This window comes from Neopelma chrysocephalum, unplaced genomic scaffold (genome assembly GCF_003984885.1).
Source record: "Neopelma chrysocephalum unplaced genomic scaffold, ASM398488v2 Primary Assembly neopelma1_61, whole genome shotgun sequence".
Classification (NCBI taxonomy): Eukaryota; Metazoa; Chordata; class Aves; order Passeriformes; family Pipridae; genus Neopelma; species Neopelma chrysocephalum.
This window is the reverse complement of record NW_020897716.1, coordinates 2,119,550-2,191,638: the sequence shown is the minus strand read 5'-3', so window position 1 is coordinate 2,191,638 and position 72,089 is coordinate 2,119,550. Positions and strand designations below refer to the sequence as shown.

At 38.5% G+C, this 72,089-nt stretch overlaps 1 protein-coding gene and 1 long non-coding RNA gene across 4 annotated transcripts; one reads left to right on the top strand and one right to left on the bottom strand.

The window, feature by feature from the left end:
• The first annotated feature begins 26,277 nt into the window (after positions 1-26,277).
• On the top strand, positions 26,278-33,912 carry LOC113966707. The gene is made up of 3 exons (XR_003533934.1): positions 26,278-26,389; positions 30,377-30,524; positions 33,736-33,912. It is a non-coding gene; the product is annotated as an uncharacterized LOC113966707 (long non-coding RNA).
• A 10,451-nt stretch (positions 33,913-44,363) lies between these two features.
• CDC42EP3 (CDC42 effector protein 3) lies at positions 44,364-71,740 on the bottom strand. Of its 3 annotated transcripts, none has more exons than XM_027681636.1 (2): positions 71,579-71,740; positions 44,364-46,500 (listed from the first exon to the last, which is right to left on the bottom strand). In XM_027681636.1, the coding sequence occupies exon 2, from the start codon at positions 46,206-46,208 to the stop codon at positions 45,441-45,443; it is 768 nt and encodes a 255-aa protein (XP_027537437.1). In that variant the 5' UTR covers positions 46,209-46,500; positions 71,579-71,740; the 3' UTR covers positions 44,364-45,440. The 3 variants fall into 3 exon arrangements, with proteins under 3 accessions (XP_027537437.1, XP_027537438.1, XP_027537439.1); XM_027681637.1 differs by lacking the exon at positions 71,579-71,740 and adding an exon at positions 71,062-71,169; XM_027681638.1 differs by lacking the exon at positions 71,579-71,740 and adding an exon at positions 66,121-66,139.
• Positions 71,741-72,089: the final 349 nt, after the last annotated feature.

Genomic DNA, 72,089 nt, shown 5'->3' with positions numbered 1-72,089 from the left:
CGGCCTGCCTGGATATACCTGTGTTGTTTTAATTCACCGTGACACACAGGAGCTTGCATGCTCTATTAGGCACGATCGCATCAGGTGTGGGGCCATGTTTTCAGGTTCACTGTGTGCACAGCAGGTGAATTTGGTTTCAAAGACAGCCTCATCGCTCTGCCCAGCAGACAGCGTGGGTATGTCTAATGGTTTCCTTGTGGCATTTGAATGTGCTGCTGTACCACATTTGAAAGCCTATGTATGCAAGGGTTCAGACCCAATTCACATCCAATTACCATGATGAATGTCTGAGTAACCACAGAAACAAAAAGCCATACACATTAATTAAAATATAGACCAGATATATAATGTGACTTCAAAAAAAATCATTAATGATCACATTATTTTATCTTCTACCTAAATAGTTTTCTTCTTGAATACTTTCCAAATAATAAACCTTTCTTTGATGTAAGAATGTGGCTGGGTCTCTGAATTTTTTTTGAGGGAGAGATGGAGACCAGTTGTTGATTTTTATCACAGAATATTCTGAGTTGGAAGGGACCCACAAGGATCATCGAGTCCAACTCATAAGTGAATGGCCCCTACAGGGATCAAACCCATAACCTTTGCGTTATTAGCACTGGGCTCCAACCAACTGAGCTAATCTCAGGGTCTTGAACAGGATGCATATGTTAAATATCTACATCTTCATCCTCATGGATGGTGCTGCAATAGAATGAGTTATGCTAGGCTGGAGTCAGAAGGGTAATAACATAAGACCTGATATTGGCAGAAGAAAATAAGCAAAATCCTCATAACATCAAAACAATTTCATAAATGGCAACAAAAGAAAATAAGTTGTGAGGCACATACTAATTATTTGATTCCTTGGCCATCTGAAAACTTTGGATGACTAATAGAACTTCATTACTCACACAGCCAAAGTCTAAGTATGAAAATTGTAAAGAAATCTTTTAGACTTGCCTGTGCAACCAAAGAGAATTTGCGTAGAAATAAGATGTAAAGATTTAACATTAATGATAGTGTGCTTTGTTTTTCTTGATATGTAATGATTTCTTTTCTGTCATGTATTTTCTAGCAAATATGTCAGAATTCACCTTTTACTTAGTTTTGTGACTACAGAGAGATGCTCATCTCAATACAGGGATAACCCAGAGAGTGTATAGTGAAGCAGACTTTGGTACTTAATTATTGTTCCTTGTCCATTGCTTCAGAGACCTTCTGAAACAATGGAATGTTCTCTGCCTTGAGTTACAACTTTTCCTCTTCAGTTTTGCATCATATCACAGGGAATTTTCCAGTTCTTTTTGTGTTTTCTTATCTGGTTCCAGACTTTCCTAATCAAAGACTTCAGTAGTCTGCCATATTTCTCAAATACATGAGAAATATATTAGTATGCTCAAGCTCTTTGCTACAACTATGTCCACATATAATGTGCTCCCACTGGACTTACTTACTCTTTCATTTTTGTATTGACAGAAAAAATAAATCGAGCAACTGCATCTCTTAATTGGTAACCTTTGAACTGCTCCGCTTTATTCTTGTATTGATACTGTGTCCCAGAATGTAGTTGAGGATTTGATTGCTTGCAAAATAGAGCGACCTTTTTGAGTCCCCAGAATTCCAGATTACAAGATATGCTAACCTGCCTAAGGGTTGAAGGGACAGACTTGTTCTGTACTTGAGTTAACCTGTTGCCAAAATAACTCAACCCACCTTACTATATCATAAATTATGCCCTCAGAATAGAGGAAAAAAAAGTAAAGACGTTGGGAAGCTTGTTTATAGGCCACTCTAACATGAGTCATTAAATAGGAGAAAGTGACACACATAACCCTATCTCAGCCATTCAATCAATATGAAATTGCTCACATACTTAGAGTCTGTGAATGAGCAAGGTTCCTTCAGCCATTCTCCTTATCATGAGTTTGGGAAATAGCAACATTGGTTTATTGTTTTTTTTTTTTCAAAAACCAACATCTGTTTTATAAAAGTATTTTTAAAATTTTTTTATCCATTTAATCACTTTTGTTGCTCCTCTGAGTTCTAGCAATCCAAAGGAACAAGTAGCTTAATTGAGCTTTCAAGGCTGAAACTAAATGAATGCAGAGATCCATCAGTGTCTTCTGCAGCTCTGTTTTAAGAATGTTGCAGAACATCTCTCTATCCTCACCTTGCCTTCCCAGGCTTTACAGAAGACCTCCATAGGAATGCCTATTAGATGGCAAAGAAGAAGAGAATAAAGGTAAAAGGCAGGAGAAAATCAGCAACAAAATGAGATTAATGAGGGAAGGGGCAGACAAGAACTATATCTAGACAGAGATTCCTTTCAGCATCTGAACTCTAGTTTTGGGATTAAGTGCTGCAAAATCATGTCCATATTTTTTACCTTCTTACCTAGTCATCAAGATAGCCACTGATAGAGGTAATGGTCCACTTCCCCAGTCTTTGGTACCTCCACAGTAAGTTACTGACCTCTATTCCTGATGCTCTTTTAGGAGGGAAAGGTGTTATTTATGAAGAGATATATGTAACATTTTTCATGTAGAATTTTTTTTCAAAAATAATTAGACACTACAGCATTGTTACAGAACATAGATTGCTATGAGAATAGACTACTTGCAAGCACATCTACTCCCAGTTCATGTTGATCCTAGGCTTGAGGAAAAGATGTGGGAATGTAAGAAGCGCTATTTCCAAGCTGTTAATTCATTGTCTGCGAGCAATGGCAGCAATTATTTGCCTGTCAGACTTCCACATGAATAAAGCATGATCTGGATACACTTCTGATCCCCTTGGTTCTCTCTCTATGCAGTATGAGAACAATATTCATGAGTGTTAATACAATTTTCCCAGTCAGCCAGCCCACGAGTGGGGGTTCAAGAGTCAAAAAAGGCTTTAGCAGGGACACAAAACTGTTTAAGACTCAGAGGCTGAGCTGTCAAGAGCAACCAGCATTTGCTGGGCAAAGGAAAAACAGTGTTGAGGAAAGAAATTCAGAAAAAGAAAAAGGAGGAGAGGAGCACTAAATAACTAATGAAATCATAAATTTTCATGTGACTAAAACAAATGGCTGAAGATCCAAGCTTCTGGGATCTATTGAGAGCTTTCCTAAAAACAGGCCTAGCCTCTCTCCTTGTGCAAGTTCTCAGTGGTATAATTCCTATTATACCACTTACCTATGTAACAGTCATGCTGAAGGGCTTTAAATACTCGGAAGAAAATTATCTGATGTGTGCCAAATTTTATCATTATTAGAAGAGATTAGACGCTGCAGATAAAACTCATCTCTCTCCTTCAGATTGTGTCCCTGGAAGTGCTCTGCAGTTGTGTTGAGTTCACCAACTGACTTGCTCCATGGCCCATCACTTCCACTGATCTATAGCAGCTTTGTGGTTAAGGCACTCCAGAGCCACTTCTTATCTCTCTGCCACTGATTTCTCCTGACAAAACACAAATTTCTCTGTGGCTTAGCTCCTGATTTATAGAATGAAATGTTCCTAGCAAACACATTACCAAGGTCAATCCATTTATGATGTGTTCACACAGTTCACATAGAGTTGTACTTAGGGGAAAAAAAATTCTGACATAAACAATGTGTTTGTGAGGCAGGAAAAGTAGATTCTCAATCTTTTGCTCCTGTCCAGCACCTACATTCCCCATTACCAGCACAGATGATATCTGCATCTAAAATTTCATGAGAGTGCATTAAAAAAAACCTGGACAAGACTAACACATACCAGAGACTGAAGTAATACACACAATTATCTTGTTGGAAAAGAAAAAATAAACACAATTATCTGAATAAAACCAGAACTTACAATACTTAGATAGGAGGCATACCAATTTCGATTTGAATGAGTTAGCAATTCAGTGCTTGTATATCTATTTAAGCTGTCAAAACATTACATGCCATGGAATATATTATATATATTAGGTGGGTCAGATTTAGGCCACTTCCTTCCCACATACAAAAATCAGAGGTGGTTAAGTAGGGCACAGATTTTAAGCTTGTTCGTGGCCTCCCATAATCCTACTCTCAACAATTCCTGTTGTGGGAGCCAAAAAGAAAACAGAAGGAATCAGAAGGAATAATTTATGTTTTTTGTTATTAATGTCTGTCAGCCTGATGTTCTAAATGCTTTCCTTTGACAGAAGTCCTTAAACAGCCAAGCATGATATGGAGCAGATGACTTATCATTTGGCTACATCTCTCATTCTCCAGAAGTTGCCTGAGATTTTCATGCACTTACAGCATGTTGTTGCAGTCTCTCTACCATTCTGTCACCCCCCACATCAGAAGTATTGGATTGACCTATCTACTGCTCTGCAGTCTGCAGACCAGCTGGCTCTTGCACATGAGCTGTGGAAAAGGGAGGAGACTGGGATGCTCCGATGCAGATGCAAATTAGCTCTCAACAGGGCTCTGTGTTGAAAATAAGAATATAAGAAGTACCCTCCTGTGCTGGACCAACATTCTGCCTTCACCAGTGTCTAGGAGATGCTATTCAGGGAGAGCATGCACTCTTGGCCACTATCTCCCTACTATTCCTCCCATGTCTTGAGTAATTGATTAAGGAATTCCTTTTTATTTTCTTTAATGTAGTATTGGACTTGTTTCCCAGAGTTTTTAATTCCTTGTATTCTCTGCTGAAACTGCCTCCAAAATTTGTGTAAACAAATTTCAGGATGATGAAGGGTTCAGTGAGTTAGCAGCTCTGCATTCACTTCATTGATTGCCTTCTAATTTCTCACTGGGAGTCCTCCTCTCAAAGTTTAGGATTTAGCCCTTTAAGTCTCTCATTTTAATACAATTACTTGACATCCTTAATCACTTCTCCTGCCTTTTTGTGCACCTTTTCTAACTCCACTATGACTCCTTGTGATGTGAGGATCAAACTTCAGACAATGCCCAAGATGGGTGAGATTTTGTACTGCAGCAAAATTATGCTTTCTCTACATCCTCAGTGCCCTTTCTGATGAAGTTTGACCTTTTTTCTTCCTTTTGACTGCTTTCGTATCTTAAGTTAATGACTTCAGTGAACTGCTGGTGATGATTGCTAGCTCTCTTCCCTGAGGTATAACTGTCAGTTACAAGTTCGGAATCCTATAAGCACTGTTTAGACTATTTTTCCTCGAAATAAGTTACTTCGCATTTTTTACACTGACATTAATTTGACAGTTTTTTGTCTGCTCACTCAGCTTTGTGAGGTTTTTCTGGAAAATGGAACCTACCAAAAGGCACATCCCTCACTGCAACTGCAACATGCAACTGTGTGAGATCCCTCATGTGACTGGAGCACCTCCAGCACACAAATCTCTTTGCAGATACCCTGCAAAGAGATGACTCAGCACAAGGGAATAACTATTCTTCTACCTGACTAGGCTCTCAGGTGCTGGGAGAGCAGGAAGTTGAAACACCTGCATGCTTAGCAGGGATTGTATATTTGCATGACTGTAAAAGTGTTCTTCAGTCGTTTCTGTAATGATTAAAATATAAAATGCTTGAATTTGAGTGGTGATAATTTAATCTTCGGGATCAAAAAAAGGGAAAGAATTTCCTTGCCTGAACAGCTATGAGAATTTTGCGGCCAAGTGAAGAGTTCACATACCTTCTCCTTCGCTGGCTTCTGTGTGCAGTGACAAATGGTCTGTCAGCTCCTTTGACTATTCAGTTTGTTTTTTCAGTCCTTTGGGATCCATCTTTTATGTCAGGCTATTCTTATCTACTGGGACATCAGAAACACCAATTCCCCTGCCATATCCATTAGGATTCAGAACACAGAAAGGTAAAGGAAGCATATTTTACATCCCATCATGGTTTTAAATAACATTGCAGTGTCGTATCATGCAGGCAAATTAATTTCAGTTGTAATGACAAAGCCAGATAACTGTTTTCAAAATTTCCCCAATATACAACAGATTTAGCAATGAAAAGTAGTAAATAAAGATTTGTAACTGGTCAGGGAATGTCAGAGGCAGGAGACATATTAGAATCTGTAAGAATCATGCAAAGGGATGTTAGATTCAGAGTAGCAAACACCCTTTGGACTCTTGAATCCAGGAGCTAAAATAATAGTAAAATGAAATAAAAGCCAGCTGTTTTGATGGTCTGTGCTTTATGTGCTGCATGAACCTTGCTTCCTTTTATCCATTCTTTGTTTCCAACGCTTGTACTGAAATAAAATGCTTCAGAAACAGACATACTTCATAAGCAGTCTTCAGTAATGTATGTGAAAGACAGTTCAATCTTCAGTGCTCTTCTACAATGGAGAAATTATTGGTTCATCATCTTCACAGTGTTTGTCTTTTGTTTAAAAAACCACCACAATAAGATTATGTCATAAAAGACAAATCACATTTTCTGCCTCAGGTGGCCACTCCTAGAATGCCTCTCACAGAATGACTTAGTCTGTACTTTAAATTAGCATTCCCTGGAAAAAATTAGCTGTTTCCTCATAGATCCTGTCTCTGCATGCCAGAAGCTTTCACTTAAACCTTTCTCAGCAGGGTGGCCACCTGCTTCCAGGGCAGGGTCCCTCAGGCAAACAGTCAGCCTCTTACAGGACAGCAATAGCCTAATCTTATTTCCTGACTGTGACATACAGGGAGAGGCTGATAGAGCTGAGACTGTTCTGCCTGGGGAAGAGATGGCTGAGGGGGATTCTCTAAGTATGTGTAACTGTATGATGGTGGGGAGCAAAGAAAACAGAGCCAGGCTTCTCAGTGGTGTCCAGTGAAAGGACAAGAGGACACATATTGAAATACAGGAAATACCATTTAAACATAAGAAAAAGGTCTTTACACTGTAAGGCTGTTGCAACACTGGAAGAGGTTGCCAAGGAAGATTGTGAAGTCTGTATCCTTGGAGATAATTGAAAATCCAATGGGACTTGGCCCTGAGCAACCTGCTTTAGCTGACCCTGTTCTGAGCAGGGGGGCTTGGACTTAGTCTGTCCAGCTGTTAAAGGCCCTTCCAAACTTGACCCTTCTCTGTGATTCTGTGTGAACATCCACAGGCTTGCAAACATTAAACTCACTGATCTGCTTTCTTGCAGATTTGTCACAGGATATACAAGGGTTTGAACACAACTCTCGAGCAAGTGTGTTGGGGTAGGATGTATTTACACTGAGACAACTCAGGAGAAAAAGAGCAATAAATTTGAAACACACAGGTATAATTTATGTTTGGACATTTGTCTCTGTCATGGGCTGTAAGTCTGGCTCTCCACCAGGAATTATAAGGCAAAATCCTCCAGAAGCAGCATAATAACCATTAAAGACCATGCCTCAGAAAAGAACTTGTGCATATAATTGCCTACAAATTTTAGTGGAACTTGCTTAAGCACACTGCTGAATCAGGACTAAAATCCACCAATATTAACAGGCACTTCACCTCTACAGTAGGGTGACCTACTTAATTACACTAATACCTTTCAAGAGATTTATTCCTCTCCTGAGGTATGCATTTTCCCTGGTGTTTTAGGAAAGTCTATGACAGACATTATGATGTGTTAAGTGAACTGCTAAAGATTCCAAATAGTCCCAGATAACAAAGAACACTTTTTCTTTAATGTGCTTTATAGGAGTAAAGTAAATATATCCAGAAATTTAAGAGCATAAGTTGAAGTGTTTATGAAGTTGTATATGAGCTATTTGGTTGTAACAATGCTTGACTGTAATTTAGTGGTCTTATGTGCAAAACATTTTGTCTTGTTTTTTTATGGGACTAGGCAATTTACAGTGCTGTGCCCAGTACTGTGGATTAAAGCATCATGCTACAAAACTGATATCCACCTTTTGTTGTTCCAAATGGCAGCCAGGCTTCTTAGGTAGTTCTAGGAATCATTTTCCACAAATATGTGTACAAACATTTATCAGACTAATTTACCCATCTTGAAGTAATAAAAAGTGTTTAGACCAAAAGAAATCCCTTTGGAGAAGCTTCAGTTGCCTAACCAAACCCAGTAGCTATTTATTTTCATAAGAATGCAAAGAAGTAAGCAGAGTACAAATATTGCTAATAAATATACCAGAGCTTACTTCTCCATCAGATAGTGATGAAAGCAGTTGTCTTTCTAGCATGACCAAGGTTAGATAAGTTCAGCACCTGTTGAAGCAAAATGTCTTAACTATTGAGCATGTTTTTCTACAGCAGGTGTTGAACTCCCTTGACCTTACTCGTGTCAGTTAGACAAATGGACAACTGTTTTTCCCCAACAAAGAACATGTGTGTGATCTTGACATACAGTAGTTTCTGTGATTTTGAGAAAGCCTAAGAGTAAAATCTGAAGTTTGCTGCTTAATAATCTCAATAAAGTGGAAATCAGTCCTGAACTAAACCCCTCCTCCAAGTTTTGTAATTGATTAGTTTATATGATGCCTCTTACAAGGACACCAGTTCTTATTGTCTCTGTTTATCTTTTTTTTCAGCCTTTCAGAAACCTATAGCTGACCTCTGCCTTAAATATCTCCAGATGCATTTGTTTTTCAACCTCAGCTACTTCTGAAATTCGTGGCACCCTAACCTCTGTAATACCAATCAGCACAGGGCTGTTGCTTTCTGTAAGATGTGTTTCTTGGACATTTATATTAGGTAGGCTTTCCTTATTTCCTACCAGTTCCTCCAGGAAGAGTAAGTGAAATTTCCCATTTTGTAATGTGTTGGTGGTGTGAAAATTGCATACCAAGTAACAAGATTTATCTGTGTAGATGTTTTCCTTCTGATTTAGGTTTTATTTCCTCCAAAGTTATAATTGAGTTACCCTTTTCCAGAGGGAAAATATACTGTTCTATATAACATCTTTCATTAGAAGTTAATAACAGTGTGGTTCATAAGGCTTTACCCTTTTACTTTTTTTGTGATTTTGAGATGCTTGGTTCAAAGGACCAAACAGTTGTGCCTCCCATTTAGAGAGTACCAAATTGTATTGGAAAAAAATTCACTTGAAAAGTCTATGGCTGGATGCAGTCATGAAATAGGAATATTTTAACTTGTTTTCAAATCATTAAAATTCATTAGCATTTATATTTGAGTATGAGATTAGAAGAAGAGCAAAATGTACAGCAGTGCATGATAATGTTCACATAAAGACATAGTAGAAAATATAGCTAAACACAAGTGTTTCTAATATTACAATAATAGAAATCCTGTTCCCAAAGCAAATAGGATTTCACTTAATATATAGAAATAAAGCAATTTTAATTCTTTTGTTTAATTTCATGAATGCCCACTGTGAGCCATATCTAAAAATTGGTTCATTCAGAAAAGAGATTATCATGAGCAGACAATTACTTTCATATTTTTCAATTTAAAAAGGGGGTATAAAGTTAGTTCAATATATGGGCTGTCAGTTCCTAGGACTTTTCAAGATGTACATCATGTGAAAAAATGAAATTATTTCCTACTTTGACTATATTCAGAAACAAAGGGAAGAAAACAGCCTTATAGTTTGAATACTGAACTGGAATTTGGGACTCAGTATAGCATGCACAAATAAATGTCTACTTGCTTTTGGAGTTAGCACCTGTGGACTGGAAAAGGTTACTAAGTTTTCCTGAAAAGAGATATAGATACATAGACATATAGACACAGATTTAAGTATCTCCAACTTTTCCCCATCTTTTTATTTTCTGGCATAAGAGCTAACTGTTTTGGAAGAGAGATAATTTCTCCTTCATGATACAGAGCTAGTTGTTCTATAATTACTTTTACATGTAAAAGTAATTACTTTTAAGTGCAAACATGTAAAAATATAAGTAAACTACAAAAGAAAAGCAAGGCATGTGTTAATGTGATTAATCTCTTTTTTTTCTACCTAAAATACTCTTGCATGTTCCATGTAATCCATATGTTTCTTAAAATTATCTGGGCAGGGTGAAAAACACAGAGAATTTTTTCTGTCTTCTGAAATTTGTGTTTCAAGGCTTGTAAAGGGTCAGTTATCTCTGCACAAAGACTGTCTTACTGGGTTACAGATGATGTGAAAATCTGTTAAGCATCAGTAAGGCAGGGCAGCACAGTATGATCTGAACCTCCATTACAGCTCAGATGGTACTAGTGACCTCTCTGTAGGGTGTTTTCATCTCTGCAAATTGCAAAGCTGCCATCTGGACTCCATTCACCCTCTCTGTAACAACGCTACACAAATGCAGATACTTTTAGGCACAAGATTGCTCTGTCATGAAAAAGAGAGTCCTTCTGCCTTGATTCATTTAAAGGACCTCAGGGCACTTCTTCAGCTACACAGTGGTATGCTGGATGTGCTGCCTGAAGTCATATACTGTGTGAATACATGTATAAGCACTCAAAGAAAAAGAGATTTTACTGGTAAATGAGATTTTCTTGGTTTGTATTGCCTATGGGTATACTTGCAGCTTTCTCCTCAGCCTCTCTCTTCTGGGTCCTTGAAAGTGTGCCGGATTTATGAAGCCCAGAGGAACAGCTTAGGACCATAGCATCGCTTACATGCATAGCCTGGCTTTCTCGAGAGGATAGCTGAGGGAGTGGGGGTGCTGAGCACTGCTGCAGGTGCTGTTCAAGAAAAAAACCCCTACTCTGCTGTGCCTACACCATGTATGCTGAAGTCCAGCTATTGGTGAGTGCCTTCTCTGTTGCAGAAAAAGAGCTGATGTTGCAGACACCCCAACAGTGGTCCTTGAGGCATTGTACTGCTGTCAGAAGTGCACCATTTTGTTCCATCACAATATTATTACCCAGCCACAGGTTTTCATTAAATATGTCATTCATTTAATGAATATCAGCTACCCTTGAACTAAAGATTTATTTAAATAGTAGGTACAAGAGTACTTTCAAAAATACAAGGGACATAATTACTTACAGGGGAACAGGGAGAATTCTGTCCCAAACCAAAATAAGTGAGAAATTAAACAGTTGAAACTGAGTTCTCCTGCAAATATGCATTAAGTATTTGCTTTATTATACTACTACATAGAAGGCTTATAACCCAGTCAGAAGCTCAGCCAGTACAAATGCTGGGCTGCAGCAACTGAATTCCTGGACCTGGAGTACATGTTTAGGGGAGGGAGAAAACATTTTCCATCTACTACCCTTCTACACAACTCCTGCTACTCTAACAATTTAAATTAATAGAGCACCTGGCCCCTACTGAGTCTCCATCTTATTAGAAACACATTGACTCTGATGGTGCTTGGGAAGCCATTTGTCACTGGGGTATCTCATCTGACATCAATGAGATCAGAATTTGGCTTTAATCCTCCAAAATGCACACCATTTTTACACAAGGTCTATGTAAGAATTAACTTTGACTGCTACACTAATTCTACTGTATTTGGAGAAGGACTTTGAATGTTTCTCTTTGTTCAAAACTTACTCTTAATAGCATTTTGCTTTGCAGCAGCAGATAGGGCTGGACCTTCACACCACATGCTGTCAGGAATATTGTAGCCTAGAGAACAGTTTGGTTTCTTCTCACTGAAGAATGGAAACTTGCAGTATATTATTTGATTTGTATCTTCTGATTTTGTTATGATTTTGGCTGCTGAATAGAAATAGGAAAACAGAATGAATTTTGTTTAATGGAAAGAAAGTCTATGAAACAAGATATAATGGAAAAGATAATTGTGTATGTACTGATTGGTTAAAACTACTTTTTTTCTTAGTCTAGAGATCTTTCAGAGAATCTTTATTATTTTTAAGAAAAGCTTTAAATGAAGCAAAGACTTCTGGTAGAAGACTTTACAGTTACATTTTCCTTTTAATCGGATTTTGGATGAAAATTGTTTTTGTATTCATAAAATTTAATGGTAATTTGTTAATGCTCTATGGCATCCAAGTGTATATAGTGTATAATTTGTCTCCTACACTATGTCAAAATTCTGGTCTTTATGCATTAAAAATTTCAGTCACAGACCTCATTTTTAATACCTGATTCAGATGTATTTTATGTGTTTGCACTTTGAAGTGGTGGCTCTGATAAAAAGTGGTCAGAGCTTAATTTTCAAACTGAATTTGCAGCTGAAAATTAAAGTCTTCTTAGTGCCTTGGATTCAGCTAATTTGTCACTTCCAAAAATTTAGATAGGTTCTTGCAATAAATTAAGTAGGAGATATCCATCTCCAACACAGGGTAAAACCACATATGCTGGACATCCCTCTCACTTGACTGTGTTTGTGCATGTGTATGCATGCATATATGTATATCACTTATGCAAAAGTTACTAAGTTGTTTGTAACAAAGCTTCTCTAGCTACTTAATAATTTTTGTTGTTCCACAGACTGGGAGCAATAATTGCTGGAGCTCTGAACAAGGTAATTTTTACATAATTATCATAAAATCATCTTTATGGAATATTTCTTGTGTAATAAGCATTATTTGGAAAGTAGTTCTATGTCTTAAAAATTATAGACTTTTAATTAACCTTTCTTTTCAGTGGTCTTTTTTAATAGGAAAAAATAAGGAAAACAAGGCCCACTGCTAGAATCGATTATGCTATTTATTACAGAGCTTTAAAAAACATTTTCATAAATGGTTGACTAATGACACAAAGATTTACATCTGGCACTCTGACTTCTGCTTGCTCTAATGATGCTATCTATAAATGACTGGCAGGTTTATGGCATAGGAAAAAGTGGAATTTTCTCTGGTTTTCATCACAAATCATGCCCAGAACATGGTGTTCTGGCATCCTGAAAACCAAAATAGAACAAGAATGTGTTTCTTAGTATGAAATACTAATCTAAATTGAAGTATGTTCACCCTCTGGGGGCTCTATTCTGATTTTCAGTGATTGCCAAGTATCTTTATAGATGACTGATTTGGTGAGTGCTCTACCCTGCATTCAGCAGTAGAAGCACTAGAAATATGTCATTGCATAATATTACAGTGATGTGATCTTGCCAGTGAGAGACAAACATAAATTGCAACTAAAAAGTAAGAAGTTTTTACATCTTCCTGTGAAGAGTGCAATTTCTTAGGAGACTCCACCTCCCCTCCCTGCCACCTGTTATCTTACCTGTGGTGAAACTCCATCTAGAATAAAGCCAGAAGCAGTCTTATCTTGTCTAAATGGTGTAAATCTGTAGCAACTCCCATTGCTGCCGTCTCCAGGTATCTCTTTTTGATTTTGGAAATGAAAACTGAAGACTTAGTAAGTATTAAGCCTTATAGACTTAAAAAGTCATGTAAAATTAGTAAAATTATGAGATATATGAATGTTAAGAGGCTACCTAAAATATATTTCAATTTTAGCATTTGGTTATGGTTTAATTTGAAAAAAACACTGCACATTAGTGTCTGTCAGTTTATATCCACAATTGTAGTTGCTCCAAGGTCTGATAAAAGAGAGACTTTTTTGCAAGGTAGTCCAAAAAATATTCTTTATGGCTAGAAATGATGAAAACAAGCCAGTATGCATGTATGCAGATGAGAATGTAGACGCCTTTATCTTTCCTAAATTGAGTGGGAAAAGGCTCAAATGATGAGTGAAGTAATTTTGGCAATTTGATGAAAGCTTGCAGTACACAGGCAGATCTGTCAGAGGCAATGCCCTAATCAGAAGTAACACCAAAGGGATAACTGATAAGAAATGGATAGCCACAAAATGCTGGAAAAGACCAGCAAAGCAAACAAAGAACTGAAATTCTGCCATCTCTGTATCATTTGTTTGTATATGGATTGTATCTATGCAATGACAAAGTAGTTAGGTCTACATGTTACAGAGGAGCAGAGACTATTTCCATGTTATAATTATTATCCCATTTTAACTTCCTAAAAATGCCCATCAGGATGCTACTTCAAGGTGTAAAATACAGTACTAACAGCAGGACTTCATGGGTTGGAGTTTGCAGACTCCATTAATTTCTTTGTGGGTTGACAAATGAGATGAGTGGAGTAACTTTTAAAAACAAAGAGTCTTCTCAGACTCCATTCTGTCACTCTCCCTACCAGCTGTTCAGTGCCTTTCATTCATGTCACCTCTTTGTTCAAAGCCAATGGTGATTTTAATGTTAAATAAAGCACAAATTAATTTACAGTGTCAGTTGTTGAATCAGAACACTAAAGAACATTTCTTTCCCTGTTTCTGCTGGCAAGAAACAGCATTTCATGATTGCGGCGTGTTTCTCATTGCTAAAAAAAAGCCCTGCTTAGTTTTGAATCCATAGGTAGTACTGGTGCTACACAATGTCACTTATTTGTAAACGGCCATCAGAAAAGAAGACAAAAATTAACCTGCACAAACAGCTGTCAAAATTCACCTTCTGCCTTCAGGAGGTGATTATTTTCAGTTCCTCAGGGAAAAATCATCCTGTTCTTAGGCCCTTTCTTTACTCTCATCCACCATCTCTAAAAGGTACCACTTACATGGGGTATATAGCAAGCTGACTGGAGTGATGCAGTCTGACACCTCCTCACAAGAGTGCAGCCCTTTCATCAGGCACCGACTGACACTACAGAAAATTTTTGCTACACGTGATCAGGCTTTCACTGCACACATCTTTGTGATTAATGGTTTTATTAATTGTGAACAACATTTTTTCAACTTACTTTCCTGCAGTTACTTCCTATAAAATGCTGGGAATAGAATTTTTTTACCAGGGGAAAAAAAAAAAAGTCTTACTAACCTGAAAAAATGCTGGAAAGGAATTTGCTCCGTCTTTCTCCTCTCACAGTATATATACAAAATATTAATCTTCAGACAGGCGAAGGATAATAACTGGTGTGAGCAGGCATGCACTACAATCAACAATGATTTAATTCCATTCTAGTTCTAACATTTAAAAACATTATCCCTTCCAAGTATCATAAATCAAGTCCTTGTTTAGGAAATACCAAATTAGTCACTGCTGCTAAAAGGCCATCGATTTTTATATTTAGGGGGAATATCCAACTGCTCTTTTTTGTTCAGATTTGGTTGTTGGCTGTTAACATTTCAGTAGGAATGTTACAAAAGGCTTGTTCAGCACATCTCTATCTTCAAACTTGAGACGGAAGAGAACCATCTGCAGAGCATAAAGTATCCTTGGCACGACCATCATCTTGCAGGCAGCTGCTCTCCCATCATCAGAGAGGGAGGTGGTTTCAGTGTCTGTGATTTCCTTCTAAATTATTAGAAGTTAATGTGGTTCATACAAGTGACTAGGGTTATTTTGGTATGTAAGTAATCTAATTAAGGTTTGATCACTAACTGAATAACTGTGGTTTACTAAACAGTCTAATGGGAAAAAATAAATATGTTCTGTACCGAGAAAGAATGAATAACAATTAGACATGATTCTTCAGTTATGAACTCTACCTTGAGTCACCCCACTGAGTTCAGTGTAGCTTGGTAAGGAGAGGAAGGGAAAATTTGAGCCTGTTTTCCCTCTAACCCAATTTGTAGTTTGTATACTTACACTCAGTTTATAATAATTTTCTTCCATTTCTCATTTTACATCTTACTTTTAATAGGTAATATGACCATATTTGGACAGATTAGATTCCAGACAACTTTGCCGCACATTTTGTGGGCTCCTACATAGTGAGTATCCTGCAGTATCATGTGTTTGCACAGTTGAAGGAAGAATGGATTGAATAGAAAGCATGACCATTTGAAAGTGTGGTTCTGTGTATGATTAGTAGAAAACTCTATGAAGATTTGAACAACTTTGTTAAGATGAGTGAAATAGGAATGTGAGCAGCTGGTTAGCTGCTTCATGAAATGGATGCTCCACTAAACTGATCTGAAATTGCACCAATTTTCTACAAAAATGTCTGGCACCTGTTTCAAGCTACATTTTTTGTGGCCTGATCACAATGTTCAGAATGCGGTGGTTCACAGATAACATAATATTTTTCTAAATGAATGCTTCAGTGAGGCTTTAACTTTTAGTCTAATTCAATGCCTGCTAAAATCACTGGAGAGTGCTTGAAAGATTTTAATAAGCAGTGAATGTACAGAAATGGTAGAGTTCTTTGTAGAAACACTCTCTTTAGCATTACTCTTACTTAACATAGAAGTTGCATTTTTTTATCTTGTTCCTGGACAAATTTAGAAAAGATTTGCAGCATCCTATAAAATATGTAGAAATCAAAACATACTTAATAACCTGAAATGAAAAGTAACTTTCCTGGGACAATGAATCCAATGGATGGCAAAATCATAATCAGAAGCGGTAGAGACATCTGCCTGAATCTCTAGGCTACAATAAAATACCTTTGTCCCCAAATGCCTTTCTAAATCATCTTTTTCATCTGTAACAGTGAGGAGTACCTTATATAGCAAGGATTATGTTGTGCTTATGTCTCAGTTACTTCATATGAACTTGCCAATTAACCTAGGTGTGTGTTCAGATAAGTCTGGGAAATGGTTTCCTAGAGGAGTAGTTTATTGTGGAAAGGTTCAGACAAAGCAAGTGTCAGTCACTACAAATAGAGTACTAATGTAAAGCTGATTAGGAGGATAAATAAAAATTTTCTAATACATTTGGATGCATGTATCTTGATCTTTCAATGTAATTTTGCATCACAAGGTCATCTCTGCAGGAATTAACATGGGCATGCAGAAGATTGGTTTTGCAGCAGCATATATTGTGGTAACTATAGTTACTCTGCCGGTTCTGTAATTTGTAAACAGTGTACAATCTTTTGCAAAAGAAAACAATATGTAAACAATGGATAACCTCTTTCTCCTACCTTGATGTCTTAAGACAAGAAAGTGGTTTGGGGTTTTTTCCTTAGCTTATTTTGGGTTTGGATTTTTTTTATTTTATTTTTGGTTATGTTCCTTATCTGCTTTAGAGTACCCTTTCTTGTCTATTTTTCTTCCCTATGTCCCAGTGTTTTCACATTCCTTTTTTCTTTATCATTCCCTGAACATTTTCCTTATTCTCTGTTTCTATTTATTTTTTGTTTTTGTCAACAGTTAATTCAAGTCTCAAACAAAGTCTCCCTTCCTTACCCATTCCTCATATTTAGTGATGTTTGCCTTAGCCTATGTTCTCCTCTAGCTGTCCCTGCTTCCTCTATAGTGGTTTTCTATACCACTTCTAACCTCATTGCCATAACAGTCTCACTCTCCTATGCTTTTTTTTTCCAGGTTCTTCCTTTTTCCAGGTCTTTGAATCCCTCCTTCTTAACCTAAATAGAATGAATAGTTTCTATTCCCTGTTTTCAGTTTCATATTCCTTGTCTGACATCATTGTTTCCATGGCTTTCCTCTCCTCTATCAGTCTTAAGGCTGTCATATTTTTTTTCTCTTCCCTGCTCTTCCTTGCTGTCGCTTCTGGCCCTCCATTCCTCTTTCAAAACACCCTGCATGTCACACTTTTCTCTGCGTGGCTGTCATCTCCTGTCAGTTCTGGTTATGTATTGTGGACTTCCACAATCAGCACAAGTGGGAAATGAGATATTTTGAATTCAACTCAATGCAATTCAATTCTGAGAACAGGCACTGGAAGACAGCACAGCTCCTTCAGTATATAAGAGGCTGGTGCTAGATGTGACAGTTTGATATAACGAGAGGAACATGAACATATCCCTGTGTTAGAGGTGAATTTCCCTGTCCTGAACAGTTTCGTCCAGGCATCAGTAATTAAGAATTTCCTAGGCCACAACTCACTCACATCCTGCAAAATTTCCAACAGACTCAAGTCTTGTGCAAGCTGAAGGTGCTCTCGCACTTCCCATCCATGATTTGTGCTTCCAAGTGACTGCTTTTTCTTTAATGTGATACGCTTTTGAAGCTGAAGCTGACGGATTTCTAGAATGAGACTCTTAATTCTGACAACTAATTTTTTTCCTTGCAGTCACCAACTAAAGAAATTCAAGTCATGTTGAACTCTTGGTGAAGCATCAAAGTCCAATTTTAAAAGCAGTGACAACCTGGTGGCAGAATATCCTCGCGTTTTTTATTAAAGATTACAATGTACCAAAAAGAACATAAAATTCTGCACACAGATCAGCCAGCCTGTCCAGTTTCCTTCTTTATGGCAGCAGTCTTTGCCTGCAGAAGACATACTTAAATCCAATATACCTAATTTTGAATAACTGTATTGAAATAATAATTCTCTTTCTCTCCTTTGAGGAAGGGTGACAGATCAGTGGAGCTTCCATAAAGAGAAATGCAAAAGTGCGTGTGTGTGGGCTAAGCTAAAGATTTCCTTTTATCAGTTCATAAGGACAGCATAATCTGACACATCTAGCAAAAATCTGGAATTTTCACACAAAGGCTTGGAAACGCTGTCAGCACTGGCGAAATTATCCATATTCTGCAGTTGGTAAAACAGTTGCTTGGTTTTTGCGTCCTTGAAATACGTTTAACACAACCTGCCACTGACAAAATTGGATTTCAGTTATCCTAACAAGGGAGTTTTCTAAGCTGAAGGAAGCTTGAAAAGGTGAAGCATTTCCCTGCTGTTCATGACTACCAGAACTGTTCTTCCCTAAAGCTGCTGCTGACTGAAGTTCCTGTTGCTACAGATCCATGAACCATGTTATGAGAAGAAAGGTCAGATAAGCACTGATATATTTTTCTAGTGTGCTTGAATATATCAGTAATAACTATGAGATTGTAACCTGGTGAACTAGACTTTGTGCAGCTGCCAGATACAGGAAAGTTTCTTATGCTCAACTTTCGTTTCATTTAATTCTTCTCTATAGTTTCTAATATAATTAGCACTGCTTTCTTTAACACAATCTTGTTTCACCAATGGTTACTGAAGCAGGCTGCTCCAAAGCTATGCAAATGAACTTCTGACCTCTGGGGGTGATAGAAGGGAGCTAAAAGATACTTGACCTGTAGCCCTTTTCAGCAGATATGAAGTCAGAATGCTTCCAAGATGCTGGCAAAAGTTACCTAGTACACAAAGCAAGTCAAAAAAGGGGGGATTTGTTAGCCACAGGACCAAATACTGACAGGTGTCAAGAAAAACCCTCTTTTATAGCATCAATATTTTTTCTTTACTTTGTAAAAATATTTGCCCTCTGCTGTCCTACAAACAGCAATATTAGAAACACATTTCCAAATTATATAAACAATCACAGTTGAGGTGGTTATTTCAATAAAATGTGTTTCATTTAATCTGGACACATGCAATTGTTACAGATGCTTTATTGAAAAAGCTTCTAGAGAATTCATTCATTACAGTACACAGAAAAATCTGGGACTTCATTAGGACAGTAGTCACAAATTTTCCTTAATAAGGTGTATTTGGCCACTGCCATCGTGTTTAACCAGGTGTTAAATATGTGAAAAATTAAACTTCAATCTTTCCACAGAAACATTGCCAAACAAAGATTTAAAGAAGCACAATAAATGAAATCCAAGATTATTATTCTTGTTTCCTTTAGCACTTTATATCATTCTGAGCCTGCTGCTCCCTTTTGTGTGAATTTCAGTGTCAGGTCAGGGAAATACTATGGATTTTCATTTGTATATGTGAATGTCAACATTATAAAAAAGATAATTTCCTGAATGAGCTAGAGACCGGGAGGGCAGCAGGCCTCCAGATCTTGGAAGGCACATGTGTCATTCCATTATATGACTTTACCTCAAATGTCACAGTTTCAAACCTCAAATTGGTCTGGAGTCTAGAATGTGGAGACCTGAATTATTCAAAATTGCTGAAACACCATTCAAACAGCTTTTTTCTAGCAGTAGATGTTTCGGTGTGAGGATTGGGAGCACAGCTTTACGTGAAGGAAATTCAGCCCACGAATTCCTCTACTGATAAGCAAAAGATAGGGAAACATTTATTTGCTTCCATGGGAATTCCACCAGAAACTGCAAAGAGTGCTAGTCAATGAAATTCAAGGCCTTCCAAAATTTTAAGTGAGGTTATCCCAAACCCTGAGGTTTTAAAAGTAAAATACACTCTTCATCACTGCTTGATATTTACATTCAGAGATCCTATCTACACAAGAAAGGTATTTTTGTGTGTACAGCTTGAGCTGTGAGTTTAAACTGAGATAAAGAAAATCCTTTCCAAGTATATAATTTGTTCAACTTTTTATTGCAGTATCCAATTTAGTTCATTCATTTTGAGAACAGTTAACTGAAAAGTTGTTCTAAAATTTATTATCTGTAAGGAAAACTGGGGACAAATATCCTTTGTTTTCAGTCTTACAAAGGATAGCATGGCAAGTTAAAACTGGAGTTCTGGTATGTCCTGAGGCAAAAGGGGTCAAGGACACTGATAAATATGATTTGTGAAAATAAAGGATTTTTAGATGTGAGATGTTTCTTCAGTTTTCTTCTAAAGTGCATAAAGTTAAATCTTTTGCCCTCTCTATTCAGAACAGGTTCATTTTAAGGCATTTGGATGTCTAAACATAGTGGATAGTTTCCTAAGAGAGTCCTGGTGTATGCTCACTCACAGTGAAATCAGCCCTTGGAAACTGTAAGAGACAGCTAGAAATAATATTTTAAAACACAACACAGTACTGAAGAATGGGATCACATTTACTCATGAGAAACTAGGCTTCTCCCAGGTAGGAGCCTTGCTCAAGACACAACAGAACACAGAGATCCAGTCTCTGCTCTTGCTCAATGTAAAGTCAGCTCTGTCCCTATAGCCACTGTGGTATACCCATAGAAGAGCTTTCCATACACATAATTGGAAAGCATACTCTTGAGGCCCCCCACCCTTTTTATTTTTACAAGTTAGATCTGCAGCCCTTATCTCAGTTCATGTATAGAAAATGTGCCCCTTAATACCTTCAAACTAATACAGAAAGCAGTTATATTTGGACTGCACATAACAAGAGAAGTGTCCAACAAAGCATGCCAGTAGAAATCCAGCATATTTCCTATTTTAACAGTCTGTAATTTGAGTGTTTGTTCTCTTGAGTGCCTTAAAATTATGCCAATTTCTAGAGATTAGAGTCTAGGCTAAGTACTCTCCATGAACAGATAGACACTGTATCTCTGTTTTAGTTGGAATAAGGTATATATTTGAATGGATTGCTCATTGCCTGAAAGAGCTATTCAACTGGCTATAAAAATTGTGGTTTTGACATGGGAATGTTCCTGTGGCATTGTTTTACATAGCAGTGGCTGAATCTGAAACTTCAGATTCTCTTTGGACACTTCAGCTGTGATGTGGTTTGAACTGGAGTACCCAAGTTTCCCTTTGACTCCCTACCAGGGGAGAAGTAAAATATTATTGCATGGTTTTGATGTCCAGAGAAGTCTACGTTACTTTCTCTGCAGGATCATCTTGCTATGTTGCAGGTACACTTCCTTCCTGGTAAGTAATGATGCTTAATTTATTTTTCTGGTGCAGGAAAGAAAATTCAAGGAGTCAAGCTTATAAACTTGAACTTAGTCTAAATCACCCATTGGAAAATGTTTCTGTTTACATACAGAGTGGTGACTGAAGGTTGGGAAAAGTCTCTTATTAATCCAGTGTTTCCTGTACTGACTCAAAGCAGAATCATGCACATATGCCAAGACCTTGTAAGCTTCAGGCAGCTCAAATTAGGTTAATAAATAAGGATTGTGGATACTGAGTCCCATATACCACCTGAATGTGCTTTGAACAAGTTAAAATTCTTGAAAAATTCAGATGAAATGGGGATGTATTACAAAAAAGTTTATGTACATGGGTAGATTACTGCACTCCTCACAAAAGAATGCTGCCTCCTGATGTAAGAAAGAAATCAGTAAAGTCAGCTGCTCATTTACATGACCAAATAGAACTAGAAAAAGACTAAAAAAAATGAAGGCTCTAGATTTTATTATTTAATTCTTTGGATAAATAAATATGTTGCTGATTTGGGAAGACTGATGTGGTTCAATTGCTGCTGCAGATAAGTTCACAAGGCAATGAGCACTTTTCAGACTATCTTGCTTACTATTAATTGTTAAAAAAAATAGCTTAAATTCAGTTATGGGGAATTTTCTATTTACTAGGTTTCATCTCACATGTAGTCGGAATTTTATAATGAAGGAATTTCTGATGAATATTTTTGCTAAGTTTTCACATTTATGTTATATTTGAATTAGACATTTTTGAATCATGCATAAGCAGCAGCTGCAAAAAGACAATCTGAGCTTTTTAGAGTACACTGTGAAAAATATGGAACCACTAAATTCCATTTCTGAATGTTCTTAGATGAATTGAGGCAAAGTTTCTCTTGGAATTTTACTTGAATGAGTCCTATAGGATTTGTCCTAGTTTTGCCTGTCTTCAGTAAAAACAACAGTGCAACTGGTCTGTTCTTTGCCTGTCACAACACAAATGGTTCCTTGAAACAAAGACTTATAATGTCAACTTCAGTACGTTGTATGAATATTGACTGTAACTCTGCTTAGTCAAGAACATTATAAAAAGAAAACTGCAAATGGATGGAAAAAAAGCAGAGACTTTGGAATGAAAAGATTCAGTTGTTTAAAAATAGATTGGGTCCTTTGTGACTATTTAAAAAAAAGGTACAGCAGTCATATTTTTAAAAATAAAATAGCTCTACTGTGCAACTTTTGCTTTATTCCAACAGAATAGTGTTGTGTTGAATTTCAAGGCTGACCCTGGAAAACATTCTAGGTGGCAAAGCAAAGATCAAGGCTAATGTCAAATTTTTCTAATTTATATCTCTCCTATGCTTTCAGAGTCTGGAAGAAAGACAAAGTCTGACTGGATTGAAGGTATTATATTCCCACATATGTCTCATGAAGAGATTTCTTGGAACTAAGCAAATCATAGAAGAAAAATCTCTTATTCTTTTTGGCTTAATATAAGATGTGCGTATGTGAAGGGTAACAGTCAGGCAAGGCTTTTCAAAATCTCTTGTTTCAGACTGATAGTCATTCCTGTGGTGGGTATCCTCGAATAATGCAATTGCTATCAGCAAATGACCCTTCTCCAAGATCACATGAATGCCACTGTGCTGTGGAAGAAAATGAGGTCGTATTTTGCTTAAGGACAGAATGAAAGCTGGAACGGATTTCATATTTTTCCCCCTTGTTTTCTTTTCCAGTCTCAGTCATATCTGTATGGCTGATGGTTAGCAGGGTGCTTTGCTTCCATGTGAGGAAGCATTTGTTATTGCTTGCTCGCTATTTTCCATAGTAACACAATGTCTCTGTTTAAGATTCAGTGGAGATGAGCAAACAGAAAGGCCTTTAAGAAGCAGTTTGTAAAAGAAGCTAAATTAAACTTAACTCCTTCAGGTTAACTGTGCAGTCAGTATTTATTCTGGTATCTAAAAGGTCTCATCAAGGGCCAGAATGCCCTCAATCTTTAAGCACAAGATGGACATACTGGGTCAGATTCACTGTCTCCTTAGCACAGAAAGCCACCTCTGCTAGCACTGGATAGTGGACTACTATGGAAGAACACAAAAGTAGGGCAGGCATGACATGATAAATGCCCTGCTATATCCTTTACCTCCTTTGCTACCCAAGTTTCTACAAGCTGCAGCTGAGGAACTGTTGTGACTAGAAGAGGTGTCTGTGTTTTTAAATGCAGGGGTGTACAAAGTAGTTAGATTGGAGATAATTTCATCCTTTATTTACTCCACTAATGGCAAGAGTCAAATTACAGTTTCTGTATATGGTTACACACTGTACTCATTGGAACAGAAACAGGCACAAAAAACAGACACAAATCAGAGACGGGATCAGAGAATACTTGAAAGGTCCAAATCATTTCCTGAGCCTTTTAAAACTGTGGAATCAGTATAGAAGCGCATAGCATTAAAATATCTATGCTGATGACCACATTTTGTTTCCAAAGAATTAGAAGATCAAGCAAATCATAAATTAAGACTCATGTCATGCTGTGAAAGATGAAGTATCCTAGAGAAATACTCAGCACATGGAAAAGGGTACAAAAACACCAGTAAGGATATACACAGCAAATGGTTTGTGGCCCAGCCTGAAAACTGAAGTATGTGCAGGACTTTGTGCACAAGTGCTGCCCTTGTAGCGTAGAAGCAGTAGCCATTTACAACCTGCATTTCTTTAGAATCCTTTTCCCTACCATATACATTACCTACTTGGTAACAGCAATAGTAGCTAAGAACAACAGAGGTAGGTAAAAAGCACTGCCTGCACGGTATATCCTGCAAAGATTTTGAATTGAACAGACCATTCACCAGCACTGCCAACTCTTTTAACTTTTGTCATAAGTCCGTCAAAATATGAAGGGTGCTTCAAGCCTCAAGTCCTGGAGTAATTTCCTATATCATATTGGCTGCACTTTTCCGTTCCTTGCCCTTATGTTTATGTCCTTCATGACTGTGGATAAAACACATATGCTAAAGTCTGAGAATGTAACAAATGAAAAGAATTATCAATTTTTAGCTCCTGTGATTACCAAATCAAACTCAGTTCACACAAGCCTTGTTCAGGCAATCCTGCCAAAACCTCACAGAGTTGTTCGACCTGCTACAAGAGCCCTGATTTTCCATCAGCATGGTCTTTTTATTTAGTGTCTGTCCAGTCAGGGGTGCTCTCATTACTTTGACATGACATCCTAAAGTAGTCATGTACTTACTCTTCAATTTAGAAAAATAAAAAATTGTCACTGCTTTGAAAATAGCATTTAAAATAAATGTTACCTAATCTCTGATTGCTCACAAGCAGTTCTTGGGTTTATAATGTTCATTTTCCATTTAATAGAGATAAATTTGGATTTCAAGTATAATACTCTTTCTACTTTTAAAAATCATTACAAACCATATAGAGGTAGTTTGCAAATACTAGCAAAACATGCACTTTGAGAGCAGCAGTGCTCTGGTGAAAAGGGCACTGAGTACATCAAGGCACGAGGAAGGGTAAAGACTTAAGTCTGTAAGCAAAACCCTATCTTTTTATCATCTAAAATGGCATAAGGACACTATTCTTTCTCATTTATGGTTTTCTTCAACTTTATTTTCATGGTTTGTTTCATCACCAGACCCACAGAGCTGAAGAGCAGCCATTTTACACATGACTTAGAGCTACTATGAGACCCCTGGTGGCCTAGTGGTTAGCGTGCAGGACTTTCACTGCTGCGACCACGGGTTCTAGTCCCCGGTCTCCTGGCCTGATGGAGGTCGTTAGCCCTGTGTGGCCATCCATCTATGAGAAGGTCACTCTAAACAAACCTACGTCCTGAGGACCTCACTGCCATTGTCCAAGCTTGCTTGGCCCCGGCAGATGAACCTTAGGATTAAAGGGTGGGCTCAGTTCAGCGCAGGCTGTGTCTCACCTAAAAAATCCATTGCGCAGGCTGGAAAGGTAAAAAGACCTTTCCCAAATCTTCGTTCGCGAAGATGGGCCATTATTAGAGCTACTATACTACATAAAAATATTTATGTAGGATATTATAATTAGGATTTTTCCTCTGCTACATCAAAATTGTGGTTATAGACACTTTTAAATATTCCCAAAGATTTATGAAAATACCAAGTGACAGTGGATGATAATATAGATTTTTACCTCAAAAACATGGAAACAACAGACTGACACAAAATAAATAGCAGCACAAAAGAGATTAAGGAGAAAACAAAAAATGCTCAGAAGTGTAAGTCTTCAATCTAAGCGTGCAATAGCAATAGACCAAGAGCAAGAAGACACACAGGAAAGCATACTGCAGTTTATGTAGATGATTTCTATTTTCATGATCCAATCTGACAGTCTTTTGCAAAAGCTACATGTATGGCATGGGATGTTTTTGGAGTAATTTATGTTACACAACTACGTGTTTCTTGTTTCTTGTAGTAACTCCTATTACTGGTTAACTTCTTTGACCAGTGTGTCTATGTCACAAACATAAGACAAAAATAACAAAGTCTGAATCAATTTCTAAAGTTTATTTACATGTGGCTGGAATTTACCACTAAAATGCAGACATGCTGACAAAGTACCTCAGATCCTGTGTGATGTTAGAGCTGTCAGCTTACCATCCACGAGGTCTGAACAACGTTCTTCTCTCACATGTCCATTTGCAGATCTGATGTGCATGTGCACAGAAATTTTGGCTTTCTACTGTGTGGTAAAAAGCAGTTCACATTGCTGGCACACAGGACCATGCTGGAGCACCTGAGCCTGCCAGGTCACCTGCGCCAGCACATTCACCACTGTGAGCTGTGCAGAAGCTGTGCGTCAGGAGCAATGCAGTCCCCTTACTGTCCCCAGCTGTGGGTAAACATCCACAGCATTCAGAAACAAATGAAGGAAAGGAGAATGTAAATTCAAAGGAATTAAAAAAAAAATAAATTTCAGGTTAAAATATTCTTACTGCTGTGAATGGGACTGTTCTGGAGCTGCCTCTGCTTCGCCTCAGGAAGGGGTAAGTGATACACACAGGTTTCTCGCAGAAAGAGCAGGAGCCCTGAGGGAAACCCTTGGCTCTCCCTATCTCCTTGCTTTGCACAGCCCCAGTTTCTCCAAACTCCCATCATTCTGCTGCCTTCTGGATCCATGACAAGTCTCTTCATTTCAAGGTATTACATGTATTTATTACATTCTGATTACAACTGAAGAGTATGGTTTCAAAAGGCACAGCAGGCTGATGAAAAGCTTGCTGCTACCAAAGGCAGAGTGTGCGCTCACCTGCCTCCTCTCCCCTTCTCACCGACAGGCTGGTGCTGGCACTTGCCAGAGCCCTTCTTATGTGCCAATTCCATTAGCTAAAATGGCAAAAAAACCCACACAAAAAACAAAGACAAATGGAATAATTCTCTGCCATTCTAGTGAATTAAATTAGAACACAGTAGGGCCTAGAGTGTGCCAGAGCAGGTGTAAGAAAGGAAGTGTGCAGTCAGCAACAGGAGGAGTGGGAAGAGGAGGCTGAAGAGATTAAGTCTCCTCTGAACCCTGTTTGGTTAGCTTATTGAATTGTTGTCCCTGGCCTATCAGCCTGGCATTGTCAGGTCTTTCCCTTCAGTCACTCCACGTGCCAATGGAGTGCTGCCACCATTTTGGGCCTTGGCTAAAGCATCCATCACTGTGCCTCTCACTGCTCAAAAGGGCTACCAGTAACGAGCTTTCTCCTTTATAAAACAAAAAGAAAGTTCCTAGGACAGGTATTACTTTTGTAATATTTAGGAACTGATTCTACCATTATGCTACAATGGCCGAAATGCAGTCTGAGCCCCATTCATGAATGAAAACTAGAACCTGCCACAGTGCCTAGATGTGCACATCCCCAAGGTTTTGTTCTAAGAAACAGCCTTCTAGAGAGTAATGTTAAGCTTCCCCTGTGCAAGGCAATGGACTGATACAAATGCCTGTAACTTTTCTGAAGTGGGATGTAAATATTTTTCTTAAAAATCACTCAAAAAAACCATGAAGAAAATGCTGTGCAGGCAAAAGCGTTATAACTTGCATACAGATTAATCTAATAAAGTGTTCATACTGGCATAATATCAGAAAGCTCTCTTGAGGGTGATAAAATTTAGCAACTAATGCAGCATGTATTTTTATGCCTTTCCTGGAAAACTGGAGAGAGCAAATCTGTTGCCTTTTAGCTTTGCTCATATCCTTCGTCCTACCCCGCAGACAGAAGATTTTTTATGAGTACTAAGGGCAGATTGAAGAGTGTCTAGCATAAAGGCATAGGGATAGCAAAATGCAGTGGTTGAAGTTTAAATCAGCAAATTTACAACAGGAAATAAAATATATTTTTAACACTGAGGTATGTAACTACTCAAGCAGTTTACCACAGGCATGAAAAACTCAGCATGTTTTGCACTCCTTGAATTTGAACTCATAGTCTTTATAAAAACATATTTTCTATTGAACTTTTTGGGGTAGCCATGGAAATTGCCAGACAGGATAGGCAGGAGGTCAGGTCAGGCCAGACCATTATAGCCATCCCTTTTTACTACAAACTATGATTATCATCTTGTGTACCTAACAGGCTGATAGCCTTTCATTTCTAACAAAATTGACTTGAAGGCTGAAGCTGGAGTGTACATTCCCTGATTCCACTGAAGAGCAGATGTCCTGGGTGGCCTGCAGAGAACTGTGAATTTGGAAGAAATGCTACAGTTAGGGCCAAATACAGTGAGTTCACCTTACATGACTATGGATTTTAGAGAAAGTAATCAGCCCAGAGTAATGTAAGTGCTATACAGTCATACATCTTTTGCTTTCCAGTTTCATTTAGTATTGGCCACCTCCAAAAGAGTATTTGGAAAATCTTTTTTTGCCTATATTGGCAATTTCCCCAAAGAGCAAAGACAGAGATGTCATTGATTTTAATTTCACTAAGCGTATTCGTTGTAATTATCCACTACCAGAGTCCATGTCACCCAAAAAAGAGAATCGAAACCTAACTTCAAAAAAACCTGACAAGTGTCAAGTCCTACTACCTGTTGACTTGAATAACTGCACTTGATATGAGATATTTCTTTTTGTCTAACATCTATTTAGAACCAAATGTTAGAAGGGAAAAAATAATAAGCTGTAAACATCAATACATAATGTAAAACTATGGAAGATTACTTAGCAACAGTAATGCAATTAAATCAATATTCTGGCATCAATGCTATGTATTTCAGGACTACGAGTTTTGGTATTTTCCAGAGTCTTTCACCTTATAGCTGCTCATTAATTACCTTCATTTGTCAGCTGGCAATACAAACAAGGTACAAATGTTTAGTCTGCTGCTTGTGTTAATATCTAGGAGCTGCAGCAGACAGAAGGTTTCCAGAACTCTGAAATTGCTTAGCTCTGATGTTTGCTAGCACTACTAGCAAGTTTTCTTTTTCTTACAAATAAAGTAACAGATGAAAATGTCTCAAGCCAGTGCCAGATTGTTTGCATTCTTAAGAAAACCATTTTAGTGCAGAGCAGTAATTCCACCTCAAAATCAGTTTTAGATGTGCTTACTTACAAGTTGCATTTTAGCATTCAGTTTTAGGGCCAGGATGATTTACACAGTGTAAGATTTGCGTAAGCTGCCTTGTGTTCCCACCTCATGAATAACAGAGCAGGCAGAAATGGAGGTAAAAGCAGGTCCATAAACTAGCGTGTTCTGCTGGTCTTCTCAGACAGTGAAGCAATAGCATAATGAGACAAGAAGCACATTGAATACTACTGCTGTGCTCCCACCAAGGGAAACAAACTTGATCCTAGGCATTGGCTCCCTCAGTCACTTGTTGCAAACCAGAGTATAAACATGGATGTGCATAAGAGCTTTCCATCAAGCCTGGCATTGGACCAGGCTTCCTCATTGCCATGTAAACCAGCCAGTGCAATGCTTCATCAAAACTCTGACTGGAGATAGCATAAAATTCCTTTTCTGAAGTACCCATTTATCAGCAGCAGACAGTTCAATATTGAGAGAAATCCTAGCAAACAGCATCAGCTAGGACCCTGCGTCTAAACTTCTACTGACACTTCGTTAGGAGGTACCATCAGCCTGCTTGGTCACTTAGCAGGACTGTAACTCTGTCAGCATTCCTTGGACTAAAGCTTTTCTATGAGCAGCAGCATCAACTGCTCTTAGTGCTACTTCTTTTTTTTTTACCAGCTGGAAGCTAACTGAATAGATACAGGTGAGATTCAGCCCTGTTCCTTAAAAGGTTTTCCCAGAGACTAACAGTGTGAATATTTTGATTTACACTTGCTTTCTCAGGCTCTTTTTGCACTGCAGCTGCAAAAAAAAGAAAAAAAAAAAGTGGCAATTCAATGACCTACTAACATTTTCCACATAAAAAGCCAGCAGCAGAACTGGCATATTAACCTAGTTCCTCATGTTGCAATAGGTTGGCATGGATGTAACAGACAGATATGATAGGTACCCTGATCTTGCAATGTTTTACAAATGTCACCTAGCATTAATAATTAATATTTGCAGGATTAGTGTTGAAGTCAGGCCCAATAAAACTATAGGTCTGCACAGAAGAGAGAAGGTAAGTGGCCTTTGCTGCTTGTCCATGTGGAAGACCTGCTTTATCTTGTTCGTGACAACTACCGAAGATAGCAATAATGCCAGTTTACTCGTCTCTATACATTAAAGAAACACGATGACGATTTCTGCCTTCAGCATTTGTTGCTTCTGGCTCTTGCTGAGGCAGCCTACAGGTTTATACAGCTGAACTTTCCTCTTTTATTTTATACAGATTCTTTTTATCAATATAAACACAGACCAAGGCTAAAACGTTTTAAAAATGAAGCTACAGACAAAAGAGGGCAGCTGGTCCCCAGAGGGAGGGTTTGAGCTTCCAGGTCAGAGCAACTGGGGAATTTCCTCCTTGTGTCTCAAAGGCTGTTGCTAAGGAGACCACTTTTGCTTCAATGAGGCTGTGGGACAGACTAGTTTGACATATATGTGATATTTCTGCTACTAAGAAAAAAGAAGTTCCAGCTGCGGAGTCTTTGTCAGGATAGAGCATAGAAACCCACTTACAAGGCTCTTTTTAACTGCTGTACTTGCTCCTACTGACAAAAGTTATTAACCTCACTACTTCTTTCCTTTGCAGTCAACTTCGTTTCAGTTGAGAAGGAAAATATTGCTGCGAATGGCCAGGAGATGATACCTTACTACCAGCAGAAGTCCAAGGGGAGCACAAGATTTCCCAGGGAACAGCTCTCCAGCTAGGCATAATCCTTACTTTACAAGTTCAGCAGGTAATCATTCTAAACGTAGTTCCATCTGTTTATTCTTTATTAGTATGCTTTTACAATAACAGGAGGTACTATAAATGAACATGAGCTTGTTTCACCCCAGATAGTGCTCCTGAGCTACTGAATAGTTTCAATGGTGCTTCTAAGTAACAAAAGTATTTGGCTTGGTTTAGAGCTTAAAATGACTATTTTTACATTTAATCTTCCAGCATTCCCAGTTTTCATTTTATGTTTTTTCCACATTGACATTTGTATCAATAGATTTGACATTCACTTCAGTTGTGTGACTGAAGTTGCAAGACCTCTGTTGTCCAATCTATTGTTTCCCTATGATGATCTTTCTATGAGATAAATTATGAACATTTCCTAAAAAGGAAGAGAGAGGAGTTTCCACTGCAGCACTATTGAGAATCAAAAGGTCATTCAAATCTGATATACTTTAAAAAGTTTTACTGTTATTACTGCTTTGATTAGAAGTGTACTGTTTCACCAGAATAGTTATATGCAGGAAAGGCTGTTGGGTGGGCATCCATATGTAAATGTATTCCACAGAAATAGCTACACAGCTTCTAAATAAGTTCTACTTGCATAAGCATGTTCATCTGCACTAAAGAAATTCTGTAAAACCTTGTAGCAGTAAAACTAAGGCTCCCCTAGCAATCTATGGCTCATCTAGGAATAATAAACAATAAGCCCTTCCCCTGTTCCCTGAAACAGTTGTACAATACAGAGGAAGGGCATGCAGGTTTTATCAAGGAGTTTCCTTCTCCTGCCAGGTGAAGTGAGACTCCTTTCCCCAGTAACAATGGCATGTTATATTCTTCACTTGGCTTTGGCTCCTCTAAACTCGGACACATTTTTTGATCTTTAATCTTTAAAATATTGTCTCCATCAGTGATGTAAAGTGGCTTACAGTGTATACTTGAATAGCACAGATCTTTCACATCAAGGGAAAATGTAAGCTTGTGAAGTCAACAGATGGCAAAAGAGGATTCAGGAGCCTTAATAATTTTTTTTCTGTTCATCTAAGCTCTTTTATTTCACTATAATAAACACATTTATTCTCAGTCTACAGGGAAATAAAAGTAAAAATGGAGCATGGCAAGACAATGAAGAGCCGATGTGTTTCCTTTCAGTTGTCTTTAAAGAGAGATTAAAATAATTTGTCTAGATAACCAATTAATTCAATAATACAAATACATGTGTTTACATTTACATTTTACATGTATTTACATCAATTTACTGATTCTATTAAAAGAATATGAGCATTATTAACTTTGGAATAAACAGAGGCATAAACTGTTTGATTCCTGATGGTCTTTTGCTTTGTACTCTTATGTTTTGAGGGAAGAAAACCAAAATATTAAAGGTGTACTAAAGAGGGTGCCAAACTCTGAAAAATGTGCCATTTAGTACCAGCTACTATTCCTACTGCTTAGAAGGAGCAGGTTCCAAAGTAGGCAGATGAGTGAGGGCTGGTGACAGCTGGAGAAAAGCAAGACTCATTTAGTGGTTTCCTAAGGCCCAAAATTGCAGCAAGAACACTTGGAAAAACTCTTGAAATGACCTGATGTGCCATGCTTTGCATGTCTTTTGTAAACTAAAAGGTAATTTTGTTGTTGTTACTTTTTGTTTTGGGGGGAAGTATAATCATGTTCTCCAATACATTGTATTTTTATAGAGCATTGTTTCATAAAATCATCAACTCCTTGATGCTGAGCTAGTAGGAAAGAATGACATTTCATTGTAATGTCACTTAGATCTATCACCAATCAACTCTGGTTTCTTCTCACTTAATTACTCATCTCATCCTAAACTATTTATATCTTAGAAATACTTGGTTTATTTTTCCCAGTCAGAAGGAATGCAACTAGAACAAATTGAAAACAAAAGGAAAAACCCAAAGTTGCTTCAAAATGAGTGAGCATGGAGTTATTCTTCTGAAAACACTTTTAACTCTTGATAAATTATTAACACTTAAAAAAAAAAAAGCCTAAATCATCAGAGATTTAACTGCAGACTTCTTGTGCTGAACCTCTTTTCTTTTTCAAAGGTTTATAGTAAAAACCTTGTTTTGTTCACAATGCATTAATTATTACTGCCTGTAGAAATTATTTTGGAAGGTATCATGTTTTAAATACAAGTTTCCAGTAATTTTTCCACATTACTTCTTTGCATGTGGGACTGAGCTTGTAGCCAGTATTAGGGCTTCACTCTTTCAAAGCTGATGTTTTACACTCCACGTATGTTATTCAGTTTCTTTAACATAGTCTGGAGAACTTCTGCAATATATGAAACTGGAGCTTCTCGACACTAAACCAAAGTGAATCGCTAAGTTGCTGTGCACACATTTAAACTTCCTAAAGCTAGTTAGGAACTAGTTCACTATTTATGTATTTTAAATGTGTAGGGAACATTCTTTGCTAAGAAAATGTGGTTTCAGCTAAGCCGTGACAATTCTCTGTAGCCGAAGAACTCCTATCACGTATTGCTATAATTCACCTTCTCTGTGATAATATTTGTGTTACAGCTATTAAAATCTATTTAAAATAAGCCACATGCAGAAATTTTACCTTTACCAAAGAGGATGACAAATAGAAGCTGTGATCTTGTACATTATGGTTGACATCTAGGCCATCTGGGCCCAAGAAAAGTCAAAAGGAGTTTTGCCATTACTTTAAATGCCACCAAATTTTCACCAGATTTTGCAATTACATCTGTCTAGTTACACTCAAGACAAATTCTTTCCCTCTTCACAATGGCATGAAAAATGAGAAATTTTCTCAGGAAATAAGAACCTCTCAGAAAATGAGAATTATATCCACACAATACATTCATAGTCACTATCTCTAGAAGGGTTGAGCTACCTCTGTGGTAGGCTTCTGTTTCCTCCAGTCCTGAGGAGGACCCTCAGTGGTGGCTCAGCTACATCAGATTCGAGCCTTCCCAGATCTGTGAAGCCTCACAACACCTTATCGATAAAGGATGAGATGGCAACTACATAAAAACTCTCTGAGATTTCTTGACACTATGGATGTGCAGGAGGAAAGTAGCTCAGGTTCATCCTTCTATTTCGTGAGGATTTACAGGAGACAACATCTCCATACTCCATAACAGACCTGCAGAGAACTGACTGTTTTGGTGCTACAGTGTGGGTCATGGTACAGGACCGTGTGTGGCAAGGAAGAATACTGCACTAATAATTGGTGGACAGTATCCAGTCTACAGGGTCTTCCTTTCAAATGTACATGGAACAACCCTCCAGCTTTCTATCAAAGCAAAACCAACCACTGCTTTGAGAACAGCCAGTTGGAAATGGGGGGGACACAAACTGGGCCTTGTAGCAAGAGGTAAGTACTGTGGGAAAACTTCTTATTCACACAAATGCTCAACCACATTTAGGTTCTTTCAAGCATTTCAGTGCTATTAGGTATCCAAATAATGTCTGGTTATCCCTGAGGCTGGACTTCCCTTCCGGAAGTAGGTCTGACCACAGGGATGTCTAAGTTCAGGAATTCAGGACTATGTTACCATAACACTAGCTAGGAATAAAACCACATAAGTTAATGTAGCCTCTAACTGGTTCACCACGACAGACTTTCTACTTAGCAACAAAAGCCAGGACTAGCATCTCACTTCACTGCTTTGCAGTCTGTAGTGGCTTCTTAAGGCCCAAGTTTCTAGCAGGCTCTTCCAGTACAAATTGGGAAGTCCATGTACTGGCGAAATCACTTTTGGGAAACTGTACAGTCATGTGTGTACAGGAAGGATGAACTTAAACTGGCATATTTGCAGAAAAGAGCTGGAAGGATCATCAGAAAACGAAAGGCCTTTTAAGAGATTTAATAGAGCAGCTTGTTTAGTCTAGTAAAATTAAGATTGAGGGAGAAAATGAAAGCTGACAACAAATATACTGGTGAAGACAGGTAAACACCAGGAGAAAAAGCTTTTTAGGGTAAAAGACAGCACTGGCACAAGGTACAGACTGACCCTTAATGATTTTAGAATGTAAAAACAAGAAGGTTGCTGCAAGAGTGAAGTGATGGACCTATGACAGCAGCAGTGGAAACAAAGGGTTTAAGATGGAGTTTGACCTTGCTATGAAAGGGTCTATTATATAATGGTCTATATAAGCTATGATCAGTCTTGTTAACTGTGATTCTTTAATGCAGTTTTATCTTTTTAAAACCTAGTCTACAAACAAACATGTACTGAAATAACTCCAGACATTGCCTCTCCAGCTGTGAGCAGGACCTTCACACAGCAGATAAATTCCACAAAAACAATGAAATGAGTCCAGGCTCCCTCGTGAGCAACACAAAAAGAGACTTGGCTTTACTGCATTGGGAAATTGTTACTGTAGAACTAAGGACAAGCTTCAGATCTTACTGCATTCATAACTAAATATAAAACTAATTTACTTGATTTTCTACAGTAAGTGTAATAGGTTCAAAGACAGGCTCTGATTTTAATGATCTTATTATTTCTACAACTGGGGAGAGAAAGAGTTGGGGAAAAGTGTGGTTGGGGTTTTCACAACTGTTATTATGTGTTCATTTTTTGAAATTTTTTTGAGAAACATGGGCAGGTGCCTACCTTTAATGAAGAATTCGTCACCAGTTCCTCAGAGCAGTTTCTTCTAGGATATTGTGTTCTTAGACATCTTAAGAACTTCGAAAAATAATTTCAGAGCTACTTCGTTTTGCTGTGCTGTATTGCCTTTACATATGAGCAGGTTTACGGCTGTTCCTAGAATTCTCTTTCTGCTGGACTATGTCCAGAGACTATACCTTAGACTTCCATCAGGGCCTCATATTCTCATGCTGATGAAATTCCTTTTAATATTCTAATCAGAACAGATAAAAAAGGGTCTCTAAAGATAGTCTCTTTGTGTTGTCCTATTGCTGATCCAGAGGTGCCTGCTTGGCTGCCACATTTCCACACAACACAGTGAGGCCTTGCTTGGGTGTGTGGCTTGTCTTAAAATTACTAACTCCTCTTCACAAGACTTAAACAGACAGAAGCAAAGCATTAGAGCCACATCTCTTTATGATCAGGCCTAGATTTGCTGGTTTTAAATTCCTCATTATATTCTGTCTGATCAGAAGAAACCGTTAATCTAGTACATTATAAAGTATACAGGCAGACTATAAAGTATCAATTACTCTCTTTCAGCATATTCAGCTAGTGGGTAATCTTACCCATAGATCTAAACTATTTATTTATAAAACACAATTAAAAATGATCTCTGGTGTAAAACACTTACTGTAGGAAGGGTTTGGGCCAGTTGGATCTAGCAGTGCATATAAGAGAAGGGGAAAACAATCCTATAAATGGATGAGATTAAGATGACTTATGAGATCATCTTGAAATTTCCCCAAGATAAACATCAGGAACAAGTTACGATAGAAAACAAGCGGTGATTATCTATGAATTCAAGACATACCCGATTCTTTCTGAGGTACACTGATGTTATTCTAGAGTAGTATCCTGTCATGGTTAAATTTCAGATCCATCATCTAAACTGGGCTTAGTGGGAAACTTCCAAGGCCACCTATGTATTATCTATGTATTACCTAATATAACTGGGGATTCTGTAATGGATTTCCTAATTTAGTATTAATTTCTGCATACATTTCTTATGCTCTAGACTGCTCAAGGGGTGGTGGCCAGAAAAGACATAGTACTTTACTGTGGCCTTGATATCAGTAACTGGGGGAAGGAGGAGGGGGACAAACCCAGAACCACTGGAGCATTATAAACTTACATAGCTCCCCACAGACAGCTCTATTTATGATTGCATTCTGACAAACACTCAGATCTATAGAAAGTATATTTTAAAGCAATGATTCTTCCTTCATTCCAAAGGAGCTAAACACAATTTCATTGTAAAAATGAGTTGAAAGATAGCAAAAGAAAATTCACAGAGCACCATGGACTCCACTTATCCTCAAGTCAAGTCTACAGCTTTCAGTTTGTCAAAGAGTTTTACTGTAGAGAAATCCAAATTCCCTCAAGCCTGGTTGGTACTGTGAGAATTCCTCACACATGTAAATTGTTACAGCTTTATGGATGGATTTGAGATATTTCATTGTTTCTTTTCTTCCTTTTCTTTATCAAGTCCAGACATCACTGAGTTTTATAAAATGTATGTGAAATCCTATTTAAAGCAACAACTTACATTGGGGAGAGAATGTAATCCACCAAAACATCACATTTCACTTTTCAAGGTGTTCTTTTGCACCTTATGTTATGAACTCTTGGTTTATTTAGAATGTTAGAATATCTAAGGATATTTCCCAGTATCACAGCTTTCTAAATGTGAAAAAATCTTCATAACTTTTTGAACTATCTTATACCATACACACATGTGTAACTAGAAAATACTTTAACCAGACAGGAAAATATGTTCAAAAAGAAATGTAGATTTATTCAGGAGATGTGTTTGACTAGATTATTACATGAGTTTTAGAGCGGAAAATGTGGAAGTTCAATATTTCAGAGTGTGTGTCCTCCCTACTCTGACTCCTTTATGTGCAGACTTTTTGCATACAAAAATGAAAAGACCTGGCTGATCTGAAAAGCTGGCATGTATCAACTAATACTTTTAATATAAATTTAATGCTGGTAGAAAGTATAATGAGCATGAACAAGCAGGTATAGAATGCAAATAGGAGTATATACTCACCTCCCTTGAAATGAAGACTAGTGGAAGTTTGCTCTGTCAATAGATTTTCCCCTAAAAGGAAACAGTTCACAGAATCCAAAAAATAGCCATGCGCAAGCCCAATTGTACATATCTCTGCCTGACAGTGATGAACTTTTTATGAGGTAGTTTAAATTACATCTTTTAAGACATTTCCTAAAAAGGAAGAGATAGAATTGTCCACAGCAGATTAAAAGATGTGTTAAGAAACAATGAACAAACAGTTCAAAATTGGACTCCATAGCATCTAAATTTATTTGTACTTAGCACACATCTGAATACCAAAAGACTAAGTCAAACTGAGCATTAATTTATACTTTGCCTGACTTCCTAGACTTTGTTGTGGTACACAACACAGTACACAATTAGCCTGGTTTTCTAAAGAAATGCAGTCTGGAAATCTCAGTGTGGGATCCTGAAGTACTTTTGGAAACCTTGTTTTGTTTCAGTCAGAATGAAAATAAGCAGCTAGAAAGCAGAGAGAGACCCTTTTAGTATGCCCATACTCTCCCAATGCAGAAAAGGGTGTATCATGAAAGGAGACTTTTTTAGACATGAAAGAAACCACACAACAGGATTTCTCCCTGCTCCCAAAGATGTGAAAACTCTTAAAAACCCTAATGCATTAGCAATGTTGGTTTATTTGTATAAGTGTGCATACTTATGTCATAATATTCATATAATGTTATAGATTTTTATTCTATACCAGAAAAAGCTGCAATATCCAGTGGGTCAGCCACTAACTTACGGTTTTTTTCTCAGATTTGCCCACTGGCATGATGTATCTTCCAACAAGGGTTGAATGGTTATGACTTAATGTAGTAAGGAAGCTTTCAGAATGCACCTTGGAAATGCAAGTTAACTGTGAAGAGAGGGAGGCAGTAGGACTTTTTCTCAATCCATATGCCATTTTCAAAAATGCAAGAGGAGCCCTACAAATAGAAAGGTGTGTAATTTATATTTTGCTTCCTCTCATGTGACCCACAGAAAGCAAAGCACAGTGGGCACACTTTAATCTGAGTGACACTTTGCAAGGTGCATGGTGAAGAGGCAAAGCCCACAGTTCCAGCAGGGGAAAGCTTCAGGGCTGTAAATAAACTGGTGTGCTCTTGGGCTTCTGGCTGTGGGGTATGCCTGGCAACGTCCTGTCTGAGATCAGAGCAAGACCCAAGCAGACATTAATTTTCCATTCTTTTGCTCATTTTTCAATAGAAGGAACTGAACATATATGGCAGAGGGGAGCTAGGCATACTTTAGCTTTGTCTTGATGCTGTTCCACTGAAGGCTTTTAGCTTTCATGTGCATGGTGTCCCTGTTGCTCAATGCAAACACAATCTGAACGAACTAATTTTTAAGTTAAGTGGAAAAGCCTGGACAGTTTTTAAGTTGGTGTGGAGGCACTGAGACTAAGTAAGCAATGTCACAGCCTCCTACAGATTATGGGACATGAGAGACAATTTTTTGTTGCATAAAGTGCAAAGTAACCCCCTTGCTAAAATCCCCTGATAAAATGATGTGGTCAAAGAATGCCACCACCATATGCAGACTACTTACAGTTTCCCTCTTTTCATTCAATAACTACAGGAAAGGAAAATATCCTTTGATTATCCCTACATAAGGGAGCAACGGACAACATTAACAGGATAAATATTTTTCATTATGCAGCAGTAATTAGGGATGTCTGTTTCTCTTGCTGGCTTGCTTTAGGAATAGTGTTAGATACTCTGTGCCTACGGGATGGTTTAAGGTTACAGATACCATTAGGGTAGAGTGTCTCATGCCTGACTTACAACAAAATAACCAGAAAGTTATTCCATGGTGGTCTGATTGCACCTGTTCACACTTAACTGATTCTGCACAATTTGACCTCTGACATCGCTGCTAAGGTGTCATGGAGCAGTGTATATCCCTCTGTTGCTGGACATGTGTTGTATTACTTTTTGTACTGTGAAAACAGCCAGGTTATTCTAACTGCTCTCCAGACATAGGATAAGACAGTCCCTGCTCCCCAGCAGTTCCAAAAAGACAAACAATACTAGTCAAACAAATAAGTCAGATGCCTTGCTTGTAATCTCTGAATATTAGATTTCCTGAAGCCATCACTATCCCATTTTGGCCTCTTTTCCAAGTCACGTAATCATATTGCCTTTTGATTGATTATAGTTCAAAGTGAGAGCAAAATCTAGATTTTTTCCTTCAAATGATACAGTTTTTAATTGGATTTTACAGAAAATATTAAGGCATCTATCATTGAAATCTTACACAGTCTGCTGAACATATATAATACCACGTTGTGTATAGCCTAGTAAAGCACTGCACTTCCATATAACAGTACTCCTTAGATGCCCTAGCTAATGCTTTCAGGCTAAGCATTTCCCTCCAAACATTTTACTTGTAAATTTTTTCACCTAATTTGACAGAATTTCACCCAGTTAGAAGCACAATGTTACCTCTCTTATTCTAAAGAGCCAAGAGAGTCTTGGAAGTACAGACTAATGCTGTAGTCGGAGGGATCTTTCTCCCTCCCTTAGTTCTTCCTATTAGCTTGGTTGTCTGCTCTGGCATTGCTAGGCGAAACTCCCTTCAGGGTTCCAGAGCAAGCCAAGTGATCGGCGTTTGAAAACATGTTACTGCCAGTATGAGAAATGGTATTCCTCAGTGTGCACTTAGTGTGGTTAGGATCTCTGCAACACTGCCACAGGGTAGAAGTCTCACTAAAAAACCTTAGTTAACATTTAACATATTTGTGGCTTACATTTAAAAGTAATTTCATAAGCCAAATGCAGCGAAAGCTCTTGCAAGCCTGTAGATGCAGAAGGTCAACATTTACAGCTGGATTGTTAAGTTGCTGTCTCCATCTGCATTTTTCTAGTGAGAGCAGTTTGGATAAAATAACAAGTGACGTGAAGCTTTTCTGAATTTAGAAAGTATTTGATGATTAAACATAAATACATGAACCATGAACTACAGATATGTGTTTCTGCCAGGAGAGGAAACAGAAATATTATTATTAAGTATATTCTCACGATTTTTTCAACCACCAGATAAAATTTACTAGAAATTAAGGAGGAGAAAAAGTGAATATATCCCCAGAATTTTTTTGTACTGCACCAACTGCTTTGTCAAAAAGGAATAGGTGGAAGCCCTGAGAGACAGAGCTAACATCCCACAGCATCATTCAGAAGTATAAACTATCAGCTGGCACTCAGTTTCCTATAAAGAAAATAGATATTAGAAAAAAATAACTAACATTCAGTTAGTTTCAGTGATATTTGATTGGGACTTGAAACATTTAAGAGTTTCTTTTGATTCTGATATTGCCTTTAGGCAGATGTCTAAGGAGCCCGGTGTAAATGGTTTCAGCTAAGGTGCTTTTTTCTCCAGTGAAGTGCCCTGGAATAGCATTAGCAATTTGCTAAATGAGCAAAAGGGTTTGACTTTTCTTTGCCAGATGTTCTATCCTAGACAGCAAACAGTGAATGGCCCAAGGCTCTTTCATTTGTACCAAACCAAAATCTCACTGCATGTCAAGATGGCTTTTGTGACTACTTGTGACTCACTGAAGACGGAATTAAACTTCATCTCCCAGATCAAAAGGATTGCCTACAAAATTCTGCCAGAGATTGTAAGGGTTCTCAAGTGAGACCCCACCCCTGTCCATGGGCTCGGGAGTCCCATTTCATCTCATCCCAGGGCCTTTAGTCCCTGCCCTAGCAATGCCACAGGAGTGTTGGTCTCTACATCTGCCACCACTCGTGTTTCACCCTGACAGGAGGTTCCAATAGAAGAAAAGTTCCTAAATATGTGATTATTTAAGAAGCAAAGAAAACACAGCACAGGATAGAAGTCACCCATCCACAAACCTGATATCATAGTTTCTCTGAGCACCAGCTAGAAACGTCTTAGACAATGAAGAAGATAAATACGTTGAAGAATGTGTAGGGTCATACTACAATATACCCATGAAAAAGAACATTCTCTCTGGTGTAAATAATCTGGGAAATGTATTTCTCTCTGAGAATACCTTGGTATAAATCCGAATCCATGATTTTATTGGACTGATGTTAATTTATACAAGGAAAAAATCAGTCTTTTTATAACGGTGAGAGGGAGAAAATAACTTAAAATATTCAAAAGTAAACAGAAAGTATTAGGCACTTCCTTGATTTTCTAGCACTTGTAAAACACTAATTAGAGAGAAGCAGTTAGTGATGGATCCAGCCTTACATTTGGAGTCAGGAAAGCCCTTTAAAAAATGAAAGTGTTTATAGGAAACAGATGTATTAATGTACTTTGTGTTCATAGGGAAGAGCAAATGGATGCAAGCAGAGAAGTTAGGTCACTGCTAATTTAATTGATCTACAACAACCCTTTATTTCATTCCTTGGAATAAAGTCCAGTGTATCTCTCTCTCTCAGCTTCTTCTTGCATCATCCAAACTCTACTTGGTCTCTCTATGCCAGATCCAGCACCTTCTCTGCTAAGTTTGCATCTGGGTTATTTTTATAAGACATATCAAACAGCTGCTTCCAATTCTGGTCAGGAATCACATTCAAAAAAGGAGCCACCCAAACCGTCTTTTCTCTCGCTAATTTTAGTAGGAATTAAAAAAAAATTGAGCTGGTATCTCCCATGTTTTTCTGAAACTTGGCCTCAGCCTATTTCAGTTGTTTGTTGAGAATTTCTTATACAAATTAGATAACATCCTTCAGGTCTAACCCTGATAATTAGCTTCCTTGTTAAGACCAAAAATGTAAAAAGGAAAAAGGACTATAAAGTAAAATCATCCCTAAAGAAGGTTTTGACTTGTTTATGACTGCCTTTGGATTTGGGGTTTTTTTTAGATTTTCTGCCCTTTTCCATCATGTTCACATATTGTGCAGTTATTTATACCCATCTGCCAGCAAATTTAGTCCTGTATATACTTTGCAGTGGTATGGGTAAACAGGTGAAATGAACTAGATACCCTCAGAACACGGAAGTTTCAAGAATGAGGATTCAAGTTCAGGGTTTCTGCTAGCCTTTTGCCAAGGTGCTTTCCATCCTTCAGCTGAGATCTAGCCTGGGGGCTTGTTTTTCTTCTTAGTGTCTGGACTTAGTCCTTGTTAGAAACTGCTCTGCTCTTTATCTCCCACGGACATCCCCAGCACAATACTAATCACCTCAGTAAGACTGGTAGGGGAGCTGGGACAGTTCAAGGGTTCTTGAACTGGATGATTATTGGGACTTTCTGGTATGTTTTTCTATCACAGTGTATATCCTGGCTTGTAGAATTGTACAGATGTGAAACTTAGCAAGTATTCATGTAGGAACTAGGCATATGCTTTATGGCTACTGCTTTCTTCCTCTGGTACATTTAGATTACAGCTTTAGGCCTCCACTGTAGTTCTTCAGTTAGTAGAAGAGGTGGAGAAGTGCTTTCTGGAATATCAGAAGACTTGTGAAGCTGCTGTGGAACTTCTTGTGCAGTTGTACAGTTAGCATACTTTTCCCATGGCCACAGAAAATTGATGCAATATCCAAGGCAACTCCTTCCAGTCCTTAGTTCCAGCCAGGCAGAATCTTGGTTTTCAGGAAATAGCTGAGTAACTCCCCTTTGGAAAGTCTAACTTTCAAGGCTTCAGGAGAGCTGAAGTTCTCACAAACCAGAAACTTAGGTTTTGATCTGACAAGCTGTATTTTGACAGCTGAGATGGTAGATCAGATTACACAAAGCAGTATTTTACAGAAGATCACGTCAGAACAGAAGCTGAGACATTTCAATTTTGCATCCTCTAGGTCTTTACACGTAAGACTGAGCAGATCTGAACAATTCAGGGATCCAGCTTCTGAGAGGAGTAACAAGTAGGCTTTAAAGAAACATGAAATCTGCTTTGCCAGTGTAAAAGCCCTGCTCTTGACTTGAGGAAAGTTTCTCCAAAACACAGAAGTTCATTTTGCCTGGAGCGATCGCTATTATTTTAGTTCAGACCACCCACCCTCATCACAAGACTTGAGGATTTACAAATTTAGAAGAACAATCACATAGAAAGAACAATACAGACCAAAAAATCCTGTAATAGTGGGACACTTTTCAGCAGCCAAAGCCAGGAAACCAAGTATAAAGCAGGAAAAAGCAAAAATTACATGACTGCAACAGCTGCTATTAGAATCTGGTTTTGCTTTCTAGAGAATACTTTCTTGGAAAGTCTTGCAAGATAATGACTTTCCATTCAGCAAATACTATAAATGTTCTAATCATGGTATTTGAAGCTGGACTACACAGAAAATGTCTTAATTCCTCATTTCACCCAAACTTCCCCTATGCTAATGAGTGACAGATTTTTCCAGGGAAAGTTTTGGCCTAATTCTCTTTAAGTTCTAAATCCCCAGGTCCCATAAGAAACATGGCCAAGCAGAGTCTTGAACCTGCTTTCTAAAACAGAAAAAGCACTAATCCCAGAACCACCATTCTTCTTGGATCATGAATGCCCTGGGAAACTGATCCAGGCTTACAGACAGAGAATATGAAGTTGAAGGCAACCGAACATTATCTTAACACATTTCTTGGATATTCTACATCTCACTTCCTCATTTACAGAAAAAATATGGGAGACTGTGCACCAATAAGACATGCAGCTACAATAATAGATGCATTTAACCAGAAACATGGGTAATGACTGTGTTCTTAAAACATGCTGAAGGAATGTTTTTAGTTGGCATTGACTCTCTCAAAATTTTAAGGATAAATATATCTTAAATTATCCATGACTTACAAGTTCTGATAGGAAGATACAGATAAATATGGTTATCTAACAAAGAACAGTCTCCAAATTGCGTTGGGATTTTACCTAAAGACTTTAGTGAAAGCTGCTGGAAGTCTGCCATTAACTTCACTGGGACCAAAGTATTACTCTCCTATCTCCAGTTGCTTAAAATCAGTGTATATCCCAGGGGGTCTGGGATATACAGATATACTCTGCTTGGAGTTTGCCCTTGAAATCTGAGGAACTAAACTGAATTGGAGAAGTCAATTGAATTCAGATAGTAGAATTGATGTGCCCCTTGGTCTCATATTTCTGCAACTAGTCTGTTTCATTATAGCAAAAAACAAAACTTTGTGTTGTGGTGAAGCTATGTAGTGAATCACAAAGACATAGCAATTTAAAGGGTTTTTTATTGTATTGCACAAGATATTTATGCAATCCATGTAGGTACTGTAATTGAAGGATCCACATTTCCCAAAACATTAGCTGTTGCAGCACACATCACAAGCATTGTGAATAACCAGTGCCTTCTTCAAAAATTAAAATAATCAGCTGCAAGTTTAAGCATGTTGTGGAAATAAATGAAGAAAAAAGCTAGGAGTATCAATACATATTTCTTTTCAAACACACAAATATACACTTTTCAGAAGAGCACCAATACTGCCAAGCAACTATTTCGATGAGATACTGGATGTGTAGGCCCTGCAGTAAAAAGCCAATATGCATACAGAAAATATATATCAACTTTTAAAATAATTTAACCATAATATCTTGCAAATGTCACTGTTTACAATGTATCATTTCATATACAGTGTCAGGCCCAAGCCTCAGCTTGTGTAAATTTGTGCATGCTCATTTAAAGCAGCTGAGACTCTGGACCAGGTGTCCAAGCTGAAAAAGCCTTCAAACTGTTCATATCTGAATATAGGGTGGTAGTATAAGACCAAGAAAGTAGTTATGGTGAATTTATAACAGAAATGGTACTATGGAAAATGAAGAAAAACACTATCAAACCCTCAAACACAAGGTTCTAGAAAGAGGCCTACACATAAAGTGATGTTGTAATAATTTATAAAAGTGAATAATTAATATCAGTCTCCTTTCTGACACTTAAGAGATTCTCCCATATTCAGAAGCCCGTAGAAGTGAACTAACCAAATGTCACAATCAGTATCATCCTCAAACTCTGTTTCTTAAGTTTCTGATCATTAATACTGGTACTTAAAAACATTTTATGTTTGCTGAAAATGTCTATTCAAATTTACCTTCCTGATATGAGAATTTATTGTAGTAAAAATCATGAAAAACAATAGGTAAAAAAATAGTATTTTAAGAATATTTTTAGAAAACCCGTCAAACAACTGCAAATACAGCTGATTTTTTTAAGTATCTACTTTTGAACTACGGTCTTTTTTGTTTGTTTGTTTTTAAGTGAATCACTTATAAAGAAGCAAGGGAGTACCAGTTCTAAGATTTATTCTTGTCCATTACATTGAGGACCTCATCCAAAAGTGAAGGCCCCAAGTCAAGTTGTAGTGAGAGAAGAGAGCCTGCAAGATCTGAAAGGGATTCTTCTGACTTAGTCTTTGTCTTGGTTAGATCACATGAAAGCCGACTGTCATCAAATAAATCAACTGTTTGCCAATCAGTGCATCGTTCAGAAAAACTGGATGAGTGACTGTCGCTACTATTAGTAAAATGCGACGAAGAACCATTTTGCTCCCATATGTCATCTTTGTATGTTTCTCCATCCTCCATCTGTTTACTTTTCTCCTGCAATTTTTCTTCTATTACTGGCTCACAGCTAAGCCTAGGATTTCTCGATGACCTGATGGATTCTTGCTTTGAACTAAATGTCACCGGTGACAATAAGGGCAAAGTAAGGGCTTGAGAACCACCAATGGCAGGAAGGGAAATAGCATTTTTGAGCACTGGTGATGGAGTTTCTGTAAACATGGATTCAGAAGTGCTGTTTGCCCTTAAGAATTCATTGTGGAGACCAGACTGGCTAACTCTGGTTTCACCTTCATTTCCAGGCAAAAGCTCATAGTTGCCCTGCAGAAAGGAGATGTCTCCAAAAACATCATGTTGTCCCTCTTTTCCAATGTGTATGGTGTGACGAAAATCTCCAAGTGGTGGACTGATCATATCAGGAGATAAGATATCCCTTAGTTTGAATTTCTTCCCTTTCTTATTGTTAGCAGCTTTCAAGTAGATGGGTGTCTTGGCTGGCATCTTGCTTGTAGACTCTGAGAAAAGTAGTTATTTTTAAAAAAAAAAAAAAAAGAGGGGTGGGGAAGGAGAAGCCTCTTAGAAAGTCAGTTATCCTCGGAAGAGCTTCAGCTTTATCAATGTTACATCATCATCTTGAACCACTTTTGCACATAAAGTCTCTTTCTTCTAATACAGAGAACTGTGGAGTATGTGAAGGCGACTATCTCCCACTTCAGCTCTTTGCAAGGTAGAGCACAAGTTTCAGGGTCAGTAAGCAACCAAATGCCCTGCTGCTTCCAGAACTTGAGGAAACCTGCATGGGATAAAAAAATCAGGTTATCATTAATTCATTCAGTTTTGTTTTTAGCAAAACCTGAAATTAGTAATGGTACTGACAGTTCCAGTCTGCAGATTAGCTTTATGATGTTGCTTCCCTTCATTAGGTAGGATAAAAGAGTTTAGATTAACATGGGCTAGCTAACCTTTCTCTGATTTCATAGCTTTTTTTTGAAGTCAGAGTTTCTTAGACACAGTTGCTGAGCACAATTCATCTTCTCCTTATTCTGGCATTCAAAATGCTGGCCTTTGAGAGCACATCCAGAAACACATTTTTAACATTAAACAATGTTAAGTTTTTTGGTAGATCTAAGAAGAGTGGCAGAGTCATTCAGGTAACCGTTTTGGAAATGGAGATCCCCTCGAATCAGATAACTTCAGATACCCCCATTTAGTGCTGGAATTCTCACAAACTGTCACCAACAACATTTCTGACAATTGTGTCCATTTAAATGGGTAGTTTTAGGTACTTTAAAAAAGAGCTAGTCCAGGTCTTTACAATTCATTAGGAACATCCAAATACAGATGTCTTAGAAGAGACTGATTCTTGCGACTACAATCTTTAGACTTTAGACTATAAATGCTTCATAGCAGTTAGTTATAGCCTAGCCCACAAATTATGGAGGCCATGAGGCCACAGTGCCTCAGAGTTGCTCTGTGCAACCAAAAGAAACAGCGTTTGCAAACCATGTTGTCCTATTAGAACATGGTCTTTGAGAAACCTGATAGAGCTAACAAGGGCTAACAGGCTATTGGGTCAACAAGTTATGGAAAAACACTCTTCATTAATCTTTAACAGTGTATTTCTCCCTTACAGTACGAGTTCCTGACTCCCAAGCAATCTCAGAATTAAATGCATTTTTTCTCCTGGACATTTTTATACTTTCCTCTATTAAGTCTGAGCACCACAGATCACTCCTCCTCATCAGAATACTCAGCTACAAATCCCTCACACTTTGTCCATTGCCATCCTCACTCTGTAAAGGAGCTTGCAGAAACACTGCTCTATACAATAAGTGAAGGGAAGCCCTCTGTAACGAGAGTTACTTTTGCTGCCTTTTATCCATGCCCTGGTAGATATTTCCCTTCATCAAATTAAGCCCAGTAACAATCATCAGTTTTAAAAACTTAGTACTGTATGGTTATACACTCAGATTGTCAAGAAGTATTTAAGCATTTTCACAAATCCTTTAACCCAAGTAATTAGTTCCTACAGTGTGGTACTTAACAAGGGCAGCTGGGAATCTAGCCACGTTAGTGTTTTGGGTTTTTGATTCCCACCAGATATCTACTGCACTTCAGATAACACTGAAAAGCACTCCCCCCCAACAAATATATCAGATGTAAACAGATGAAAGTTGAAATACAAAATAAGCTCAATGTTCAATAATTTCTGAGGGTATTTTATACTTTTAAGATCAATTTTGAAAATGTAATTGATCACATCAATCAATTAGAAGCCCTTCAAAGCTTCCTTTCACACAACAAAATGGTACTTCATTAGGACTTACAGAATACTAGGAGATTCACATTACATTCCAAAACTTCGCCAACTTAACTCCATGTCAGTACTACAAGATACAAAAGTAACTCCTAAGATCACTGCTTGTGCCACATTCAAACGGAACAGAACTAATGAGTCAAGTTAGTTACCTTGTAACACTGTAAAATTTACTGCATTGTTTCTCCCTCTTATTATTGTTCTGCCCAAGCAACCCATTTAGCTAAACAAAATGTCCTCAGCTCTAGAGAGAAAACTATTATCAAGCAAAGACAAATGGCGAGGTTGTTTTATGTTCATCTAGTGAACTCAGTTCTATCCCACTTCACAGAAATAACAGGTCAAATTCTCTCTCATTCTGATTTCTCATTCTTTCAGATGTTTTAATCTGGGATGAATGGCAATGTAGCATCAATGTGGTTCAAAGTCATGCTTGCTGGTCACTAGTTTAAAAACAAAAGACAAATCCTAGTTCATTCAAAGCTTCCATGGCTTCCACCAGTTTGAATGTGTATCAAATACCATTATTACTGCACTCCACCAGGAGATTTAAAGAAACCCTGAAGGACACAATGAAATATGTGAACATGAGGAAATATTAAAAATAAAGCATAAAATAACTTTAGTGTAAATAGATCATTTTGACATACAAGAAAAGCACTTTGTTTTATTTAGCTCATACTTCAGGAGGAAAAAAATGCCAAAACTCTGTAGGTAGAGCAAACTTTGGGGCATCCAGATCTCCTTTAGTTCTTGCGCTACAAGAGAGCCCCAGTAAGGGGCAGTGTAAAACCACACTACCTCAGAGGATGCTGCAAGAGACTCCACTATCAAGAATTATAATCTCTCTCTATACAACAGTCCCTTGAATTGTGAAGGCCTTGCCTTCCATTTGGTCAGTGCAAGAGGCTTTGCATTAGAAGACAAGAACTTGCACAATTATATGCTTAGTGCAAGCATTGTTTTCTCTGCTGAAGACAAAGGCTACTCTTGCTGCAGTTTTCACTAGCCACTGTATTGGAAATCTGCAAATTACGCTCTGTAAATAAAAGGGTTCTCTCCTCAATGGACAGGCTTTCCACGTACAATATAACATAGGTTTCAGAGCAACTGTATTTTGTTTCTGCATACCTATCTTCTTTGTCAACTACTGCCCAAAGGAGTACAGATTAAGCTACTTCGAACAATTGAAATATATCATAAATCTGGAAATAGTCACTTAGCTGAAATACTATTGTTATTCATATTTCATTTACAACTAAATAAGGAAGAACCTATATCAATACATATACATGTAGTATATGTAGACTTTTTATTAAGAAAAAAAATATAAATCAAACTTTGGCAAATGAAGAAAAGCTTAACAAGACTAAGCCTCCAGCTCAAATCCTGCAAAACTAGTCCACAAAATTTTCACAGGAATCTTAACACACTCCCTGCATTCAACAAGATTTAATGGAATCACAAGTACATATGGGCTAAGAAAGAGAAGGGACAGATCACATTGCAATCTTGATACCAGGCCACACAGTAAAGTTGGTCTTTCTTAAAGGAGATCTTTTTCTGATCTTACTGCTAAAAGAGTCTCTGTTTTAACTAATTTCAGCTCAGTAACTAAGTGATTATATAGCCAAACTGGAAAGCTGAATAAGAAATTACCAGAAAACCAAAAGTCTACAATCCTGGAGTGCCAGCCTATGGTGGAAGACCCTAATTTAAGAGGAAACAACATGAAAGGATTTTTCTTATGGTTGAAAAGATATCCCTCTCCTAACAAGATCCAAGCATGAGCCAAAACAGAGAAATTTCAGGCCAGTGAAAATTAAAGTTTTAGTTTGGCTATAACACTTTCTCATTTTCATTCCTATCACTTCACACTCTCATTTAAGTGTTTTGCTTGGTAACTTAGTAAAGACTAATATTTTTAGAGGTACTTCTCAATCCTCCTTCTGTCCACTCAGCAATCATCACCTTCTACACAGCTCAAAGCTTTCCATGGATGCCTTAGTTTATTCCACAGTCCATTTTAAAAGGACAGACTATCAGGAAATATCTCAACAGCTAAGCTTGCAAAGTCAGAGACAAATAAGGGTCAAGGTGCAGACTTATTTGTGCACAAATCCTAAGAGACCCAGATCCTTAAGCAGTGTCCTAAGCAAAGAAATGATAGAAAGAAAATCACATTTCCACAGAGCAGAGCCAGAAGCAACTGTTCGCGCTGGGAAGCCTATAGGCTTTCTACAGGGCAATCCCTAGCAAGGGCTCTGCCTTACACATCACTGACTAGAGGCATGTGAACTTTGCAGAAACTCCTTTCCAAAGCATAATTTCAAATAGCATTGAATTATCTTGTGGAGCAAGTCAGTAGGAGAAAACAGAGTCTGTACATTATTTAAATAACAAAATGAAAATGTAGTAACATAGCAATAGACAGACAAACTACACAATAAGCTGCTGCAACTTTCCTACATGATGAAGTATCTGCAAGTATAGAAGAATCAGGCCTTAGGCCTTCATTTTAGGTTTTAGCTACCAGTAGCTTTCAGCATATGAACTGTTGAGAGCATCCTTGTCAATGCTGTTACTTTCACTATGCCTGAAACAACATCAGTGTAAAACGTGTTTTTACAGGTTTTATAACAGGGGCCTGAACTCATGAAGTCACAACTCCTGAATGCCACAACACAAACTCCCAGCCTAACCAAGTCCTCAGGTACAAGAAAAGCAGCAGATAATGCACTACAAGGCTTACCTCTCACGTTCCTGTGGACTTAGGTGTCCATATCAACTATCAGACTCTGAAGATGAGACAAGTCTGTCCACTTCTAGACCAGGCCACCACCTCTCTGCTTATAGAGCCACCACCTTCTGAGTAGCTTTAACCAAATCAGATGGTAACACTTCTCCCTCCAGATTGTTTATAAAAGGCCCTTTGAATTCATCTGTATTAAAGTCAACTTCCCTGATCAGATTAGAAGTCCTTGCCTCTTTGCTTCTCCTTTCATCAAAGAATTTGCACCTGATTAAAGCTACAGATTTAATTACTTTATAAAAACTAGATTTAATTATTCTATAAAAACAATCAGGCTAATTGCACTTCAGTTCTCTCAAACTGCATTCACCCAACTTTCCTAGATCAAATCTAACCTATTTTATCCTGTTATCACACACGTTTTTAGAAAATGATGGAAAAAATAATCCGAAATCTTTCCCAAAGTTACAGAAGCACAGGTCAAGAGGATGCAGTTCATTCATTTCTCCATTGTCCTGAAAAGACACAGATGCCTTGTGCTACTTGTGAAGATGTTTGTCCACCTTTCTCTTAAAATTCCCTGTACATGCAGACTGCATACATTAATTTACTTCACAGAGGTTAGTCATCAAAGAAGATGCACCTAAAGTCTCCCCTGCTCCAATCTGGGTCCTGATTAATACAATTAATTATTTTATGCCTTCTACATCTCCTTTCAGCCTTTTCTTCTTCAGATTGAATAACACAAGTATTTTACTTTTTCAACATAGGGCATGCTTTCTGGAACCTGGATAGCTTCTTCACCCCAACCTCCTTTCCTGGTCTTCCTCCCCTCAGCTCAAATTCTTCTTTAAATATGCTCAAAAACAAAGACAACTTTCAAGCTGACATCTCAATTTCTCTCTTTCTCCGCATTTTACTTTCAGCATCACAATATTGTTGGCTTATGTTTCATTTGTGGTCCACTAAAAACCTAGCTGCTTTAGTGAATAACTGTTGTCTAGCTAGTTATTCTGTACCTTTTTCTTGGTTATGCCCTACAAAGGCAAAGTCTTCGCACTCACTGCATTGCATTCTACTAACTTCAAACACTTCAAATGGTCAGGATCACTTGGAAATACAATCTTGACCTCTGCAACATACTAGTTTAGCATCATCTGTGGATGTAATAAGCATACATTCCATTCATTCATGAAAAATATTGTGTAGTAGCAGAGATGGAAGATAGCCCTGCAGAGTTCCACTCGATATATCCTTTCAGATCATTACTGGGTAAATACTCCAAGGTATTGCTACTTGAAACAGCTTAAATTCTGCTCAGAGGTAAGAAAATGTGAATATGCTCCGTACTACAGACACATTTAAGAATGTCAAGGAAGGCTTGGACAACCTCAGGTGTACACCAGCTGGGGAGAAATAATTAAAAAAACCCCCGCAAAGTGACTAAATCATTAGTTGTCTTTGGAAGGGAAAGTGAATTGTAAGAAAAATCATGAAAGGATACATTTTCATTTCTCTTGCTATAAAACACTTTTTTTTCCATGTAAATCAAAGACAACAGTACACCAGCTGTGAGCAGTCCACCTGAAGAAGTGTTAATTGCCATTAACTGTAAGCACAGACAGGGATAGGCTGCATACAGTGCCTTTCTCTCCAGGTATCTTCCATTTCTCCAGTATCCTCCTCTTTTTCCCACCCCTAAAACCTACATTCACAAATAAAGAAAAAACAAGTTCCAGAAATGATTTTTAATTGTTGATACCTTTAAATTTTGTCGCTTTTCCCTGCCTAGTACGCTTTCAAATAGACTGAGTTGGAGTAAATCATATTAACCACGGAAGATGACCACTAATTTTACACCACTGAAGTACTTGTACATTATATTGAAATCAATTAAGTAATTCATCTATTTAAGAATTTTCATCTTAGCTTGTAAGAAAAAAAAAAATAAAGGAAAGCCAACCTGGTTTGGAAAAAAAGAAGAAAAAAGTCTAATTTGAGCAACTGGCCCCAGTCTCCAGTTATTGTTTTGTCCTTTATCAGTCTGTGAGATTACAAAGGCCCTTTATCAAACAGAAACCTTCATCCTTGTTAAGGGACTTAAATACTAACCGAGTTGTTTCTCAGTCATCCTTTTTGATCGAAGTGAACAGGGGAAATTCCTCATGTGGTTATAGTGGGGGAGTAATTTTAAGCCTTCAGATACGTCTCTCCCTCCCTCTCTTTTGAACCACCTCCAATTTTCCAACATCCTTTTCCGAGCAGATCAGAATTAGTAACAAGATTTCAAAACCCTTCTCCCTAACAGCATATACAAGATAAAAATCACTTCTTTCTTCCCATCATCACTGCTTTGTTTATAAACAAGATCATACTTCTGCTTTTATTCTCACCATCTTACAACAGGAATTTTTCTGTATATACAGAAGTATTATATTACCAACCATTTCAGAATTCTTTCTTGTGCTGGCATAACAAGTTCTCCAAGTAGAATAAACTACAATGGCCAAAGCAGAATTTGTTATCCTTTAGATTTGATTGGTTTAGAGTCAGCATTCCCATTCTATTTTTTTAGGATGAATATACACATACATTCATCTAATTGACAAATTTTGCCAGCACAGCCAGTGGTAGTGCTCAAATTACACTGTCCAGTAAGACTCTATTCCTTAGGAACAACAACAACAAAAATCCCCCCCTAAAACTAAAACAAACAAACAAACAAAAGAAAAAAAAAAGAAAAAGGCTTTCCAAACTATCATTCTCCAGCAAATAAACTGGATTTCTATTCTTTAGGATAAAAAGCAATGCAATTCTTCAGAAAATTAAAAAAATTTATGTGAATGTGCTCCGGCTGTGAATCAATAAATCGGTTGAGCTTTCTCCATCTCCCTCATCAATATATTTCTTCACTAATGTCCACCACCTGCAAATTTGTACTGCAATAACTTTGTATTTATTAGCAGGCTGCTCATAAAAATATTATGCAGCTCAATGCAGTATAAAAAGATCTCTGCATTGTTTCAGTAGAAATGCATCCCTCTTTGATGCTGACTTATTTCTGACATTTATTCTAAGATTCTAAGCGTTTAAGACATGCTTTGTTGACATTCCAGAGGACTAACATTTTAAAAATCTGTCTGTGATGCAATATTAAATTAAATGCCTTATAGAGTCTGTTTTTGCAGTTGTTCTTTTGACCAGTCATTACAATATCTTAAAAAATTCCTTTTTTTTAGTCAAGTAATTTTTTTCACCTTCCAACAGGTTTCAGTCACAGCTTGCTTTGAGCTTTGAAAAATTAGCATCTTTTCTAGAACAATAAAAACCTTTATTTCTTTTCTTTTCTTCTCTTTTCCAGAGACAGGGATTTAATGAGCTCACTGCATTTTGTTGTTCAGCTCCATAGACTGAAACAGGTCCCTCTTTACTACTTTCTTCTTAGCTTTGCTGGCTGGTACATTCATATATATGGATTTAATAGGATATAGTTCATTGGCTTTCAAAACTATGCAGATTTAGGTATAGGTATATGTCAGTACAAAGTCTGGCACGTTAACTAACGCAGCCAGTGAAGGTGAAGTTATGCTGCATCAGACAGACTGTGCACTGAAGCACAGTCACACATTTCCTCCTACTAAGTCACAGACCAGATGAGCAAATAGCTGGGAATCATGAACTCATAAGCCACAAGACGGACAGGCCTAAAAACTTGCCCATCAATTTTCTTAGGCCATAGAGAAAAACATTGTGAAATCTGACAAAGAAACCCCAAACCCTATAACCTGAGCCTATGCGCCACCTAAAAGATTGGGTAACTGCTCTAGTTGAAATCTCATCTGCTCAGAGAGAAGAAAGGAACATTTTTTAGCCAAAGCAGCTGCCTGACACAACTCAAGGCATGTTCATATAAGTGCTGATATTGCCATGCGGAAGAACTTGGGAAGATGTGGACTGAAGAAGGCAGTGCTGCCCCTTTTGATGTCAGCCAGCACTCAGATCACTTTAAGTGGATTAACAAATCCACACTACACACCCTTTGTAATTCTGAGCAGGTTAGCATAGATGGCTTTCTCTTAACACAGAGGGTGTAGTTCCCCAGCCCAACTCTGCTCTCAAAGCTGGTTTAAGAAGTTCCCACTCTGGATTCCTCACTCCTCGCTGCTGGTTCCCGGTTCTGCACTGCAGTTCCTTGTACCCTCTGCGGGCAGACAGACCTACAAGCCACACTGCAAACTGGTCACAGCAGCAGTTCTCCCCACTGACTCAGTTTACAGTACAGGCTTACCAACAGCTGCAGAGTGCCTGATGGCAATGCTTCAAGAGAGTTGCTGCCAGAAAGGCATTCTCCCCTTCCCCCCTACTGTGTGCACATGCTTGACCCCTCATAGGCCAGCTCAGTAGGCAGAACTGGGTGAAAACTAACTAGGAAAGGGGTGTAAAATCACAAGGCTAGGAGTGAGATTGCTACTTTCAGCTGCACCGAGTCATTTCAATAGCTCAGCTGACTCTTGAAACATCACTCTTAAAAAAAAAGGAGTTCTGGCAGAAGGGATGGGCAATCCTTAACCAACTCTTCTGCAAGGAAGAAGTGTCCACGGATTCATATCCAGGTTTTATGCACTTCTGATGCAAAAATGGCTTTGTAGCTCCACTTGCTTCTGCCTTAGGGTTCCCAAAACTGCTGTCATATTGAAATGAAGTTTTTTCTAACTATAGTTATTACTACTATTTTATGGAAGGCATCTTAACAAAAGGCAATCTAACATAAAAGGATCTTGCAAGATTCCAATAAAAAAATCCCCCAACAACCAAACCCACAAAACCCTACCCTGAACTCCCCACCTCCAATTTTCAAATACCCTTCATCTCTAAGTCAAAGATTCCTTATCATCTCCTTGAAACACACAAGGGACATACGAATATCATAATCACCAGTTCTATTATTCAATTCTCAAAGTGTTTCACTTTAAATAAGTATTGACCACTTAAAGTGTCTGATAAACTAGTTTTAAAACAAATTCGAAGGCCAGAGAGCCCTCTATATGCAAAGGCTAACAATGAGGTAGAGGTATAAAGCTACAGAAAAATATAAAGTCACACAGGGCTTATTTGTTTTATTATATAGAAAAAGGAGCTGGGGTAGGTGGAAGAAAGGAAATGCCTCAGTGGATTACAAAAATCTTCACTGAATTTCTTTTTTAGTCCAACTCATACCCTTTTAAGGAAATGGGACTAAAATCATGAAGTAAATAAGGCTTCTAAAATTTGGTTATCTATATCCAATTCCAAGTATATTATTAATACAACTAAAGTAACTGGTTTATCACTCTTAGATGAAACAAAAGGTAAACCCCAGAAATTACATCTTCATTGTGAGTTTATACTTTACTTCCAACAAAACAATTCCACTATTTGAAAGCACTGTTTGAGCAGAGGTAAGTATCTGGAGGAATAAGCGACAACTGGAAGACATGTCATAATGTGGTGCTGCTCTGCAGCATGCCAGTGACACCTGCAACATGCCCCAGCTGGCAGGGACACATCACACTGGACAGCAGTGCAGGGGTCCCCACTTCCTCCTGAGATCTCTCTGCCACAGACTGTTCTGTTAACTTGAGTTGCTTGTACTCAATTGATCAGACTTCTTTTTTCTTGCAATATATCAAGTAGTATCAGGGTGCATTCACTCTCTTTGCCAGTAGTCATATTTCACATACTGTTCCTAAAACATGGCAGAGTTAATCAGTTTAATTTGAAAGAAATTAATATACTCAGCACTTGTGCAGAAGTGTACTGTCTGAACATTCAGAGTGGCACAGTGGCAATTCAGTGCTAAAGCTAGTTTACTGATTAGCAGCTATTATTTCTTTCAAATTCTAAACCCGTGTATTTAACTAAACTGTCCAAAATACCGCTGTCTCAAATCTCACTAAAGCTACCTTCTCAACACTCAGGGTTTTACCTCAGCCAGTACTCAGCACCTATCTTCCCATTACTGCAGCCATATTTCAAGAGATAAGTACAGCTCTAAGACACAGCTGAAGCCAAATGGTGAGCGAGATGACAGCCTCTTGTCTGTATAAGACAAGACTGGACCTTGAGCTTGCATGTGCAGGCAACATGACAGAATAATTAAATGGGTCAGGGAAGCACGTTGTAGCCAATGAACCCAAGCAGATTTAGTGTACTGCAAGTCAAGTCCTGTCCTTTGCAGATTTCTGGAAAAGCATTTTGCAGACATTGGTTTTCGCTCTGCACTCTGCAGGGGCTCCTGCTTAGAACTTTGCCTTGAAACTGCAAGAGAACATAAATCTCTCTGTTCAAAGGTCAATATTTCAAAGTGCTCCAAAATGGTCATTTTGTTTTCAGAAGTAGTGTCAAGGGAAAGCGTATTGGCGGCAAACAGAAAACTCCTAGTAGGCAGTCACACTAGGGTAATGTAATCATGACTCACGCTCCTCACCCATTTCCTGACTAGGGCTGTGCATGATCAAAAGAAAGCCAGCCACAGTAAAGCTGCCTCTCCTTAATGTTAGCCAGCCTGAAAGGATTACAAACTACCAGAAAACAAACTCATTGCAGAGTATCCTATTTAAAGCTTGGCATAAATCGACACTGACAAACACAGTGGCACAACACCAACCAAAACAACAACTTGTGTTTGTTGAGAGAAACAAGTTACAACTTTTTAAGATGAATTCTCCTAACCGAACAAATTCTCTCATGCACCTCTAAAACACTGTAAATCCTTGGGGTGCCTAGGGAGAGGAGAATATCCAAGTGCTAGTTAGTACCTAAAGAAATACAAGATACAAGAACCTTTTGAAGAGGATCACATCGAACTCAGACTGCTATAAAACAACTACTTCCTCCCCAGAAAGGCTGTAAAAGAACCCACACATGGGCCAAAGCACTAGCTGGGCTTAAGTGGCAGTCACCTTATAAGAAAAGCACTGCAAGAGGCAATTTCTACCTCAGTAGAAATCCTGTTGGGCAGTCTGAGTGAAGTGTGCGCTTAATGATGCAAATTGATGTTCATTTGTATAAAGAGTTCTTCAGCAGAAAACAAATTTCAGATTCTTGTTGGCATCTCGGTCACATTTAATTTGTTCCAAAACCCACATTAATGGAAACCCCAAAATTAATCATATATTGCAACAGAAACTAGGCTAGACACTAGGTAACAAAGATGCCAACAGCCAGCTGCACCTCTCTGCAGCCCTCACAGGCCCAGATAGAATCATCAGAAAAGACCTTTAAGATCATCTAGTTCAACAAGACAACTCCTTTCCCTTCCTCCTACCTCAGAAAGAGAGCCCTACATTTGCAGGTCCCTTTCACTCTCGTTTATTATAAAGGCCAAGTAACTGCTAAACATGCTCCTCAGCACCAGCCACTCTGGACAAGGGAGATCAAAAGGCAGAGGGATCCTGAAGTCGATCATTAAATATATAATCCATTGCCAAAACCACTGTCTATAAAATTAAGACTGGTCAGCAGTGGCATTCCACTTTCAGGATACTGAAGAGACCTATGCCAGGTGCCTGACAGCCAAATTCAATCCAAATTTAACAACCACTAGGCTTTTTATTAATACCTCAGCTTACCTCTTAGTAATCTCAGACATTTCGTCCCTCACATGACACTGAATACTGAGGGACAGGTAGGAGAATCAATCTGTTGCACAAGGCAAAAGTTATGTTTGGGTCTGACTAAACCAACTCAGTAAATATATTGAGCCTATACTTTATCCAGGCTGCAGTAAACACTTCAGAGTTGAGAGAAGCTGGTTTTGAAGAGCACACTATACCAAGGCTTTATATTGCGTTGTGACACTTGCTGCCAGACTGTTATAGCTCTGTTTGGTTGTCACATGTTTTATTTATACAACTCTAACAACAAAGAAATGAGGTGCAAGCGATCCCTTTGGGCATGGATGCACCTCCTATTGACCAAGAACGAGCCGTTACCACACGCTGTAAGTCTTTCAGACACCAATTCATACAACTGGTATGGAAAGCAGTGGGAGTTAGGCAGAAAAATAAAAACATAATTCAGGGACCTACTTTCCTAAGTAAAGGGCACGTTTATTTATTTAATCCTTTAATAAGTAGGTAAGATGAAATTCTACCTTTACTGAGGCTATTTAAAGCAAATTTCTAATGGCTCTTGCCATTAGAATTCAAGACACGGGAGCTTAGTGTGGTTTACCATCCTTCAAAAATTTAAGAAAAGATGACATGTTGTAGAGCCCAGGACAGACACTTACAGTGCTGACAAAAAATTCTGCTCAAACATTTGGGGGGCGGGGGGAAAATAACAGCTAGGGAAATAAAATACTACTACAGCAACAATAAAAAAACCCCACCAAACACCAACTCAGAAAACAAAACCACTGTAAAGATTGTCAGAATCCAAGCCACAGAAGTAAGTGGCCAGGTATTCCTGATTTTCTTAGTGTAGACAAGGGAACAGAAATCGAGGTCAATTCCTTGTCCTGAGTGCAAACCATATCCTGAAAAAAACCCATAACATATAACACTGTAACAATGCATCAGGATTGCACTAACTTAAGGCACAGTGTGGGGCTCTCTTCTCTTGTAAAAGTCCATACTGTTTTACAGAGATAGCCTTTGCAGAAACACAGGGAAGCAACAAACTTTACCTTCCTGAATTACAGACGAGCAGAGAGACAGTACACTCCAGAAATTTAAGAGGGAACTTGCATCCAAGGAGGGCATCAGCATCTCAGTGTTTCTGCTTGAGTCCTGGACCCTAAGAAATTAATGGATAATATAGGGCCTGTTCCACAGACTCTTTGGACATAGCTCACACGGGAAGGAATAGAAATATCATAACCAAAACACTTTGAAACACAGTCCCAGCAAAAGACATGTACAGTAACTCCTAGAAGGAAGATATTACCAAACTGGCATTCCTTCTTTCCCTCTGTACGTGGGTGCTGGCCTGGATTCACCAGAGGTATGCTCCTTCTGGCTGCAGAAGCAGCGGGGCAGCATAATTGGGCTCCTTCCTCAGAGTCCAAGGAAATCCTTAGTGGAGGAAATTATTAAATTGTTCACCAACAGCTACAAAGATCCATGTTAGAAGTAGTTCATCAACACCGCTAATAGCTAGTCATAGGCTTCTTAAGTTAAACCACATACTTAAGGAAAATGGGATTTTGATATTGTTGGTTTAAGTTCTCTTACAACACAGAGTATTAAATACGGTTTATCCTACAATAATTCGAATCATATATATATATATCTTCTTAAACAAAAATCCAGCCATAGACACTGCTGTTAAACTCTTCCCATTCCTGAAAAGACCATAACCCATTCACTACAGAGAACAAAAGTGGGAAGGCAAAGACAATTTAGCATGGGAAGAGAAAAAAAGCTCAAACAACAATGAAGACAAACAAAAAAAATCTGCACCTAGTCAGTAAACTAAAACTCTCCAAATACAACACATTATCATCTTGCAGTAGAACAGTTAACTTTTTTATAGTCACCAGGTTCCCAGGTTAATGGCTGCTGATTAAGTTCACACCTCCCAAGGTGAGTGTTTCAGACTGACTGAAACAAGGCAGGCAATTTCACTTAGGGTACCAATAGGGGCTGAAAGAGCATTACATCTTAAAGTGAAATCTCAATTTTAAAAACAAATAATTGTGAATACCTGAAAAACTCAGAAAGACTCTTAATCTGCCTTGTATTTGGACTGTTACATCCCCAGTGACTTACTATCCAACAGACAAACGGAGTGCTGCTTTAGAACTTGATTAAGCTTAACAAATATTTAAACTCCCTTAATAACTCTTGCTAGTGACCTTTCTTATGCAGAAGATACAGAAAATTTTCTTAAGCGTTTTCTCCAGAAACTAAAATATTCTTCTTGGGCTTTCCACTGAAATTCTGTCATTTGCTTTGTACCTGGAAACAGTCATTTTCTCCTTGATCAGCCACTTTTTTGATAGCTTCAATCAAGATGAACTTTCTTTAAAGTCACTTAGTATACATCTTTTTTCTCTTTCTCTCTTTCAGCAGTATTTGAATCAGTGTAATTACTGGAAGCTGTAACTACTGCAAATCAGATGATCTGAATCAAAACTCTCGCTTTACAAAATAAATGACAAGATACAAACTGCTCCATCAGCAATGGAAGGATAGGTCTGTACAAATAGCAATATACACAGCTCCTCTGTCTGCCCAGTACATCCACTGAAAATTAAAAGAAAATTCTTTTTTCCCTGTCATGGAATTTCACAGTAGATCAATTATGACTTCTTATACACCAGTTTAATATGCCTGATTTCATAAGAGTTTCTGCTCATTTGAGTGCTCTAAAAGGTACTGTCACTCCCAAGCCAGACTCATGTTACAAAGATAAGTTGTAGCTTTTTCTTCTATAGGCATTAGGACTTGTGGCCTGCATTGCCAGTGGATGCTCTTAAACTCTTTGCTTTCAATTCATCCATTTCTGTTGGAGAAACCACCCTAAAATGACCTGCACTGGAAGACTGAGGATCAGGGCCAGGAGAGGAAAATCAACAGGTAAATAATGGAAATGAGAGGAACCGAGTGATTTATTTGAATCTTTGTTATTTTTTTCTTTTTTTCAAAGAGCTGACCATTATCTAATTCAAACAACTGTGGTAGAGCCAAGAATCATACTGACACAGAACTGGGTAACAACTCAGGAAAGGCCTATAGCTTGTCCTAGACAAGTTCCTAATGGTCTGTTCTGGCTTTTATCGTTCAAGATATGAAGTATTTTCCCCTAAATTCATGGCATTTCTCTTAAAAATTAACCAAAAAGCATTTTTATCTAGGGAAAGGCATACTAAATTTTTAGAGCCTTTCTGTCCACAGATTGTGTTTTCTTGGCCATCAACTTGATTATGAAGGTTGAAAGGGCAAATCTCCTGGACGTTATAAAATGGAGCTCTCATCCAAAATGTTGTGTTTGGAAAGTTCTCATCTTTCAGCACAAAATAGAAATAAAAGAAAAAAAAAAGCAAATATCTGTGTTTGACACTACTTCAAATCCTGCATGGAGAACCAAATAAATTCTTTCCTGTGAAACTGCCACGAACAGTTTGAGATCTGGAAACTTTAAAAGCTGTTTCTCCTCTGATGTGCAAGCAGAAGGGCACACATTTCACAGCGACTTAGCCTATTCAAAATGAACAAGAAAAACTTAACATTTTAAAGTACAGCTTTCTAACAAGGGTATCTCAGATCCATGACTGAGCAGAGTCCATGTCCAACTTCAGATACTCGGTTCTGAAGAAAAGCACAATGAAAAAAATTCCATGTGGCTTCATTCACTTTTAGTCAAGAGAAATTTAAATAGTTCTTGAATTTGACAATATAACTGTAATTTCTTTTCAAACCACATCTCCCATATATTGTTACTACTGTAAAACTTGACTTTGGGACCACATTTGTACTTCTAGGATATTTATCCAAAAACTACAAACTACAGCTACCTCACCAGATGGACTGAAAGAACACAGAGTCAGAGCACCTGAAAAATCATCTGTTACCATTTCAGTCGAGGATCTTTAATGTACACATATGTACACACAGACAGCTGCTCCTACTTCTGCAGATATCACACTGATTTATTACAGAAAGAATAGAGACAATTTCTTAGATGATGCCTTTTTAACATGTCCACCTACTCTTCAGATGTCTTGAAAGCTTTTATTTTAAAGCTCATTTTCAGAGTTGCTTATAAATATCAGACATTGCCATTCAAAACAACATTTACTATCCTCATTCTGCAGCAATCTGTTCGTTTATTATGAGGATTAGAATGTGGAAGAATTTTAACCAAAGTTTTTAAACTGTTTCTCTAACAAGACAATACAGAATTAAATTATGTATTTCTACTCCCCTGCTTTACCATAATGCCCTTTACTGCTATGGATACACCACCCATCAAAATCTGCAGCATTGCTAACAAGTTCTAGCACTTCTGTACTTTTAAAGCTAGTCCTGACCTTAAAAGCTGTACCTGGGAATGTGTCTTCTCCTGTCACTATGAATCACCAAGACAGGCAATTTTAAGGTGTTAAACTATATCATTTTTACAGGACTCAGTAGTGTCTGCCACCTAGAACTTTCCAAAATCCTCTCTATTAAAAATACCACCCCTATAACTTACATTGCTCTACCCCCACAAACAACTCAACAGGCGGGAATAACCATCAACCCAATTTCAAAGGAAGGACAGAACCTTTGCATAAAAACTAGGGATGTGGAACCAGGAGACGGAAAACAGTGGAAGTGGGGAAGGGTAGATGTAATGAACAAAGACATGTAAGCAGGTTTGATGCCTGAAAATTAGCTGGAATTTAGCAATAGGAGTTATTTTCATGTTTAGATTATTCATTTGGGCATTGAAGCCTACTTCTTTCTTTGCAGATTTTTCAGTTTTATGCAGATTATATATTTGTATTTTCAGAGATTACCTGAATACACTTAAAAGATTTACACTTGAATGGATATACTATTCATACCAAAAGCAGTGTCAAAAAGCTTCCAACTTTTCTGTTGCTGCTTTATTAGATGCTACTCCTGTCTCTTCCTCCTATACACCTGGCAGTGCATATTTCAGTAATCCAAATATTATACCATGTCACAAAATATCTTATTTACAATGTATATTCCTCTGCCAAAGTAGAGGTATGGTTGCAGTCTCAAGGTAAAAGAACTATTCCAACTAAAAGTGAAATTAATTCTCAGACAAAAACCTGAAAACTGTCCACAGCATAAATCGCTTGATTGTCTGTTTAAAGAAGTAGGTTTTATTCTTGTCCTCCCTCCTTTAGGAACTCCTACAGATTCATAACCTTCTTGGATTCTTGCTATTGTATCTCACTTTTTCGGGACTAGAAGTATGTATTTTTAAGAGAGCTGTACAGCCCACTGTCATAAAATGGATTACTTTGTTGTCTTTGCTGTTCACCTCAGGGGATCTTATCTAAAAGACTCTGGAGACTGAGACGGGTATTCATCATGCCTGAAGGTACACAGAGGTAAAACCACAAGAATATAGCCTCCCTGTCCACTAAAATCATACCGTGCAAGTGGAGAAGGGACATACAGAACAGAGCAGCTGCCATACAAATTACTGCTCTGCTCCATCCACTATCTTGTTCCTAACAACAGATTCTCTATTCAGGCTGTACGACTTCTCTGTACCACTGATTACTTTGCATATTATTAATAAGAAAGAAGTTAGACAGATATGAACAGTAACAATCCAACCTTCTCATTTAAGACTTTCATCAAACCGAGTAGATGCTACAGTTGCCTTCCAGGCAACATGATCAAATTGAGCAATGTATTACTATAAATCTGTATTTCTGTAGCATCAAAGCCCTAATCACAAGGCAGGTATCTGGTATATTAAGAATTATGCAGACATAAAATGACAGCTACAAAATCTCACAGAAGACAGTTCTTCATTTGTTGCACCTTTTGGGGATATTTAGCTTTACAACAGAATTGTTACTGGTATGAGCATCACCTCCCTCCTATTTCACCTTCCTACTCCAACTCTTTGGGCTGAAGTAAAGTACAATTCTGTATGCCATATATGCAACCTATGCATGGACATGCTACTCCATTCTTCACTTCCATATTCCCATTTGTTTTTTAAACATCCAAGCAGAAGAGATCCCCAGATGCACTACATCTTATCATCTTACAAACCGTGGTTATTATTCCAAAGTCATCTAATAGAGGAGCCACAGGCAAGCAAAGAATCAGCTTAAACTTGATGAAGAGCAGTGATCTTTCGTATCTGGAGCAGAAACATGTAAGCCGCATCTGACATGGAGGAAAATCAATGGCACTATTCTTTCCTTGTCCCTCTTTCACTTACCATCTAGCTCTCCTGCTGTTCAAGCCTTAAATTGGGCTCGCCCCTAATATTATTTCTAGCAGCCACACTTCCTTAAAAGAAGGGAAACACTACATAGCCACATACCATCTTACAAATGAATACAGACAAGTCATGGAAAAGCTAAAAAAAAAAAAAAAAAAAAAGTGCCTTTGCAGGGACCACAGAGCTGAGGAGAAACAGCATGGCTGACCTTTACATCAAACTACAAAGGGCAGAATCTGCATCTTCTTTTTCCTTCACCCTCACTGTGGCATGTGCAGCTTTTAGTGTCAGAGACGCTTTTGTTTTTATTCTTTGTGGTTACAGAAACATGGTTAAGAACCAATGAGTCACATGAATGCTTCAAATGACAGGGAGCTCATAAAATTCAAACTGATTAAGCTATCATTTGAAATCTGAATATTGAGAAGACTGACCTAACCATTCTCTGGAAATAAATTTTAACCAAACTGAAACTATGCTTTAGTTCCCAAAAGACAGTTTATCAAATACTCCAAAAATAAAAGACCGAAAATTAGTATTGATGGCCATTCCCCAAGAGAATTAATCATTAAAAGCAGTGGCAAGAATGCCTGAACAAGATGCTGTTTCTAAATGGTGGTTGTCACATAGAAGACAGCATATTTATGGTGTCCATCTCAATCATGGCAAAGGGGAGAGAAAAAGCAAACCAAAACATTCATCTTAAACTCCACCACATTTTGGACTAATCTCTGCCTGCAGATCTAATTTACCCAATCTCATGAATAAATAGAATTAAAGTCAAACTAAATCAAAATATACAATGAATCATATTAACTGAGGCAAAAAGGTAAAGTTAGAGGTTTCTAAAAAATATGTAGACCTTCATGAAAGAGATACATTTAAACATAGACAATTTAGGCTTTACTTAAGTAGGACTGAAGATACACATAAGAAGGAACAAAGAATGAAACTTGTTTCTTATCACAATATCTTGATTAATACAATTTAAAAGTTTTGATTTAGGAAGTATTACAACAAAGAATATATAAAAAATTGTTTTGGTATCATAAGGATTTTTTTAAGGTTCTAAATTACTAAAGTATTAGTTTTTTCTAAAATTTAAAATCTTTTTGAATGACTTCTTGATGATATAAATGAAGTACGGGAAAAAATAAAAGAGCGAGAACATAAATGTGGGGCAAAAATCCCCAGCAACACTGGCACTGCGTTCCTGTACATCACTTGAGTACTAGTCCATCATTTAAGTGCTAGAAAAAACACACAAAAAAATCCTGTCTACTACACAGGAACTGACCCAGTCATATGGTTTGAGAAAGCCACCTTCTTAAAAGTCAATAAGGAGCTTTACTAGAATAGAACAGAGAAAGTGTTTATCAAGACAACAAGACCCATGTGCCTCTTCTTCGCTAAAGACTTATTATTCATACGCTTACAGGTACCAGGGTTTCTCCTAGTGAAGATGATGACTGAGAACTCTGCTGGTTAGAAAGCTGGTTTCACAACCTCTTTGGAGAAATGCTTTATAGATGCTGACTGTGGTGGCAGCAAAGCACCTTTGATCTTCTTTGCAGAGTATCACTGAGAATTATGAACCCCATAATTAGAAATATCATATGTAGAGCACTGAAGTTACAAAGTCACAGAACGCAAAGTAAGGAAATCCCAAGATTATATTACATTACTTGTCCAACCATTCTTTGGTTCCTTGACCATCTACACCACCCAAAAGGACCATGACAGAACAAGACCTTCAGCTTTAGCCCAGAATTTCAAACAGATCCTCTCTTTTCGCTACTTCTCACCTCATTCACCCCACATACTGTTTAAGGCAAGAGGGCTATAAGAAATAACATGACCATAATGCACTTATATATGTATCAACATTTTCTGCAGGCTTTTTCCAACTTATGGATACTTGCTTTTTCCAGCATAACAGGCTTTAGGGTTTTCGGTTTGCTTGACTTAAATGTTATACTGTACGGACTTAAGTTAAGTGGAAAAAAATGAAATTTCAGACTAATAATTTGCTTTTACTTACATTTTTTTATAGTAGTGTCTAATATTCTAATGGGAAAAACCCCACATGTGGAATGAAGACTCAACACCTGTTTCCTTTGTTTAAGGCACAACACAAATCTTCAGATGCATATAAAATTCCCACAGCAAAACAGTGAGAAAGGGACTCGAAACATCTGGTATTTCAAAGGGACAGGAAAAAAAAGATACTATTTTAGATCTTTTAGGCAAAGACATGAAGTAATATTTATTTTTAGAAAGTTCTCTACAGACGACTTAAAAAAAATTAATTGCCATCTAAATGCATCTAAACAAGCTTGCAGACTTGACTAAGCAAGTCATACCCAGTTTCAGCTCGTCATCAGCTCTTGTATCTCTACAGAAGGTCAATCGCTGTTTACAGGTAACCACAGAAAAGTTCACTTAGCTCATTCAAAATGAGCTCCAGCACAGTAACTCAATGTATCAGTCCATTTAAGTTCTTATCTGACTTGTTCCCCGTTGACCTTTATGATAGAAATCAAAGCAGTGTATCAGACTTGGTGAGCTTTCTTCTATTATTCGGTGTAAGTAAACAGTATGAACACAACATTTGCATAGTTAAGTTGTATGTTGTTGTACCACCCACAGCGGGGGTTGAAACCCTTAATGTGGCTCCCTGGCATTCAAGAGATACTAGTCATCAAGTTTTAAGAGTATTGCGCAACTTTCATGATTTCAAAGGTAAGTATAACAGTAATTCAAATTACTTGTTCTAAATATACATTTCAGCGAAATGGTCCTGCATAAAAAGCTACAAAGATCATGAAGATATAATTTAGTTTGAGTATTTAAAAAACACTTTCACATTTTCAGATCTTCAGGTACTGAAGAGTGCTACTTGACTGCAGGTTTAGCCCGCAAATGGCCTGCAAATGGCTTATCTCCCCTCTTTAAAAAACAAAAACACAACACAAAAAGGAATCAAACACATTCAGCAGTTCCCTGGCCTCTCTAAAGAAAAATCTCAGTTGCTTACTAGCTGCGCTCTTGTGGACTTAACTAGTGGCAGTACCATAAGACAAACGTTTGTTTCTATACTTGACTATTTATTCCATAAATGTCAATGAAACCTAAGTAAAGGTATAAATATATCTCGTCACCCTGGCCAACTCCATCCATTTGTAATCATCTCATTATATCTTGGCAGTGTGTTTTCCGAAGCTTTACTGGTCTTGATTTAACCCTTGAACTATGAGGAAGCTAGTCTTCTTGTCAGCCAGGTCCAGCTGCTCCTGTTTAGAGTCACCTTCCCAGCTGCATCAGTATCTTTGCTCAATACCCTTAAGGAGGTAAATGCATAACATTGTAAAATACTATAGGCAATGCTTATCTGCATGAATGTCATCCAGAAATCTTTCTTATTTTAACACAGTACTAAAGGTATGTCTCTTCATCACGAGGTTTACCTGAGCTTGTACTCATTCTGCCAACCTACGTCCTGAGGACCTCAAGGCCATTGTCCAAGCTTGCTTGGCCCCGGCAGGTGAACCTTAGGATTAAAGGGTGGGCTCAGTTCAGCGCAGGCTGTGTCTCACCTAAAAAATCCATTGCGCAGGCTTGAAAGGTAAAAGACCTTTCCCAAAATCTTCGTTCGCGAAGACTGGCCATACACTTACTCATTCTGCCATCCTGCAAAAGTACTCTGTAGGTGATGCTTCAAATCTGCTCTCACTGCTCTACCCAGACACCTCCCTCAGCACCAGCCAGCTGCTTTCCCTGGCTAGCAACTGGTCTGCTTTTTAGGGAGAGGAAATAATTTAAAAACAGTCTGAACACAATTCTTCCCACATCCTCATTTAAGTTCAGGCTTGAGTTTATTAGGGAAATTCATCTTGCTATCACACAAACTAACAAACACAGGATATACCTTCAGCCGACTGCCATTCCTGTAAGTGCTCTACCCATGGGGATACCATGGCTATTACGTACAGACCACCCAACTGGTTCAGTTTTACCACTGGGGGAAGAAGAGGTAACCAGCTCTCCATAAAATGGTGAAGATCTTGAGAAAATACATTTACTCTGGCTTGATCATTGTAAGAGGAAAGAAATGATGCTTTTGCTTGCTTGTTTGTTACCAAAACAGTAACATCTGCATGCAGGAGGGTGAAAGCCTGTTTTTGATGTTTTGCATCATTATCAAAGGCCAAACAGGCACCAGGTGACCCAATCCACAGCAATTCTGCCAACTAAGGTGAGGAATGGGAGGAAGAACTGGTCAGAGAGCATTGCTGAGCCCCTGGGACACAGCCTCACTGACAAGAAGTGAAGAACTTGGTGGCGAATTCTGCATGGCAAAGAGAAATTTGTTTTTAAATGTGAGTTCCCTTTCCTGCCCCAAACTATTTCTCAAGACTTGGGCAGAGGACCAGAATTTCTTCTACAAGGAGCCACCTAGCTTAGAAGACTATAAACCAAAGCACCATACCCAATTATGAAAAGCTGAGAGCAAAACATGTTTTGCCATGAACAGTGGCTTCTGTTGGTTACTGTAAAGCTGATATAAGTGGTTTGGAACAGTTTTAGACGCCTCTTTGAAGTCAATGTGACATTTAGCCACAGCATTTAAATAGGGATGGTGCAGAGCCACACTGCCTCAGGGAAAGAGTGGCTCTGAGCTACCTCTTAGGGTGATATCCATCTCTTTCCTTCCTAAAATTCACCCAGGCCACCTCCTGGTGATCCTGGCTGGCTTTACCAATCACAGAAGAGAAGCAGAACCACTGAGGTAGTTTCTGCAGCCAGATTTTTACTTCTGTGGATGCACAAGAGTACAGTAACTGTGATTATCTTTAATCTAAGGAGAAGATAGGCCCCATTGTTTCCTTCCCAGATACCGTTGGCTTACACTGAGGCCAGGAAAAATCATTCCCTTCAGTACTATTCTACCACTGAAGAACCTGCTCAGTTCCTCTCCTCTGTATGCTATAATACAAAACAAATGTTCAAAGCAAGGAGTGCCTTGAACATATGAGTTTTCTCTTACTTTTCTTAATGTTTCTGCTGAAAGGCTATTTTTAATATGCCATAGAGCTCAAGTAGATCTTAAAGCTAACGCTAAAATAGGCTCAAGCCTTTCACTTTAAAAATAAATCCTTGCAACAGTAATCACCTGCTGATACATGCTTTTATGTTTAGCCAGCTGCTGAGATGCCACATCTGTCACTTCTTGCTTCCAGAAATGCACTTTCCTTTTCTGTAGGGAAGGAGAAAATTCAGCTCCTAGAATTGCACTGAGTATCATGATGCCTTTTTTGGTATCTCTGTCATTCCTCTAAACATCTGAGCCATGGTACATGGATTATAAGATTTCTGGTAGTGTGTATCTAAGGAATTTTTCAGCTTTAGATTTTCATACCTTAAACCTTCTGATTTTTTTCCTCTACATTTTGCTGAACAATGTTACATCCTTTCAACATATTTGTAACTGAAAATAATGGTCTATGAGTGAGTAATTTCATTTGCGGGAACATTCTTTGTTTCCCTTCCCCAATTATTTTTCAAAGGAAAGTAAGAGATCAGGATCATATTTGTTACATTATGCATTTCATAATAAAATCTCGTCCTATTTTTAAAACATAACAACAATCTACAGTGACGCAAGTCCTAAATTAATTGCTTCCTCTATTTTGGTCTCTTTTAAATTTCAACTGAAAATAAATCAAGTCCTTCTTATTCATCGACAGCCCGCATTTCTTCATCAGCAACCCAACGCAAGTTCTTCTTGAGTTCACGATTTGAACCCTTTGCTCCACAATCAGCATCAATCCAGGCCACTGACTTGCTCCGAGTGTCCTGCCTGCCCTCGGTCCAGGTCCCGGTCCTGGTCCAGCCCAAGCCCCAGACGGGCATGCAGTGGCGGCGCACTCAAGCGCCCGGTTATTCTTAGATTCAGGCAGAAAGGTGCGGCAGGGGAAAAAGGGGACATCCCTCACAAAAAAAAACGCAGGCTGTTTCAGGGGGATGTAAGCTAGGTACGCCTTCTGCCTCCAAGGCAAGGACATAAAATCAGGTATGCCAAAATACACTGAGAATGAAGTTCAAACCAATTGTAGGAGCGAATTTCAGCTCGGAATTTCAGTGATGTAGAAACACCCCGAGACGGTCTTCGCGACATCTCGGGCATGAACCCCACGAGCAGGCAAACACGATTATTAATGGATACTCTCCTACCCACCCCAAAATGCGTCCCCTCTCTCCCAGCCCCTGAGCTGGCGCTGCGGCTCCGCCGCCGCTCCGCGGGGCAAGAGGGGCAGCGCCGGGGTCCGGAGGCGCAGCCCGGCCCGGCGGCCCTCCCGCCCCGCTCCCCAACTTACGGCGCTGCCGGCGGCTCCCCCGCCGCTCCTCCCTCCCGGGCAACCTCCCTCCTGCCGGTGCGGAGCCAGCAGGGCAGCGGGGCCGCCCCTCCGCGACTCGGGACGAGCGCGGCACCTGCGTGCGCCTGTCAGTGCGCGGGCGGTGGCGCCCCGTGTCCCGGGGGCGGGCGCGGGGCTGCGGGCGGCGAGCGGGGCCGCGGGGAGGCGGCGCTGCCGCCGGCGCTGCGGGCGGGGAGGGCGGGCTGCAGGGAAATCCTGGCACCGCGGAGCGCCGCCTGGGAGGCGGGCAGGGAGGCCAGGAACAACCACAATAACAATAAAGGGGCTTTGCCTTCCCCCCCCTTTTTTTTTCTTTTTTTTGAGCTCATTGCCGAGGTGGGGGCGGGATGCCTTCCCTACACCCTTGCAGCGTCCTGCTGAAGCCGTCGGGTGGGCAGCCCCCGTCCCCTGAGCACAGTCATCTCGGAGTTGTGCTTAAAAGCTGATGATTTTGCGCCTCAGCCCTCTTCCCCCTCACCTCCTCGACGCCCCGATCCTTCGGGGTGAGGCTCAGCCCGGTCTCCGCCCGCTACGCTCATTCATCCTGCCTGTCCTCCATTATTTACGCGTTGTTAAGGAGCACTTGGGCTTCCACGACTCCGCAGTCTGCGACTTGCAGGTAAACGGCAAACACTGCGAGAGCCGGGGAGGCGCAGGGGCGTCTCCCCCCGCCCAGCGGCGGGGCCGGAGCGGAGCGGGGGAGCGTTGGTGCTGAGCGGGGTGCCGAGCATCCAGCACCGGCTCCGAGAGACCCGCCACGTCCAAGAGCCCTCTAGTGAAAGATTTAAGGGCACCTGCCCATCTGTTTTATACGAGTGAAACTGCCTTGCCCAGAACGGGAAAGGGCTCAAAATAGCTGTTGGCAGTCCAGCAGGTTACTGACTAGGAAGCCCATAAATACTGCGCTGATGTTGAATTTTTTACAAGTTCCCTGCTTAATCCAAATAGAGACCCCGCTATTGTTTCACTTCTCCCAGTGACATCCTCCC

Bases quoted from the DNA above. Each gene is read 5' to 3' on its own strand.
- CDC42EP3 (XM_027681636.1), bottom strand. From the start codon at position 46,208: ATGCCAGCCAAGACACCCATCTACTTGAAAGCTGCTAACAATAAGAAA.